This window comes from Curcuma longa, chromosome 17 (genome assembly GCF_044706935.1).
Source record: "Curcuma longa cultivar G26 ecotype Majalengka, Jawa Barat chromosome 17, ITB_CL_G26_1.1, whole genome shotgun sequence".
In the NCBI taxonomy this organism is placed as follows: domain Eukaryota; kingdom Viridiplantae; phylum Streptophyta; class Magnoliopsida; order Zingiberales; family Zingiberaceae; genus Curcuma; species Curcuma longa.
Window position 1 is genome coordinate 280706 of NC_133877.1, and position 67407 is coordinate 348112.

Genomic DNA, 67407 nt, shown 5'->3' on the forward strand with positions numbered 1-67407 from the left:
GCTTCTAAAACAACACTAGTCAATTGATGACTATGATCAATCGAATTGATTCTTTTTTGTTCACTTCTGAAACAACACTAGTCAATTGATGACCCTGATTAGTCAAATGGATTAACTTCTATTTGCTTCTGATCGAAATTAGTTGATTGATAGACATAATCAGATGATTGATATTAAGTAAAAATATATATTTCTGATTAAGCTCCGTTTCACACCTTAGATCACCTCATTCTGATATTTGTGTTAAAAGTTATGACTGTCAAAGTTTGCTTTGTCGGGACTTTTTCATTACCTAGCATTCGATCAACTTTGACTTGCTAGAATTTTCTCGTTGCCTAACATCCGATTAACCGTCACCTGCTGAGACTTTCTCATTGTCTAGCAACCGATCAACGTTGACCTATCGGGACTTCCTCATTGTCTAACATCCGGTCAACTTTGATCTACTTGGACTTCATGCCTCATGTCAATTCCTTGTTGGACTTCTGACTATTAAGTGCCCAATCAATTATGGCACATTTGGACTTTCTTCTTGTGTCAATTCCGTATTGGACTTCCGATCATCAAATGTAAAATCACTCATGACTTGGACTTTCCACTTGTTAACTTCCCGTTAAATTTTCGATCATCAAGTGTTCGATCAACCATGATACACTTGAATTTTTATCTTGTGTTAATTCCATGTTGGACTTCCGATCACCAAATTTTCGGTCAAATATGGCATACATATATAACGTCTCACTTCACCACCTAACATATTAATCAAATATCGAAATCAACTCGAGTTAACTCGATTTTGATCAATCTTGATTAGAGGTTGGTTGCATCACATGGACAAATCAATTTTAAGAAAATTATGTTTATTACAAAAAAGTCTTAAGTTGTGCTCAACATAGCTCCTACGTACTCGGCTTCCGAGTCATCTTACAGTTCAACCTTCTAGCCACCTGACTCAACCTTCTGTAAGTCATTCAACACAGCTCAACGGCCGAGAATAGCAATGAGCCGAGCTCGTGATCAACTGCAGTCCGATTTACTTCTTCATAAAGGACTCCCTTTATGATCATTTAAAAGAGAACAGCAACCCTTGAGAGTTTTAACTTTGTTGAATGTGTGTCTCATTACTCCAGCTCTTGAATCGAGTTTGGGCTGTTACACTTGCAATTATATTGTTGTTTTTCAATTTCAAATTGTTTCGATTTATTTAATTTCTCGTCAAGCAAGCTGTTTGTTTGTTTAATTGTTTTGTTTCGTTGCGAATTGAATCAGTGAAATTGACATTAATTATATATATTTCTGGAGGTTTAATTTGTTTTCTGTGGTTGCAACGTGTGGAATTAACGCTTGGTCGACGAAGGGAATTGTCATACTTCACGTTAGCATTTACCTATTTGCTTTCGAACATCTTAATTAATTGCTTTCGATCGAACTCAAGTATATTATTATAGTTAATCTCATCTAGCTGTTTCTTTGTCTTTTTCATCTCTTTAATTACTTCAACTTTCAATATAATTATATATCATTGTCACTCAGCCATGCATCATCCTCTGATAAAAAGGAATACTGAGAAATGAATTAGTTTGTGTTTGAAGTTACTTCTCTAGCTATAATCAATCATCAATGTTTAATGTCATTCAGATAATATGTACTAATTAAGAAATGAACTAGTTTTAGCAGTGGTGCTTGGAGTTTTCGCTAACCATTATATTCATGTTCGATATATGTCATCTACATTTGGATTTGTATAAGAAAGAAATAGTTCGAGTTCATAAATCTGAAGAGCCACAAATTGAAGCGGATAACAAATTAAGGTCATAAAGGATGAGGAACAACGAATTCGTTCGAGATTGATCATCCTAATTAATAACAAGAAGAAGGATGAGATGAAGAATTAGAGGAAAGAAATTCCAAGATCAGTGCCTCCACAAAGCCAACGTATCGAAATTCAAGGCTCTTGTCGATCGAGGTGGAGCTAAAAAGGGCGGGGGTAATAAACGACTATGATTCTAACTCTAATATCTTCAGTAAAAGGTATAATTCATCATTCTAGCGGCCCCACACAATAGGTTCCATAACCATGAGGAGTTAAATTGAAAAATTATAATTGACCACGATGGAGGAGGGCATTATTTACTTCGCCGAGATTCAACCCTTGCTCACTTCAACAAGTCTACTCTATCATAATCAACTCAACTATGCCTCGAAGGCAACTTTAACTCTAATACGAATGATTTAATATTGAGGAGGAAAACCAATGCCTTGGAATGTGAACTCATAGGATTTAAGATTAAGGCTAACTCATTTCACATGCTAGGAAGGCATGAAATCCCTAGGGTTAGAGATATTGAATTGGAAAATCAAACATTAAGGTGGAGGTTTGATGACATGAGAAAAATCTTCAAAAAATCATCATTTTTCTAGGAACCTAAATACAAATCAATTTCTAAGAACAAGAGCATAACACCTTCTATGAATGTCGTTGGTGTAATTGACCTCTAATCAAGGTTGACCAGGTTGACCAAGTTTGAATTGACTCGAGTTGAGTTTTGATGTTTAATCAATATGTTAGTTGATCGAGTGAAACGCCAAGCAAGTTAAGGTTAACTGGATACTTGACAGTCAATCAATAGATTATCGAGTAAAAATCAAGTTAAGGTTGACCAGATACTTGACAAAGAAGTGAGAAGTCCAAATGGGTCACTATTAACTGAACACTTTGTGTTGGGTCTCCAAGGATGTCTGTATCTCCACAATAGCATGATATTGTCCACTTTGGGCCTAAGCCCTCATGGTTTTGCTCTTGGGTTCTCCCCAAAAGGCCTCATGCCAATGGAGATATCTTCCATCCTTTTAAACCCATGATCTTTTCCATGTGTTTTAGATGTGGGACTATGTTTGCACCTTTGCAACCCAACAATCCCCCCCTCAAACAAAGGACCACAGGCCCCCCCTCAAACGGAAAGCCTCCGTTTGATGTCTGAATCTTCGACCCACCAGGACTTCCTGCCCCTCGGTCCACCCTGACCTACTAGGACTTCCTGCCCCTCGGTCCACCTGACCTACTAGGACTTCCTGCCCAGCCGCAACCAGGACTTCATGCCCCTCGGTCTACCCGACCTACTAGGACTTCCTGCCCAGCCGCAACCAGGACTTCATGCCCCTCGGTCTACCCGACCTACTAGGACTTCCTGCCCGATGTCTGGTCCTCTTGATTCAAACACGGGAGCCTCTACTTCCTTTGTTTTTAAGGTTCAATCCACATGGTTAGATCCGGATCATGGCTCATCCGGCGGTTAGTCCGGTGAAGAGCAGCCTTGCTCTGATACCAATTGTTGGGTCTCCAAGGATGTCTGTATCTCCACAATAGCATGATATTGTCCACTTTGGGCCTAAGCCCTCATGGTTTTGCTCTTGGGTTCTCCCCAAAAGGCCTCATGCCAATGGAGATATCTTCCATCCTTTTAAACCCATGATCTTTTCCATGTGTTTTAGATGTAGGACTATGTTTGCACCTTTGCAACCCAACATTTTGTGATCAGAATAAGTCCAACATGGAGTTGACATGAGATGGAAAGTCCAAATGTATCACTGTTGACCGGACACTTAAGAACAGAAGTCCAACAGGGTGTTGACAAGTGGAAAGTCCAAGTGGATTATGGGTGACCAGATACTTGACGGTCGGAAGTTCAACATGGAGTTGACATAAAAAGAAAGTCCAAGTAAATCATGGTTGACTAGACACTTGACGGTTTAAAGTCCAACAAAGAGTTGGTATGAGACGTGAAGTCTGAGCAAGTCAAAGTTGACCTGAAGCTAGGCAACGAGAGAAGTCTCGATAGGTCAAAGTTGACCAAATATTAAACAATGAAAAGTCTCGACAAAGTTAAGGTTGACCAAATATAGAGCAAAAGAAGTCCTGGTAGGTTGAGGTCCATTGAATACCGAACAAGACAAGAATTCAACTTTGATAAAGTTGAAACAGGAGTATTAGTCGATTGATAAAGTATATTAATCGATTAATTAATAGTCGTAAAACTCCAAAACTAGGATTTCTATAGTGTTGCTATAGTATGCTATAGTATGCTACAGTATGATGAATCATAATCGTGAACAGTAATTTGCCATAGTATCAGCCAACTGATGGCACTTTAGCAAGGTATAAAAGCTACAAAAATCGATTGAAAAACTCCACTGATGGCATCAGTCGACTACTGAAACTATAGCAACTAACAGAAGCATTAGAAATTGATTAAAAACTAGACTGATGGCATCAGTTAATTGATAATGGGTATAAGTCGACTGATGTTGATTAAGATTCGAACATAAACAAATTGATTTGTCTGCAAGATTTAATTGATTAAACAACAATCGACTGATGATAATGAGTTGTCGACTAATATTGAGATGGATAGAGATGTTAAGATGACATGTCAGAGTAACTTTCGAATCTAATGTGGATCAATCGACTGATGGATAAGATCAGTTGATTGATTGGCAGAAAATCAATCCTGACTTAAAGGCTATAAAAGAAAGCTTTCAAGGAGATTTTCGATGCCGATTCTTGGAGGTTCTGAAACGAAGTGCTAATGTATTTCTGGATCAATAAAGGTAAATTACAAGCAATAAAAAAGTGCTCAAAGAAAGATTTATGTAAAGTAGTTTATTTTCATTGTATTTGCTTTTATCTCTTGTATTTGTTTGTGTTGTGTGTAACCACAGATTTGTAAGAGACGTCTCTGCCCCTGAAAGGTATTCGAGAAAGAGAAGCATTAGTGGTGGTAGTCATTAGGACTAACTCTTAAATGTAGTCACTTTAGGAGGTAGTGAATCAAGTAAAATAAATTTGTTAGCATCGTGTCGTGTTTCATTTCAAAATTTCCACTACACATTCAAACAACGAATACAAAATCAAGACAAAGTGATTGAAGCTATTCACCTCCTCCCTCTGTAGCTCACATGGATCCTAACAAATGTTAGACTAACCATCTAGGCCAAGGAATGCCAACAAGAAAATTACAATTAGGATGATGATCAAGAAGGTTATTTGAAAATTACAATTAGGATGATGATCAAGAAGGTTATTTGTAATTACTATAATATACAAATGCTTGTAATTGCATGATACCATTTCTGTAATTACTATACCATGATTCCATACCATGTGTGCTTCCTCTATTGAATTGGATACCTAGAGATAGAATTCTTGTTAATCATATGTTGTGCATGATAACTATAGAAACTTAGCATGTTTTAGACAAATTTTGGCACTAGGTATCATTAGACTCATAGGATCACTATAAATGCCTAATCATAATTCCAACACTCATGATTCAACTATTAAGACCTATGTGAGTTAAAGAGGAGATGAATAGCTTTGATCGCATTTCTCGATTTTGTATGCTCGTCTATAATTTGTTAGTACGCAACAAAAATAAATAAATAATACACAAGAGAGACATAAACACAATACAAACCGTTTTACTTGATTCACCGCCTCCCAAAGTGGTTACATCCATGATCTAGTCCTAGCAAATTATTCCTAGTATCTTTCTCCTTTTCAAATACCTTCTGAAGGTAGAAAAATCTCTTACAACCAGTTATTGACCAAGATACAAGCAAATATAAAAATAAAATGAAAATCGAAATACAATTTAAACTAACAAGTTTACACAAAATGAACTCAGTGTTGATTGTTGTTGATCGCTTGATTTTGCTTTTTGTTGGTCCGAAAATACATTAGTACTTCACTTGGCTGTAAAATATCTTCGAAATCCTTTTTTATAACCTTCAGATCAGAACTTTTTTCCTCTTATCCATCAGTTGATTGATCTACTGTAGATTTGAACGTTGCTCTAACCTATTAGCTCAACAGCTCCATCTATCTTAACATCAGTTGACTGATGCATAATCAACAAAATCTCATAATCGAGTTCTAAACTCTCTGTTCGATCGAACAATGACATCAGTCAACTGGAATACTCCATCAATAAATTGATTATTATCACTCAAGTTTTTCAATCGATTTGTGAAACTTATGTTCATTGCTACAATAATGTCATCAATCGACTGATCAAACACATTAGTCGATTATTACTGTAGTAAATTATAGTTCATAATTACTATAGTATAGTTGATGTAGCAAAATCCTAAAAAATTTCAAACCTCAATTTTGAGGTTTAGAGTTTAAGTTATTGTTAAATTATACTCTATCAATTGACTAATACTTATATTCCAGCTTTATCAAGGTTAAATTCTCATTTTGCTTGATATCTGATTGACTTCAACGTACCAGGACTTTCTTTGCTTAGTATCCGATCAATCTAGATCTGTCGAGACTTTCTATTGCTTAACATCCGGTCAACTTTGACCTATCGAGACTTTTCGTTGTCTAGCATCCGGTCAACCGTGACCTATTAGGACTATATCATTGCCTAACATCCGATTAATTTTGATCTGTCAAAACTTCATCATTTCTTAGTATTTAGTCATTTCTTGAGCCATAAAGACAGGGATACACAATTCATATTGAGATTTCTTTATTGCCTAGCCATAAAGACAGGGATACACAATTCATATTTAGACAGTCCTATGATTTGTGCCAACATATGAAATCATGATGATTTTACATGTAAAATTAATTTTTTAGACTCAAGATATATGCTTAAATACATATCCATACAAATTTTTATAAATTTTAAATTTTTCTAAAATTAATTATAAAATTTTAAATTAGACTACTAAATATTTTAATATTCAATCGACTACCTACTACAAAATTCAATTATATGGAGCAGTTTAGTCAATTGAAATAGTAGTAGCCAATTTAAGTCCAAACACAACATATCATATCAACATCAAAACACTAAATCATTTGATTGCACCAACAAAGTCTTGAAATTCTTCTTTAAATTTCATATTTTGAGAAGATGTTACATTATCAAAAAAGATTGTGAATGGGTTTGATGACCCCATTTCACCCCAAGCTATGCAAAAAAATAAAATAAAAAATCATTAAAGCTATATAAAAATAAAAATAATAATAATAATAATAAAAGGAATGAATAGGACATTGATATTATAGTGTGGAGATGATAAAGATGAAGTATTTTTAAAGGCAACCTATCAAACCAAGGCTTGGAAGATGACCAAAAGCAAAAAAAACCTTGGACCATTTGCACACAAATGGACATTTTCAATCAAACTTCATTCCACAATGGAGACATGAGATTCTATTATTGTATTATTATTGTCAGCTGGATGGTTGGAGAAGGAAGAATGATAATAATCCAATCATACTTAGTCAAGACAAAACAACTGTGGGGAGGATGAGACGTTGTTTCATGAAGTTGACAGGGGCCAGTCACATCCACCATCTCATCGTCAACGACAACAAATAAAGTCGTCCTTATGTGTTTGGAATCTTCAAGGGACTATTTTTTAATATATTTTTTTAATAAAAATTAATAATTTATATGTAATTATTTAATTATTCTTCAATGTATTATTATTATTATTATAATTGTTACAATACATATTTAACATATGTTAAAGAATATTTATATTTTAGCATCATCTACTATTTATATTGTATGAGCGATTTCATAACTACTACAATATAGATTTAATTTGTTCATCTAACATTTATATTGTAACCGTTGTAAAATCATAACTTCTACCATATATGTAATAGCTATAGTTTTATAGTTATTTTAATGAGTTTTGGTTCAGAATTTAAACAGAAGAAATAGATAAAAAATAATATATTGGAGGGATTGTGAACGGAGTGAGAGGTTTTTTTTTTGGATAAGAAATTAAAAAGAGGCGTCTCTTTAATTTGATGATTTGAAAAAAAAAAATTGAATGGCATTTTGATATGTATCTAATTGAATACGTAGAGGGAGACATATTCTAGTTCAATCTTATCGGCATTTCTTTATTTGTTTTATTTAAAACATATTTTTAATTCATTTTGGAATACAGCGTTGGAACCCACCACTCAAAACGCTAGTACTCAGAGGACGACGACCACCAAATAAATGGATGATGTCTTCTACTGTCATTTCCATCTCATTTGCTAATCCAAATCTTTATTTTTATTTTTATTTTTTGGTATTTTGAATTTAAAATTCAGGATGGTATGTCCTCCCTCAAAAATTAAAAAGGCATTTTTTTATTAAAATTATTAAAAGGATGCTCTTTTATTATTATTATTATTATTATTATCAAAAATATGATGCTCTATTTTATTTTATTTTCTCTTATCAACATTTCTTTTATTTTTTATATTTTCAAAATATTTTTAATTAATTTTGGAATGCAGTGCTGTTGGATCCCACCACACAAAACAATAGTACTCAGAGGACCACTAAACGGATCATATGCTCTTACTGTCATTTCCCTTTCACTTGCTAATCCAGATTTTTAATTTTTTAGTGTTATTTTGGGGGAATTTTTTTTAAAAAACATTTTTTTATTAGAATAGTTAAAGGATATTTTTTATTTATTATCAAAAGGTCACCTCATTTTATTTTTTTCTCAAAAATATGCTTCTGTAGCAACTATAAACCCTAAGTATTACCATATAAAAAAATAATATAATTTAAATATAATTGTAATAACTATGGATTATAACTATTATATGGTTGTGGTAACTTATGAATTGCATGCTATAATATTATAATAATTATAATTTATAATTGACTACAATTAAAATATTTATATTATAATAACTAATTAATAGTATAATATTATTAGTGTTGAATGGAATTAAAATATCTCTATATATATATGAATCGTAGGAGTAATTATAAATCATAACTATTACACTAACATCAAAAATAAAAATATTTTAAAAAAAATAAAATAGAACATCCTTTTAATTTTTAAAATAGGACAATCCATTTGTAATAAGGTAATGGAAAAAATCAAATTAATTTATAAATTATTTTATTGAATTTTCTTGAAATTTGTTTTCATCTTATTCACAATTATTTCCACAAGAATATTACAAGCAATATATATAAAACAACAACCACAATGACGATGACCGATGACGACAACAACAATAATAATAATAATAAATTCAATCTCAATTTACTCATTATCTTAACGCCACCTTTAATTATTTATGCAAATAAAAAGATTGATTAGGGTTTTATTATTTATTGGGAGTGTGATGCAGGGAGCTAGAATGCATAGTCTAATAAAATATAATCTCATGATATATAATTGCATTAAAATCGACGTGGAGTGATGGTGAAGCATGCAAGACCTATCCATCTAATTGTTCGATACAATTCTAACCTTATCTTCGTCACCATTGGCCTCGAGGTGCCCTAGACAGCGATATATGGATCTCGAAGAATGCAATTAAAGTTGTAAATGAAATGAATATTTATGAATAAGTTTGATGTTGGATTTGATAAGAATTTATTTATATTTGTTCAATATATATAAGATTAATTAAATAAATAAATTTTAATAATTTATTAAACTAAACAAATAAACTTGAACACATATGTATTCATCTTGTTAATGTTCATGAACAATGTTGGTGAATAATATTCGTAAACATGTTTGTGAATTATATTTATGGATCATGTTCATTAATAAAATTTTTATTAACATACTAAATAAATAAATAAAATTTTAAAATAAATAAATAGATTTGAATTATCAAATTCAATAATTAATTAAATAAATAAAAATTTTAAACAATTAAATAAATTTAAATTAAAAATATGATAATATATAAATGAATTAAGTTCAAGTTAAACTTGAATAAGTTAAATCAAATTTGAGCCATTTTTTTAATAGTTTAATTTATTTTAAACTCGCTGGAACACTCTAAAAATTTGATTGTTTACGGTCTAGTCTACAGTAGAAAAGTTGTTCATTCAGCGAAGACAATTAATTAAGCCGGGATACCTCTGCAGCCGCAGACCACTAACTTCAATTATATTGCTGGGCACCCAGCAATGACATGCATGTATACAACAGACAATTAAGTCTGAACTTATCAGGTGAGATGAGGGCCTAGACTTTCCGATTTATAATATATATATAATTTTTCTATCCTGCGCTCCTTACTCCGCGCTCCTCGTCCGCGACAATCCGATCCCTCGCCGCTGCCGCTTCGCCATCCGGCAACCGCCGGCCGCCGCGTCACATCTGATGAACTCGCCGACGCACATCCCCGCACCGGATTCCAACGAATTCGACCGCGATTTGGTCGGAAATCGCCTGCCAATGTCGAGCGGCCGATTCCGGCCAAATCGCGTCGGAATCCAGCCAAATTCCGGCCGGAGACATTCCGGCCGGATTCGGTGCAATTTGGCCCGAATCGGCCGCTCGACACTGACAACTGATTCCGGCCAAATCGCGATCGGTTTCCGGTCAAATTCCGGCCGAAGATCGGCCGAGGAAGAACCGCCCACATCTAAAGTTTGAGGGGGATTGTTGGGTTGCAAAGGTGCAAACATAGTCTCACATATAAAGTACATGGAAAAAATCATGGGGTTAAAAAGATGGAAAGTATCTCCATTGGAATGAGGCCTCTTGGGGAGAGCCTAAGAACAAAGCCATAAGGATTTAGGCCCAAAGTGAATAATATCATACCATTATAAAGATATTTTGATTCCATCAATTCTAACAATCAAGACACTGAGTCATCCTCTAGAACATCAACTTGCCCTTGTCATTAGTGGCAAAAGTCGAGTTGTGGAGTACTTCAACATCAACACACGCAACACATCGATCAGCGCGTTTGAAAATGAACAGAGTTGAACATTCGATCGATTTTTAATTAGAAGGAAAAAACAAAGACTTTAGTACTGCAAGATTCATACGTATATATATGTTTATCTAGATGCTTCATCAGCCTAATTAATCTACAAATACACATATACAGCTATCAAATCTGACGCATGCAGCTGTACTAGAAGTCACTGTATGTTATTTATATATCGATCCGATAAATTTGAAGTATAATTTATTTATATTTTGATAAAGTACTTACCTCTAAAATATTCATTTATAATAAAATTTAAATTTAAATAATTTATATATCGATCCGACGCTGCAGCGGTTGATCTTGGTTGTTGGTTACATTTGCATGCCGTAGAGACAAGGGAAACGGTGTCACTGCCGTGGTTGAAATTAAGCCTGTTTTCCTGAATTTGTATTTATTTATTTATTTATTTATTTATTTTTCTTAATTTCCTTAACAAAATTCTTTTAAATTTTAAATTTATTTTCAGCGAACTTACTGTACTTTTATTCTACTCTCTTATCCAACTTTCAAAATTTTCATGCTGCTTGAAATTCCAATATCATACCTTTATTGTTATTTTACCTTTTTTACGTATACACGTAGCGTGTTATATAGTAAATGAAAAGTACGTTTCTCGATTTACCCTGGTGGTCAGTGAAAAATTTCTGTAGGACCGGATCGACCACTCTCAGGGATGAGTCCATAAGATTGACAGATTTATTATTTTTTTTATAGTAAATGAAAAGCAGTATAGTTTGAAAATTTCTTCTTTTTTTATGCCTTATTTTTTCTAACGTCCTTTTTGATCTTTTATATATGGAAAGGATATCTACTACTTAGTAACTGATATATAATTATTTAACTACCCCTTTGATACATTATTTTTATTATTATCTTCAATTTATATCTCTCATCTAAATATTAAATCGAAGGCACATGATAATATCTACGAAATCATAGCCCTGCTATATAAGTACGATACCATAACTATTACAATGTAAATAATAGATAAATATGATTAAATTCGTATTGTAGCGGTTACTAAATTATAATTATCATACCATAAATATTTTTAAACATATATTTGACCGATTCAAAATTTAAACGGAAAATAATAATAAAAATAATATATTAAAAAATAATTGGATAATTACATATAAGTTACTACCGGAGTGGAATAATCTTTGAATCCTTTAAAATTAAAACAAAATGAGGGCACTTTTTTTTTTAAAAAAAAATTTGTTTGTTTTTTTTCCGTAGGTTGCAGGGGGTCTGCCGTCATGATATCGATGGCAGAGGAACAGTAGATCCTTTCCATGACGCAGGAATAGTTCACCAGACATCTGTATCGATTCATTTATTTCGATACCTCTCAATCTGTGAGGTAGTTAGTGCCAAGAAAAAAATAATAATAATAAACAACGAACACAATTAAGTTCTTCATCGTATACAAATTAGAAGAGTGTTTTTTTTCTAATTATTAAAATTTTATATTATTTTTTTAAAAATATTCTAACTCTGTTATTCAATCACATATAATTATTTAATATTATTATTTTTTAAATTTTAAATCCGTATTATAATAGTTATGATTTTATAATTATTATTATACATATTTAATATTTAATTGTTCAAAAATATTCATCTTATATCTAGTGTATTAAATAATAGTTACAATATGTATTTACTCTTGTTCATTTACCATTTAAATTATAATAATTATAAAATTATAATTATTATAATGTATTCGATTTACTTACTAATATTTATATTATGTTAAAATATGTGTCAATGTTCATCAATTATATAATATAATTAGTTAAATGATATATAATTAAATAATAAAATAAAATAACTTTTTGATTAAAAAAATTTACAAAAACAGACAGGAAATTACAGGGAAGCAGGAAACGTACGTGATGGTCCGTGAGGCAGCCAGTCGCTTCGAAATCAGCGCCACCCACCGGCTGCCCAAACGGTCGCGGTGGCGGCCCCAGCACCGCCACGTTTCCGTGGTGGCCAAGGCACCGTCGCCGGCGAAGTGACGTGGACGTGCCGTAATTATATCATATATGAATCTTTCTTCCTTGGCGTCGTCTCGTTAATTAATGGCCTGACAAGGAAACTGCAGTAGCAGACAAGCCTTCTTTCTAATCGACCTGGATGAATCCGACAAGAACCAACACTTTCTTCGCATTTTCGTTGAACGTTTCTGGAAGAATTCATCGTTCCGACCGATTGATGGATTGATAATAATAATAATAATAATTTTTTTATTATTTATAAAATGATTTTTGATATTTAAAGATAAGAGTTAATGTGCATCTGCGTGGCTTGTTCTTCCCTGTTGGCTTCACAGCGACGCCCCACGCGTCCTCTCGTTTATACCCGCAACGTGCGGCTGCCGATTCCTGTTGATGATTGAGCTTCTATCTCGTCGATCCGGCGATTAGTCGATACATTTGTTGAATAAATACTGTTTTTCCTCTCTCTCTCTCCGATCGACTCGTCTCGTAGTATAAATAGGCAGAATTGGCGACCGCATCGATCTCGTGATCATGGCGTTGCAGGCCCAGCAGCTTCAATCCAATTTCTCCTTCCCGGCGGAGTTCCGCGGCGGCGCTGCGATGGAGGAGCTGCTGATGGTGGAGGAGTTGCGCCGCCTGCTAGGCGTCCGCGACAATAATGTCGTCGTCGGCCTTAGCGACCCCCGCAGCGAGCTCACCTGCAACGGCTCCGGCACGAGGGCGAAACGGCCAAGAGAGGAGCCGACGGGTAGCCATCTCGACGGCGGCAGTCAATTCCTCGCCAACGCCTCCACGGAAGCTGCCGGCTTCTGTAGCCCTTATCCGCTGGACGCCGTCGTCGAATCCGCGTACCCTTCCACCAGCGGCCGCCCCGCCCCCGCCGAAGCTCCTCCTCTCTCGCAAGACCTTGTCTCTCTTCTCTGCCAGCAAAATATCGAGATCGACGCCCTTCTGCGTCTCCAGGTATGAATTCATCTCTGTCCTCTGTTTCTTCCTCTGATTTTTTTTTTTTAAAGAAAAAGAAGTTGATTAAATCGTTGTTTACGCGTGCAGACGGAACGAATGAGGAGTGGATTGGAGGAGGCGAGGAAGAGGAATTACAGGGCCCTGATTTGGGGAGTGGAACAGAGGGCCGCGAAGCGCCTCTGGGAGAAGGAAGTGGAGCTAGAGAAGGCGCGGCGGCGGAACGCGGAGCTCGAGGAGCGGGTTCTGCAGGCGAGCGCGGAGAGGCAGACGTGGCTCAGCGTCGCCGAGAAAACCGAGGCCCTCGCCGCCAGCCTCCGCGCCAGCCTCCACCAGGTCCTGCTCCAGAACGCGGCCGCCGCGCAGGCTAAGGAAGGGTACGGCGACACCGAGGAGGAGGAGGACGACGCCCAGTCGACGAGCCTGGAAAGACACCGCGCGGCATTGCCGGACACCTCCAGGCGGTGCAGGTCGTGCCGGCGGCGGGAGGCCTCCGTTCTGCTGCTTCCCTGCCGCCACCTCTGCTCGTGCCCAGACTGCGAGGCCGAGATCGGCACGTGCCCCGTGTGTGGATCCGACAAGCACGCCTCGCTTCACGTATCCACGTCGTGAAAAAAAAAATAAATAAATAAAAATAAAAAAGTCTCTTTTAATTAATTCTTCAGGATGTATTTTAAATTTTAATTAATGGTATTATTTGTATTTAAATGTGTTCCTAATCCACAATTAATTAGGCATGAAGGGTTAAGAAGGGATGAATGTGTGGATTAAGGGGGTGAGGACGGGAGGAGAATGGGCATGTGAAATGGTCCTTGCGATCTTAATAAATAAGGCCAGTCAGTCAACAGGTTGACTGTTGTACAGTGCGGTCAGCACGGAACGCATTCAATCGGTAGGTACCAAATCCTGCCACCCCACCATTTATTTGGTTTTATCTAGATTTCATTAAAAAAAAAGAAAATTTTTTTATAAATTATTAAATACTGCATTAAATTCTCACAATGCTCCTTGGCGCGTACATTTATTGTTTACATCATGCTAAATCAGATTTACTCACGCACGAGTATAGACATTAGTGACGATGTGGTAGAGTTATAGAAGAGAATAAAAATTTAAATTTTAGTGAAGTCAGATAATATCCTTCTACATCGTGATCAATTATAATTTTTAAATTTATCTTCTTATAAATGATCATGGGGTCAACCGTGTAAAACTGTGTAATAATTAATGTCGTTCCTATTTCTGTGGTATAATAAATAATAACTGTAACGACCCGGCCCCTCGGCCCCTTGGGCGGCCCAATCGGCGGTCCCTTGGGCGGCCCAATCGGCGGTCCCTTGGGCGGCCCACTAGCGGCCCCCTTGGCGACCCCTATGTCGTCAATCGACGATCCTCGGCCGTGTCGTTACTCACTAGGACTTTCCACCCCTGGCCAGTGGATTTTTGCCTCCCCCAGGATTCGAACTCTAGACCTCCAGGATAAGTACTAGAGTTTATGAATCCTGGTAGCCAAGTGAGCACTTCTCACTTTTACATGTAATAAGCCTGGAGGTTAGATGTCTGGGGTAAAAATCCACTAGGGGTGGGAAGCTCCTATTAACGACACGGTCGAGGGTCGTCGGTTGGCATAATAAATCGCCCAAGGGGCCGAGGGGCCATACAATAACTATAAAGACTCAATCTCTGGGGTGACCGGTCCGGTCCCACGGAAGTTTCCCACCGACCACCAGGGTAAATCGGGAAGCGCACGCAGCGGCCAACCCAGATGCCCAGCATCCTTTGATTGCAACCCCCATTTGAAAGAAAATTCCTACAAATACGTCGTAGCTGAGGATTGAATCGCGGGTGCCTTCCTACCGTGGCAAATTGAGATCTTTTCACCTTATAATCTTGCTTAGAGTATCTTTCCAAAATAATCACATAACTAATTATGATGTATAAAATATAATTTTTAATATTATTTGATTTTATTTATTTATTTTAAAAAATAAAATATAATCAATTTAATATTTACTATATTACTCTTAATTCAATTTATTTTTAAAATAAAATCAAAAATATTAATATTAATATTAATAATATCAATGATGATAATAAATTAATAATATATATAATTAATAAATATAATTTATTTATAATTTTTTAAATTTAAAATAAATATATATTTTTAATAAAAATAATTAATTAAAATAATTATTTTAATAAAATAATTTATTAAATTAATATATATAATTCATTAATTTTATTTTTTAAAAATTTTAAAATAATATTTTAATAAATATATATATAATTCATTAATTTTATTTTTTAAAATTTAAAATAAATATATATTTTTTAATAAAATGATTTATTAAAATAATTATTTTAATAAAATAATTAGTTAAATTAATCAATATAATTGATTGATTTTATTTTTTAAAATTTAAAATAAATTATCTCTTTTAAATTTATAAGTATTTAAATTAAAATTTATTAGATTAATTAACTCGATTTCAATTATATTTCATAGTATATTTCAATTAACTCAGTTTTAAAATTGAAGGATAATTATGAAAAAAATTTCATTAACTTCTAGAATCGTAGAAAATCTTAGGTTGCTAAAGTAATCATATTCCTGAATTATAATCCATTTGCTGATGTGACAATAATATTGTATTACTTGAGAATCGATTATAACCTGACCCAAACAAAGTTATCACGTTAATAAGCTTGATAGATAATCAAGATTATTAACGATAATCCCTAACCAAACACCCCCTTAGATTATATATATATATATATGTGGATATTTTGTGCTTTTTTCTTTTACTTATAGTTCTTTTGAACTTATCGATCAGATCGATGACGTCATTAGAGGGGGAAAGGGGTGAATAGCGATTTGTTTTTTGTATTATCGTATTATCAATTGTGTGCTCATCTACCAAATTGGCGACAAATATTCTTTTCGTCGCCAAATTTGACGACGAAAAATTTTCGTCGTTGACGACGAAACAAGATTTCTTTGCCAATTTGGCGACTTTCCTGTAGTCTCTCTATTGCAACGAAATCAGTTTTCATCGCGACATTGGTGACAAAAATAAATATTCATCGCAAAAATTGCGATGAAACTAAATTTTCATCGCAAGTAACAAATAGTGAATTTTGCGATGAAAATATTTTTGTCGCAAAATAACGACGAATTTGACAATGAAAAATTTATTTGTCACAAAATTGGCAATGAATCATTATTTTTTTGTATCACAGAATTTTACGATGAGCTATTGTCCACGACAAAATTTTCGTCGCAAAATTCGTTGTCAAATGATTTTGCGACAATTTTTTTTATTTTCGTGTAAAATTCATTGCAAATTATCTTTATTTTTGTAGCGAACCTTAACTTGTTTAAAATTTTATACCTCATATCAACTCCCCGTTAAACTTTCGACCGTTAAGTGTTAGGTCAACCATGATCCACTTGAATATTTTTCTTGTGTTAATTACATATTGAACTTTTGACAATTAAATGTCTAATCAACCATGATCCCATTGAACTTTTTTATCGTAAGTACCTGGTCAACCTTGACCTACTTGCAACCAACTAATATATTAATTGATTATCAAGAATCCGATCAACCTTGACCTACTTAATATCTCATTCAACTAACTAATATATTGATTAATCATCGAAACTTCAACTCGAGTTAACTCGAAATTTAATCAACCTTTGACTAGGAATCAATTGCACCAATAATTTTCAGTTTGAAATTCAAATATGCAATACGACTTTCCCCTTAGATTTGTCTTTTGAGTAAATTTAGACGTACGAGTCACTCCTCGTCCAACAACTAAAACATTTTTCATCTTAAATTTTTCATTTTAATTTGTTGAATGCTTTGCCGCTTAGTTTATTATGTATGAATATAGCGTGCGATCATTTGAAAGCAGTTAGTCCATCATCGACTGAAGCCAATACTTAGACGTGAAAAGGGTTAATTGCATGATGTCAAGCAACCGGGTCTCGTACCTTCACTCGGAAATGAATATTTTAATTGTTCTAGTTTCACACTTAATAGGTGCGAACACGAGAAGGAGGATTAGAGTGATTGGAGATGGACAACTTTCATCGTAGGCACGTAACACAAGTCTATCCATAACTAATGATTTTTAATATTAATGAGAAAGGTCTACAATTCTTTTATAGTCTTTGTTCCCAAACTTGATTTGCTTAATAACCATTAAAGCTCTAGTCAATCCATCAGACGAAGTAATAAACTTTGTCAATTCGAATGCATCATCATTCACGCCCCCAAACGAGTCGATCATATTCTAAAAGTTTGTTCAAAGATAAAAAAGCAACACGACAAAAAGACAGCAAAGAAAGTGACACACGTACGTAGTCATGGCTGATCCACACGGCTCCCCTCCCTCACTACCTTACGTACGTTGTCGTTTGGACACATTGTAAAAAAGATAAATAATGAATTAGAGTGGTTCTAGATGGGGACAGCTAATGTAAACTTATAACAGGCTCGCAGACTTTAATTGTGACGTGAAGAACAAGGTGTTTTCTTTGTTCACGAAAAAAGGTTTTAAAATATCATTAACGTGAACATGAAGCTACATACAAGCTACAAGCTACAGAAGAAGAGAAGACTTAAAAGGGAGAGGCAGCAAGCAGGTCAAGTCGACAAATCCCTCCATGCAGGTTGAGTTTGAGACAACCTCAGCAGTATGCAAAACCTCCCAAGGGTTTTGTCTTCATCTCGAGGCAGAGACAGACTTTTGGTGACGTCTCTTTCTCAATTGAATTAACATGCACGGGGAAGAGAAGATAAGAGAAGAGGAAGAAGTTAAGATAATTAGGTGGGGGTTCGCTGGTTCATCACATGGCCTGGGGCCCTGGGCTGTGGACCATCATCAGTACTGGAGCACTGGCAGGAAGTGGAAGGAAAGTAGAGCTTGCAATGGGAGCAAGTAAAAAGTAAAATTAATGAACATGTTTAAAAGTAATATCTCCTGTGCATTAGTAATTATAATATTTAAATCACAATTAATGTCTTCCCAGAATTTGCTCCAGTGTTCTATTTGCCGCAAACATGTTTAATCTGCGAGCAACCGAACACTGTTTTGAACTAGATAGCTCTTTCCTATGTTATTTTGGTATGTTATTCCTAATTCTTGTATAATTAGATTCATTGAAGTGCAACATAAAATGCAAAGAGCCTTAGATAGTTCCATACATTAATTTCGAGCTCTCCACTGGCTTCGGTAAGGAGAGCGATCCAAAAGTCCTCATTTCTTTGGTTAGGGAACACCAATGGCCTTCAACTGTGATAACAATAAGAAATCAGTAAAATCTATAGCAAAAGGGAGGGTGGCATATTTGTCAGATTATGTTTACTTACGATATTGTTCTCAGGTTCCCTCAAGTAGAATCCCTGAATAAATAAAGGGAAGATGTTGCAACCTAATAGAATGTAGACCATGAGTGCATGCGTCCCCAGCCATTCCATGGCCAAGGTTGGCTTCCTGTAGCCATAGACGTCGACCAGCACGTATACTCCAGTAAACATGACCCCAGCAGCCCCAGCAGTGATGCAGGTGTAACTCGGCGTGTATAGAGCCTTGTTCATGTGCATTCCTACACCAAAAATTACCATCTCCGTTTGGACATCCAAGCGACTCAAAAAATCAAATTGGCACGAAAGACAGAGAGACAATCTTGTGAGTACCAAAGAAATCCAATGAAAAGGCTAGTGCCAATAGACAAAAGGAAGGAATCATCCACTGCAGGATTCTCTCCTTGTGATCCTGTAGTTTGTTCAACATTATGACGTATGCAAATACAACTGATAGCAAATTAAAGATCAAATTCACAATACCTCAAAGTGTATGATAACATGCCCAAATTGCAATCCAATCAAGCAAGTAACAATTGCCATCATAGAACTGCAACACTAACTAGTTTACATTTAGCTTCCCAAACATAGAAAATCGAACTGAGAAATGGTAGTAAAAGGTGGAATAGCGAACCTGAGTAGTCCTTCAGGATCAAAAGGAGCTTGGCACCATGAAGGAGCATCAGGTGGAAGCGGACCACTAGCTGGTGAGTTTATACTGCATTGCTGAAGAAAGTGTAAGTTAATAGGCCATGCAGCACACATTCAAGGGATCAGTTAATGTAAAATCAGTGTATATAATACCTCAGTTCTTTCATACACAGGGCGTCTGTGTAGATGTTGGATGCCAAAGACTCTACGGTCAATCATGCCAGCAGAATTGCAAGCAGGTCCTGTGTCACCTCTCATACCACATTTAACCTACAATGAGTGTTAAGAATTCATCAACAAAATTATGATAGATATGACCGAGTAATTAAGCATCAATCAAGCGGAGTATGTGATGGAAGATATTGACTTACTGAGAAGGTCCTCAATGTGAAGCCTGTCACAGGCATCTGATACTCCCAATCAGGAACATATAGACCATAAAGAAGAACCATGTAAATGGATGTTAGTGCAAGACCCACCAGCCTATATGAAAGCATGCCAACATCAGTATCAGGCAATTAGAATTTTCTAAATAGAATTTTTTTTCTCTCTAGCATTCTCTGAGTGCTGATCCTTTAAATTTATGAAACCGAGTTGAATTAGTCTATATGATGCTGGAGGAATCTAACATTCATCATACACACTTCAGAATAACATCCAACAAGAAGAGAGATATTTACAGTTGCAATCGGTATCGTCGGACCAAGAAATATCCAGAATCAACATCCTGATCAACTCTAAGCCAGATTTCAGATATTGCAGCTAGCAGATAGGCTATCGCTATTCTCTGTGAGAAGAAAAACACGCTTGATTTGATTAACTACCTTCTGAAGGCATTATGACTAATTCGAAATTCATTAACTCAATATTGTAATTTAAACATGGTTTACGTAATCTTTGGCATCATGTTAGCAAGTAGGTTGAACATATATTATGATATTGATGGTGGCATCCTCAGCAATAATCTAACTATATATGTGCATGCATTTGTAGTTTATAGATTTTTGAAAATATATTTCATACCTCAATCTCAATGTGACTCTTCATTTCTTGTTCCACTTATAAAAAAAGAATGGTCATCTAGATGAAATCATCTTGTCTAATAGATAAGAAAAGCTATCCAGTATTTTTTTCCTGTCTTTTTTACAGCTTCACTTTGATTCTACAAATTGTCCATTTATCAATCTATTGTTTGCTTTGATTGTACTTCACATCTAGGGAAAACATTTTTACTAAGTTTATTGCAATATGATCATAATAGTGGATACCTGTAAGATACCCATCCATCGTATTCTCAAAATATCAACTCCATATGTTAAATCATAAAGACCATGGAAATAGCCACCTGACAGATTAATATTAAGTTAAGAAGTATGATAAATGAAGAGAACAAGTTTCCTCAAATAACAGTCCTTTATTTTAGAGTAGTCAAAAATAGCAAGTTGCATACCTTGAACTACAAGACCAACAACAAAGAGCTTGATTGCTCGAAGTACTGCTTTTTGGGTTGCCATGGCTTTGTTTGCGATTCTCTGAGCAGGAATTGTAAAATAAGTCATTCTTTTGAGCTGAACTAAATAAACACATTTCATTATAATCTTAAAAATTGTTTGAACTCAGAAATTCAATTATCAAACCTTATAAGTAAGTGCAAGGGCCACGCCAACTATAAATAAGAAAAATGGCATCACAAAATCAGCAAGGGCTACACCATCCCAGGGAGAGTGGTTGATAGCAGGGAAATATGAACCAGCATTGTCTACGAAGATCATGAGCTAGAACAACATTTAAAATGTTTAGAGGAAAGAACACTACATTGCTGAAAATCACACTCAATGACGCTCTAAAGAAACAAAGAAAAAAAGTACATTAAGGCAAACTATATGTGATTTTCATTGATATGAAGATAGTCATCAATTGCAAAATAATTTATTCATCTGTGTATACATCTAGCCATTTTCATGCCTCTAATATACTTGAATGGTTTATTTGCTCTGATTAACGAAAGAAACTTATAAAGATCTGAAGGTTTAGTATATGTCAATACAATTGAATCAATGTTAAGCTTAGTAGTGCCTACTATTTGATTCAAGAATTTAGTTTGTTGTGGTCTTTTGAACTCAATTTTCAGTGTAAGAAAAAAAAATTGTCCCTTGTTAATATGAAAAATAAAATAATAGAAAAAAGGTAATACTGTCCGTCAATTTTGGTATCCCTTGCAAGACTAGGAGACGGATCCAGAATTCTAGATACAGGTTCTTTCAGACATTGACTGTCCATATATTTTCAGTTTCTTCAAGATCCAGAAAACCGTTTCTGGTCAATTTTAAAGGTTAATCCTCAAAATTTTTTGGATATCCACTTCTTTTTTAGAAAGATAATGCCTGAAAAGCTCAAGCGCAATGCTGCTGATCTATACCCCATGTTGTAAATATAGTTAGTTATAATGCACAAAGCAATTGCAGCAGACATTGTTAAGTTGAAACCTATAGCTATGAAGATCTATTGAACTTTCACTCCGTTAATTTCACATATAGAAACATGAAAATTGTCAGAATCCTACCGAATCAGCCCAACATAGGTTTATAAACCAACTCAACTTCGAGGAGCAGTGACGGACCACTCTCACAAAAAGTAAATTGTGTTCCCAAATCACATCTCAAGCACCAATTTAAGCAAAAGCCTATTCGCAAAAGCTTCCAAACAAGACCATGTTTTGAACCGGACATCCCACTGGTTTCCAATTTTTCCATCTGCATCAGCATACAATCTGCCCAAGCAATCCAATAAGACTGGATTGGATTGACCTCAGTTTTGCCGAGTAAACCAGTTGAATTACTGAACTGTTCTGTTTTTGAATTTTATCATTGATTTCCAATGCACTTATTTTTTCGGTAAATTGTGCGCTTATTTTCCGGATATAAATTTTATTTTAGGTGATTCAGAGCCGTAAAACCAACAATATCTATTAGATTAGGCAAACAACTAATACAGAAGAGGCAAAAGACTAACCAATATATAAATTTTGATTGAACAAAATACTTCCATTTTTAATTAGCACACAGGCACTGCAGGCTTCTGACAAATGAAACTAATTGCCTCAGTGAAGCTATCCTCCATTTATACGTACCTTGCACAAATTGTGCTAAAAGAGTCATAAATATCATATTAAAAACAAAAAAGAAAGAACTGAAGTGGGGGCAGCACCGACCTAAATAACTATACATGGTATAGACAAGTGTGCCACTCCACGCATCAACTGATATTTGTGTTAACGAAACTTAATTGACTATTATGTACTTAAAAACCGCCAGAAAGCTTAGGTAGATTGCAGTGAATGAAAATTAAACAATGGTTCAGAGGCTCGACGACAAATGGCACCATGAGTGCCTAAGACACTGAGACTCTTTAAAGCTAGCATTTAGGCGCTCATGACCTACTTCTCTACTCTACTGTCTGCTCACCCACCTCTCTGTGACAGCAACTTAATTCACCCGCTTAAGTCAAGCTGTAATTGCTCTGTCCCAGAAATTACCTGAAGCGACGGCAATGTCTGCAACTGCCAACAATTGCCTATCTTGTGAGAGAAATGAAGTCACCACCGAGTCGGTCCATTCCTTAAGCTCAAAAACAGAATGCTTACAAGGATGTCAAAGTATGTGTTTGGAGGGAGAAATTGGAAAAGGATTAATGGCCAAATAATAACAAATGCGTTTCTGCTAATTGCTAATAAAATTTAATTTTAAATACTAGCTAATCTATGTAACTAGTTAAAGATTACGACCACCCTTATTATATTCAAAGATGCGATCAAAATTCTAAAACAAAGAGCAGATAATGGAGGATAGTGCGACCCTTCACTGAATAGAGCAACATGGACAATGAATAAACTGGATAGTGCCCACTAGCAGATCTATCTTGTAAACTTTTTTATTTTGAAAGACAAAATAAGAAGAAGGCAAGCAATTTGCCAGCATTAACTCGCAAGAGTAAGAACTCAGCCCTTTATTTCCATGATAAGCAAATGAATTCAGAATCACGCAAGGGAGCGCAGAACTTTTGACAAAGTTGAGCTGAACTAGATGCGCAAATGATGCCCACCCACTTAGAACAATATAATCGATGGCGATGGATTTAATGTCTTAGAGTAACCAGAAGCAAAACTAAGATCGATGCATTGCCAAAAAAGAGAGAACATAAATGAGAATCTTTAGCAAGTAACGGCGATCAGGACAGGTCCGGAAAATCAAACTGAGGCGGCGAGCGTACTACGTACCGCGACGGTGAGGCCTCGGAAGACATCGAGCGACACGAGTCGCGGCGCGCGCTTCAGAGCCGGGGACTCGGCCTTACCCAGCGGCACGACGCCTTTTCCGGCGCCGTTTTCGAGGTCCCTCAGCGCCGACTGAAGCACGCCGTCGCCGTCACTGTCGACGGCGACGGAGATGGCTTTGTGGTTTGGATCGGCGGCGGCGGCGCTTCCTTCGTCGGCGGCCTTGATGAGCTCGTACACCGCCATGTTCTGGATCTGATCCCGATGCGGAGGAATGCGGGTGGTTCGGGTGTCCCGAACCGCTCCTTTAATTGTGATCCGTGGGCCGGCGCGATGGCTTCCCTCCATCTTCTACCGCTCCTCCACCCGCTTTTTAAAGGACAGGAAGCGGGCGAACAGTGGAATAATAATAATTATTAAGATATTATCCAAAAAGGAAAGAAATACGCATATCCTAATTTATTTATTTCCATCACGCCCTTTATTAAGAATTTTTAAAAAACCCCCAAAGACTCTAAAAATCTTTACCCAAATTGATATTTAAATTTAAATTTAAAAAAAAATAGAAAAACTCAAGTCGTTTGTACTCCTAATTTAAAATAATACTGACGTTCAGGTTAAATAGAGAATAAAGAATATTTAAAATAGAAAATTATAGAGAATAATTTTTAAAGTTACTATAAAATAATCAGATTTTTTTATAAAAGTATGGCGTGAATAAAGAATTTTTATCCCAGATGTGATGGTAATGGTAAGATGCTCAATTATTTATTCAAGTGTTTGTAATTTAAATTTCAATTACGATCTACTGTAAAATATTTTTTTTAATAGAATAAAAAATTTAAGATATTAATCGTTAAATGTGGATCAACCGTTTGCACTTTTAAATTTATTGGCCAATAAAAATTTCTATAAAATTCAATATTAATTGGTATTTGAATTATAAAAAAATATAACACTGTAGGGAATATATGCGATGAGAATTATAAATCATTGGATTGCACTAAAGCAAATAGTGAGATGTTACATCATATCGCTATTATAATTAGTTGAGTAGCTTTAACCCAAATTTGATCGGGAATAGTGTTCCTCGTGAAGGTAAGAGATCTATGGACGAGGAGCCGCAACGTGGAGCCACAGGACATCGTCCACGTCGATATTTGTAATGTCGACGATATTGGAATATATTCCTTCAGTCCTTCGAATTTAAGGCTCATTATGGATATGCCATTTGAAAAATGAAAAAGATAATACGCATAATTTTTAAAATTTGGCACGTGCTTATTCTACAAAGTGGATGTTATTCTTAGCGGAGTTTTGATGAGATGAGAAGAGATTTATTCCCCGCACGTGCCACGTGAAATATATGCCATTTGAAATAAGCTCCGTCGTACACGTGAAACAATTATATATTAAAGAATAGAATAATATTTTTTAGTGAAAAAGTGTTTATCTTCTTATATTGAAACCTTAATTTTATTCTCAATTTATCTTTTTTACTTGATTGGTGTAATATTATTGTAACAATTTCGAAAAATTAATATCATAGCTGTTTTAGCTAAAGTGACTATAATATAAAATAATTTTAATCGAAATTATTCTAGTGTTAGTTTAATTAAATTGAAGTAGTTTTGACCGGTGTTTTACTTGTGGAACTCGTCAGCGAGTGATTGAGAATGCTGATCCATTTATTTACTTAATGAAGTTCCTATATTAGGTTTTACATTAATTGTTAACTCAGATCATTCTCTCTTATCATCTATCCAAAAAAATAGATGAATTAAGTTTTGACCAGGTTTCGCTCGCCGCTGCTGTTAGAGAAGGCACCGTCCAATTTGTTGGGTTGCAAGGGTGCAAACATAGTCCCACATCTAAAACACATGGAAAAGATCATGAGTTTAAAATGTATGAAAAATATCTCCATTTGAATGAGACTTTTTGGGTAGAGCACAAGAACAAAACCATGAAGGCTTAGGCTCAAAGTGAACAATATCATACCATTGTGAAGATATTTTGATTCCATCGGTACCAACAAGTGGTATCAGAGCGAGGTTGCTCTTCACCGGACTAACCACCGGAAGAGTCATGATCCAGATCTAACCATGTGAGTCTGTGCTCCAGTGTCTGAATCAAGAGGACCAGCCACCAGGTAGAAAGTTCTAGTTGTGGGTAGGCAAGAAGTCCTAGTAGGTCAGGTAGAAAGTTCTAGTTGTGGGTAGGCAAGAAGTCCTAGTAGGTCGAGTGGACTGAGGGGCAAGAAGTCCTAGTAGGTCGAGTGGGTGGAGGGGCAGGAAGTCCTAGTAGGTCGGGTGGATCGAGGGGCAGGGGCAGAAAGTCCTAGTTACGGTTAGGCAAGAAGTCCTGATCGGGTCGACAAAAAGTCCTGATGGGTCGATGAACATCAAACGGAGGCTTTCCGTTTGAGGGGGGCCTATGGTCCTTTGTTTGAGGGGGGGATTGTTGGGTTGCAAGGGTGCAAACATAGTCCCACATCTAAAATACATGAAAAAGATCATGAGTTTAAAAGGATGGAAGATATCTCCATTAGAATGAGATCTTTTGGGTAGAACCCAAGAACAAAATCATGAGGACTTAGGCCCAAAGTGGACAATATCATATCATTGTGAAGATATTTTAATTCCATCGGTACCAACACAATTTGTGTTTAGAATCGCCGCTAGCTTCGAATCGCCACCGCTGCTGTTAGAGAAGGGAGCAAGTGGAAGCGGACGGGAGAGGGCTTCGCTCGCGATTAGGGACGGGAGAGGGTTTCGCTCGCCGCCGCTGTTAGAGGAGGCGTTGTCCAATTTGTGTTTAGAATCGGCGCTAGGCTTTGAATCGCCGCCACCGCTATTAGAGAAAGGAGCAAGCGGAAGCGGACAGGAGAGGGCTTCGCTCGCAATCGGGGACGGGAGAGGGTTTCGCTTGCGATAGGGGATGGGAGAGGAGGGTTTCGCTAGCGATCGGGGATGGGAGAGGAGGGTTTCGCTATTTCGCTCGCGGAGGGTAAGCGGACGGGTTCGAGGGGTAATTTTGTAAAGAAAATTATCTTATCTCGGAATCAAGAAAAACTTAAATTTTCCTTAGTTTTCCAATTCTGGGTTGGATGCCCTCTTTTGCTGACGTATGCTAATGTGTCGGGAATGAAGCATTACTTAAGAATCACCGATTATCTAAACCAAACAAGGTTTTGAATGATAACTTTGGATGGATAACCAAGGTTATCACAAATTACCCCCAACCAAACGCACCCTAGAAGTTGAAAACGTGCTAGCTTATTTTGTAAGAATGTGGATTGAGAGGTCATGATGAATATTCAGATTCTCAAAATCATGGTACTTTTATTGAGATGTTAAAACTTTTAGAAAAATGGAATGTTAATATTGGTGATGTTATGTTAGAGAAAGTTTCAGGAAATACAAAGATACCTCACCAGAAGTTCAAATTTTTTTTTCATATTATTGGTAACAGAGTCAGAAATAAAATCCGTGATAAAATTGGAGATTCTAAGTTTTGTCTTTTGGTGGATGAAGTAAATGATATATCTAACAAATGATATATCTGTTTGTAATCTATGTTTATTTTTTTAATAAAAATTTATTTATAATTTTGTCTCAAATTTATTTCACATTCCGTCTCAATTTTTTTTCAAATATTATATTTTATTAAAGTGAAATGGATTAGTAATTTTATAGCAAATCCATCTCTAATTTATCTAAATATGAAACAAAATTTAATTCCGTCTCAAAAATCTGTTTTAGAAGCCTTGTTTTCTTGTAGTGTTAAAGATTGCCCCTATGCATATTATGTGCATTACTTTGTCCACCAACTTCGCTAGCATTAGTTGCAACTGCTGAAAAGGAGATCTCTATATGATTTTTTCTTTCTGAATATGATAACTATTGTTAATCTTGTTACATCTTCCAAATGCAATATCGAGTTACAATATGCTCAAGTTAATGAAATTGTGTGTTCTATTAGTGGTGGTGAACACGAGACTGGGCAAGGAGCTAATTAAATTAGTACTTTACATCGAGTAGGAACTACTCATTAGAACTCCTATTTTGATTTTATTTGCAATTTAATAGATATGTATGGTGCAATTATTGTTAAAAAATTTAGATAATTTGTCTTGTTTTTGATTTGTCCGGGTTTTTAGGTAACCGAGTCTTTTATTTTTAATTATTCATGTTGAGATGGTCTATTGTAAAAGCCTATTTATAGGCTTGTTTTTGGTATCAATGATATGTTGGTTTTTTCCCTTTATCCTTTTTCTCCTCTGTTTTTGTATCAGTGGTATCAGAGTCGTCTAGGGTTCCGCCGCCGTCTAGGGTTTTTTCTCTAGCACCGTCGGTTGATAAGAAGCAGACGAAGCACACCTTCTTCCTTTCCTCCCCAGCGTCGTGATACGGATTTCATTCTCATTAATCGAGGCCTCTTCCCTTGGTTTCTCATTAATCGAGGCCTCTTCCCTTGGTTTCTCCACCTTCCTGTTCCTCCTTTCCTTTGTCAAACCTGCCACCTGCCATGAAAGCAACTGCTGCAGACTTATTTGGCAGTGCATCATAAATCAACTCAAACTTGCCACTTCCCTAGGAGAGAGAGAATCCTGTAATAGCGAAGGATCACAAGAAGCCCTACCTCAAGTCTACCCAAAAGAAGAGAGAACGCAGTTCCACTTGGGGAGACGACGCCTGGAGTGGCGGGGTACAAGGAGGGACATACTTCCAGAGGATTTCGCCACCGGCGGGACAATCATTGCAGCCCGGGCGCCCCTCCACAAACCCCACCGACGTACTGCTCTCTTGCTGCAACATCCGATTTGTTTTTTTTTTTCCTTCAGCATCACGAATCAGAGGCTGGTGCCAGGTATCAGAATTATCTCCTTCAATGGCATCCGAAAGTAATTTTGTGCAACCTGCAATTCCACGTTTTGATGGTCACTATGACCATTGGAGCATGCTCATGGAGAATTTCTTAAGGTGCAAAGAATATTGGACGGTCGTGATTTCTGGAATAGCAAAATCAAAAGAAGATGCTGCGCTAACAGAAGAGCAATTGAAAGATCTTAAAGCAAAGAATTATCTCTTCCAAGCTATAGATCGTTCAATCTTGGAAACCATTTTCTACAAGGATACTGCAAAAGATATCTGGGATTCTATGAAAAAGAAGTACCAAGGCACGACAAGAGCTAAGAGGCAGCAGCTTCAAGCACTTCGTTCAGAGTTTGAAATGCTCCGAATGAAATCAGGAGAATCAGTTTCAGAGTATTTTTCAAAAACGATGACAATTGTCAATAAAATGTGGATCCTTGGTGACAAGACAGAGGATGTTCTCATCATCGAAAAAATCCTTCGATCTATGACACCAAAATTTAATTTTGTTGTCTGCACCATTGAAGAAGCAAATGATGTAAGTACACTTTCAATTGATGAATTACAAGGTTCATGAGCAGAAAATCAATCAATATGAAAAAGAGGAGCAAACATTGAAGGCTTTATCAGAAAATCACTCTACAAATTATAGAAGTAACAGAGGACGAGGAAGAGGCAGAGGTCGAGGAAGAGGAGGAAGATACAACAACGATCGAGGAAACCAACAACAAAATCAACATCAAGAGAATTATTTTCAAAGAAGAGGATATGGAGGTTATTATTCAACAACAGATAGAACAAAGTCAGCAGACAAGTCCAATGTTGAATGTTACCGATGTCATAGGTATGACCATTATAGATCAGAATGTTATACTAATTTGAATAAACAAAATGGAGATCAGACTAACTTTGCAGAAGAAGAAGAAGAAGTGTCTCTTTTGATGGTATGTCATGAGAAAGAGAAAACTCAACGACATGTATGGTATTTAGATACAGGTTGCAGCAACCACATGTGTGGGGAGAAGGATACATTTTCTGACTTAGATGAAACCTTTCGCAGTTCTGTCAAATTTGGCGACAACTCTACAATTTCTGTTATGGGAAAAGGGAAAGGTAACCATACAAGCAAAAGGAAATACTACCCATACTATCTCTAATGTTCTTTTTGTGCCAGATTTAAAGACTAATTTGCTTAGTGTGGGTCAACTACAAGAAAAAGGATATGAAATTGCTATTAAAGAAGGAGTTTGTCGCATTCAAGATGCAAAGTTGGGTTTAATTGCGCAAGTTAACATGACAGTCAATCGTATGTTTCCACTTTATCTTCATACAACATCTCATTCATGTTTTTCAGCAAAATTTGATGATGAGGCATGGTTATGGCACTTTCGTTATGGACATCTAAATTTTAGTGGATTAAAAATACTAAAACAAAAGAATATGGTGATCGGTCTTCCTCAAATTACAAATCCTTCTCAAGTTTGTGAAGAATGTGTTGTTAGCAAACAACACCGTAATCAATTCCCCCAGGGAAAATCTTGGAGAGCAAAGGCGGCATTGGAGCTTGTCCATTCAGATATTTGCGGGCCAATAACACCACACTCTAATGGAGGTAAAAGATACATAATTACCTTTATTGATGATTATAGTCGCAAAATATGGATTTATTTTTTGCAAGAAAAATCTGAAGCCTTTACTGCTTTCAAAAATTATAAAGTACTTGTCGAGAAAGAAATTGGCAATTCGATTAAAGTTCTGCGTACAGATCGTGGTGGAGAATATAACTCACATGAATTTGTAAATTTTTGTGAGAATCATGGAATCAAAAGACAACTTACAGCTGCTTACACACCCCAACAGAATGGTATATGTGAAAGGAAGAACCGTACTATTATGAATATGGTGCGAAGCCTTCTAACGACAAGTGGTATTCCTAAAAATTTTTGGCCAGAAGCAGTTAATTGGAGTATCCATATATTGAATAGAAGTCCCACATTATCTGTTCAAAATATGACACCAGAGGAAGCTTGGAGTGGAAGAAAACCAACGGTTGATCATTTTCGGGTTTTCGGATGTATCGCTTATGCTCATATTCCAGATGAAAGAAGAAAGAAACTAGACGACAAAGGTGAAAAATGCATTTTTCTTGGTATAAGTAATACATCAAAAGCTTATAGATTATATAATCCTTACACTAAGAAAATCATTATAAGTCGTGATGTTATTTTTGATGAAAAAGACACTTGGCCATGGAATCAAAATGGTGTTAAAAGAAATATCCCAGCAGATCTTGATGATGATGAGAAAGTACAACAATCTATGGAGGATAAGCAACAAATCCCAGCAGATCTTGATGATGATGAGAAAGTACAACAACCTATGGAGGATAAGCAACATGAGGAAGTCTCTCAAAATACTCCTATAACAGATCAAAGTTCAATGGAAGTAGAATCGCAAAGGCCACAACGTGTTCGAAGAAGACCAGCATGGATGTCTAATTATGAGGTGACTGGAATTGATCAAGGTGATGATCCTCTTACACATTTTGCTTTATTTTCAGATTGTGATCCTACAACCTTTGAAAGTGCCGTCAAAGATGCAAAATGGCGTAAGGCGATGGATGATGAAATTGAAGCCATTGAAAGAAATGATACTTGGGAGCTGATTGATCTTCCGAAAGGACACAAAACCATTGGTGTAAAGTGGGTCTTCAAAACAAAGATAAAAGAAAATGGTGAAGTTGACAAGTATAAGGCGCGTCTAGTAGCTAAGGGATATAAGCAAGAGTATGGAATTGATTATACAGAAGTTTTTGCTCCTGTTGCAAGACATGACACAATCAGATTGGTGGTTGCATTGGCGGCACAAAACTCGTGGCCTATTTACCAACTAGATGTCAAATCAGCATTCTTGCATGGAAACTTGGAGGAACAGGTATTTGTAGAACAACCTCTTGGTTATATTAAGATCGGAAATGAGCATAAAGTATATAAATTAAAGAAGACTCTCTATGGATTAAAACAAGCCCTACGAGCCTGGTATAGTCGCATTGAGTCCTATTTCTTCAAAGAAGGCTTTCACAAATGTCCATATGAACATACACTCTTTATTAAAGTTGGAGATAAGGGAAAATTGCTCATCGTCTGCTTATATGTAGACGATCTCATATTTACTGGGACTGATGATATCTTATTTCAGGAATTCAATAAATCTATGATGGTTGAATTTGAAATGTCTGATCTTGGAATGATGCATTACTTCCTTGGCATGGAAGTAGTGCAATCAACTAATGGAATCTTTGTTTCTCAAAAGAAGTATGTGCAAGAAATTTTGAACAGGTTTCAAATGAAGGATTGCAATCCTGTAAGCACTCCAACTGAGTTTGTCTTGAAGCTAAACAAAGATCCTGAAGGGAAGAAGGTGGATAGTACAATTTATAAGCAAATTGTTGGCAGCTTGATGTATTTAACTGCAACAAGGCCAGAAATAATGTATCCAGTGAGTTTAATAAGTAGATACATGAAAAATCCAACAGAAATACATTTGTTAGCTGCCAAGAGAATCCTTCACTACTTACAAGGAACTAAAGATTTTGGATTATTCTACAAGAAGGGTGAAAAATCAGAATTGTTCGGGTTTACTGATAGTGATTATGTAGGAGATCAAGATGATAGAAAGAGCACTTCAGGCTATGTATTTATGTTGGGCACAGGAGCTGTATCATGGTCTTCCAAGAAACAACCAATTGTCTCCTTGTCAACTACCGAAGCTGAATTTATTGCTGCAACTGCTTGTGCTTGTCAAGCTATATGGTTGAGAAAAATTCTTGGAGAGCTTCAGTTCAAACAAGTTGAAGCAACTATAATTTTTTGTGATAACAGTTCAGCAATCAAACTCTTTAAAAATCCTGTGCTACACGGCAGAAGCAAATATATCGATATGAAGTATTATTTTTTAAGAGATCTCAGCAATGATGGAACAATCAAACTAGTTTATTGCCGAAGTGAAGATCAAGTTGCAGATATACAGACCAAGCCTCTCAAGGTAGCTACATTTGTGAGGTTACGTGATCTACTTGGAGTTTATTCACGTGCTGTTGTTGTTTTCTTTTAAATTGATTTCTGCCGACTTCAGTTTAAGGGAGGGTGTTAAAAAATTTAGATAATTTGTCTTGTTTTTGATTTGTCCGGGTTTTTAGGTAACCGAGTCTTTTATTTTTAATTATTCATGTTGAGATGGTCTATTGTAAAAGCCTATTTATAGACTTATTTTTGGTATCAATGATATGTTGGTTTTTTCCCTTTATCCTTTTTCTCCTCTGTTTTTGTATCAATTATAAATATTTTTGAAAGCATTATCACTGACATCTACTTCGATGTGTGGGGAAGTTAATGGTTCTTTAATAGTGATGAAATCTTTTAATTTCATTTTTATTTTGCATTTGATGCATAAAATTATGGGGATTAAAAATTACTTTGTCGTGTCTTGCAATAAAATTCTGTTGATATCATAAATATAATGGATTTGGTGTCTATAACTAAAGCACTTCTCTAAGTGATGGTTTGGATATTTTTCTTTCGTGTGTCAAATCATTTTGCATAAGCTTAATGTTGATATACCAAAGATTCTCGGTATACACATTCTAGTCGTTCATGTCGGTAAAAGAATATCATTATAGTTGAGCATCACTTTCATCATAATATATTTAATACTATAATAGATTTTTAATTAGAAGAGTTAAACTCTAGATTTAGTAATGAGACAGTAGAACTTCTTATGCTTAGATTTGCTTTGGATCCAAAAGATAATTTTCAATGGTTTAATATTGATAAGATTTATACAATCTTAAAAGTATTATCCTAAGGACTTTATTGAATAGAACATGTATCATTTGAGGTGTTAGCTACAACATTATGAGTTTGATGTAATTTGTCATGAGAATTTTAAAAAATGTATACTATCTTAGAATTATATCGAGGGTTATTTGAAATAAAAAGTTGCAATATTATAATTTGATCAATAAGTTGATCAGTCTAGTTTTAATTTTGTTGATTTCCACAATAACTATAAAACGTAAATTTTTGACTATGAAACATGTTAAAAATAATTCTTCATAATAGAATGGGAGAGAGCTTTCTGACAAATTCTATTATTATCTACATTGAAAGAGAATTTGTTTCAAATATTGACTCAGATTCTATAATTGATGAATATTATACTTTGAAGAATTATAAATTACAACTTCAATAATATATGTATGTGTATACAAATCATTTTTGTATCTTTTAGTCAAGAAGTGTTTGATTGATCTTCAGCATTAAATGTTTGATTTTAGATATTTATTTTATCTAAAGTGTATTAATTTCTTACATGATAATGGAGATATAAAAGATTACATTATCAAACATTTTCGAATCGCATGAGTTTCATAGTAAAAATATTGAAGATCTTATAAATGAGAAGCTTTTTGAGATAACAACCAATAGTCAATATCAAGAATCATTTTGGTGAATCTTTGATTGTGAATATTATGGTTCTAAAGAAGAAATTATAAACTATCAAGAATTTTATTTGATTTGTAATATTTTTGACATCCAAAGGTATATAAAAATTATTATGTTATTGTGCAATGAATCATGACATTGGAATTTAAAATTTTTATTTGACATCTAGTAGTAAGTCTCTTGTTTCTAGTACTTATTAATTTATTATATAATATGTGAGGGATTCTCCTATTTGTGTTTTTAAATATGAATCTTAATTATTATTATTTTTAAAATTGTAGATGCCACCCAAAGCATACCGTATATAAATTAGTCTTATCATATGTGCTAAGTAAACTTTCACAATTAACACATAGCACAACTAGCACTTTAGTTGATCTTCCAAATTCAACTATGAAATATGTTTACATTTGAATTAAATTTGTTTAGAATTTTTATTATTTGTATATTATTTTAATTTATTAAAAATTAATTTTTTTTGTTTTTATAGGTCATCGTGCATGAGCATTATCAAGTTATCTAGAGGTCTTTCATGCGTATAAAGGTTGGTGAATAAGATAAAGGAAAGTCTAGCTCTAACGAGATCCAAAGGTACAACCGCATATCAATCTAGTGGATTACTTTACATAAGTGAAAATAATTTTAATATTTTCGGGTACCTTGTATACTCATTCAATTGTTACTTTTATATAACATAATAATAATATTTTTTTGTAATTTTTGAATAATTTATTACTTATTGGATGATATATGGATATATATTATATTATATATTTTTCTTATTCTTTTTAATGTAGAAAAAATAATTGAAATAAATTTAAAAAAATAAATTTTGAAAAAAATATTATTGGCCAAAAAGCAATTATTGATATAGTTTATTAGTATTTTTCAAATTTACTAACCATTTTTCTAAAAATAATTGATAATTTTTTAGAATTATCGGTGAAAATTTATTTACCAAATAATATTTTAAAAAATTATCGATCATTTATTATCAGTATTTTTTTTTTAAAAAAAATACTTGTTTAACAAAAAATGACCAAAGCTAACTATTAGTCGCGTGGCTCCTCTCTTTGAGTTACTGGCCTGATCCAAGCTCAATCCTACATCCAACTGATTCAACCCAAATTCTACCATGAGTTTGGCTAACTCAAGTTACGCTCAACAGTGAATCAGATTGGTTAGACTCGAGTTCAGCTATGAGTCAAACTGGCTGGATCCGAATTCAACTTCAACTAGGCCATGGGTCATGCTGACCTGTGTTCCCGTTGGCCAAATCAGAATTTACCACGTGGCTCCGGGCGATCCCGCCACATGTCTACATCTCATGCAACCATTCCTTTTCTCGATTGAGCCACCAAATCTTGCAAATTTCTAAAAGGCTCGACCTGATATCAATAATAGTCGAACAGTAGCGTGTCATCACGGTTGCTTAACTTTAATAAAGAAAAAGAAAAAGAACAAATAAAGCCAATTTAATAAAGTTATTGCCTGGCGCAAGGAAACAACTTTACCAAACGTCGTTGGAACCACCATTTCGAACCATTTCAATATACAGCGACAACCACGAACTAGTCCATGAACAAATCATCCAGCTTTTTCCGATCCATCCGCCTTTCAAAAATCAGACGGAAAATAAAGGAAAAAAGGTTGGACTATTTGAACGCCATCGGGAAGAAGATCGGGAATACGTCCCTCGGATTCTTCCTCGGTTTTTTTTTTGTGTGATTATTATTATTTCCAGATCTGTTCTTTTTTTTTGTCATTCCAGCCGAAGCAATCGCCTCAGATCCTTTGTGGCAGAGGAATCCACCGCCGGCGGCGCCTCCTTGGCCCTTGAGAAGGTCGGGAGCGGCAGCGCACGGGGCGACGGGGAGAGGTGGAACGCCGATCCGGCGTACTCGTCCCGCGCCTGCGTCGCCGCCTCCGGGGCCGGCGGCTTCAGACGGATCTGCTTGGGGATGAAGGCCGGATCCGGACCCAGCCGCTCCACATCGAACACCGCAGGGTCCCAGACGACGGAGGCGTCGGCCGGGCGATCCGCACCGCCCCCTTTCGGCTGTGCGGCCGGCAGCGACTCCCCGCGCCGGAGGATGGTCACCTGCCCCATGGTTAGGCTGGGCTTTCCGGGCTGCTTCGGCGAGCCCTCCCTCCTTCGGCGTAGCTGCCTGGGCGGGGGTTGCGGCCGGGAGTTCCGTAGGGCGGGCGAGGGGCGGAGGAGGCAGTCTTGGGGGCGGAGCACCTCGGTTCCCATGGCAGCGAGGCCGTTCTGCGGTGGCGGAGAAATCGAGGAGGTGGTTCCAGATCTCCGGCGTCGTTCTCGCCTCTTCCCCCCGCCGGCGAAGCGAGGGCGGTGGGCCTTTTTGCTAACTAGTCCCTAAAGAAGGAGATATTATGAGCGAGGGGGAGAGGAGACGAAGGGGGGTGTATTTATGGAGGGCGGAGTGTGTGTGGACGAGGGGGCCCACGCGGTTTCTCACCGTCAGATGAAGGAAAGCGCGGCTGGTCGTTGATTAAACGGCGAAATGGACCGCACCTTCCAGGAAATTGAATGATTAATTAAAGGCTGGCTGGTGGGGCAACGTGTCATTAATTATTTAAGGCGGTCTCTTATTTCCATATCTTTAGTAGACTTGGGAAGGGAGATTAATAAAATAAAATAAATATTAAATTAATGCGTGTTTATCCGTTCAGAGTAAGGAACGGGGCTGTGTCTGAGCCAAACAAGACTTATGGCTCGAACTCAAGACGTCCTAATTTGGTCGTGCCTTTTTCTGTAAATATTATAGTTGTCAATTTATGTTGGATCCGTCAAATTGATCTGTTTCGTTAAATAATTTAGATAAATTAGGTCAAACACAAGACATCCAAATTTGGTTGGGCCTCTTTCTGCAAATATTATAGCTATCAATTTGAATTGAGCTCATCAAATTGATCCGTTCCGCTAAGTAATTTAAATAGATTGAATTAAAATTTTATAACTCATTTTAAGATGGATTGATCCGCCTAGGCTCACGACCTGTGTCGATTGGCCTGAGACATATTTAGATTGGTCCGCGGATTGAGAAAATTTATTAATTTATTTTAAATTTTAAAATTAAAATAGAAAATTCAATGAATTAGTGTGTTTGATCCGACTAAATTATAATTTAAGTTTAAATATTTCAATTATAATTCAAATTTAAAATTTTTAATATTTTTTTATTTTTGACGGATATGTAGGTTGGCCCGCCTAACCCATAATCCATTTTAGGTTGAATTGAGTTGGATATTTTTCAACTTGCTAAGTTGGTGGATCGGCCTGTTTCATCCCGCCATATGATAGATTTTTAGTGGATGGATCCGCTCCATCATAGATTGGTGTGTTTGACAGCTATACCAAATATCAAAATTTAAAATTAAATTCAACTACTTAACTTACGGTAAGGATGAGCAAATCGAATTTAAAATTTTAATATGGTTAATTCAAAAATTCGATCTCAATTTTTAAAAAATATAATTCAATTGGATCTCAATTTTAAAATTTTAAATTCTATTAAATTAAAAATAGTAATCCACTGCTACGTCCATGTCGATGGATGAAAAATGGAAAAAAATAATTATTTTATTTTAAATTAAATTAATTAATATTTTATCAATTTAATTTATTTAATTTTTATTAAAAAATCTGACCGATTCGATTAATTAAAAAAGATTAATTTGTTCAATTTCTATTCAAATGATTCAATTATTAATCGATATTACTCATCCTTAATTTATAATTATACTAAAAATATTTTTTAAATATTTAATAATTCATTAAAATTATAAAAAATTATTAATTAAAATCATGTTATAAATTTTTAAAATTTTTATTAACTCCTTTAATACATATTAAAAAGATACCCGGCCCCTAGAATTTATCCTTTTATGGTTTAATGCATTTAAAATGATTATTAATTAATTTTCGAAACCCTTATATGGATTATAATATTAATATCTAAATTATCATGATTAAAATCATATTGAATATTCTAATCTAAACATTAATTGTGTACTGCTCTAGTTGACTGGTTCTATGGCCTAGTTTATTGTTTACTAGACATTAATCGATTGAATTTAAAGCTAATTGATGAGTAATTAATACAACTAATCAGCTCCTAAATAGCACGAACATGTTAATTTCTAAAATGTATTAGAAATTTCATAAATCTTTGAAAATTTTATAAAGAGATTTATTTTTATATCTAGCAAGGCAAAATAGATTTTCTTCAAAAATTATTACATTTCTCAAACTTCATACAATTCTCAAAATTAAATTTTCTTGTCCTTAAAATCATAGTTCTTAATTACCTATTCAATTGTATTTGTCAAATCCATACTAAAATGTGTTAATGCATCAATTTATTTGACTTCAAACACAAATTGAATTCATTTCATGCATTTTGAGTAAACCCCAATGTTCCTTACATAAAACTCCCTTATATGTTAATCAATTAAGATAGAGCTTGTTACCCATTTTCAGTTTACACAAATTGAAGGCAAACTGCAAACGATGATATAATACAGTTTGATAATTTCCTGAACTCCTACTTCATCACTTATAATTTTTTTAGACAGATCACTCCTCAAATGTTCTATTATCTTTCTCCTTTCACAGTAGAATTGAAAGTGAAAAAATCTCTTACAGATTCTCTTCTTATAACTTCAAATACAAAGAAGAATAGAATAGTATAAAGAATAAAAAACAAAGCTTGAATCACATTTTTAGTAACCATTTTCATTGTAGTTTGTTGTTGTTAACTTTGGACAAATGCCCAAGGTTGTGTTTATATGACTTAATCAAAATTCAATAGGTAGCTTGACTCTTATGCCACCATCAGTCGACTACTACTATTTGTTCGAACCTTGCCAGCTAAAAGAGGAAGAATAGCTCTAATTGCTTTGTCGTTGAGAATGCGTAGAGGAAACTTTGAAGTGAAATAAGTACAACACACACAATCACTAATGTGGGTGGTTTTATTTGGTTCACTACCTCCCCTGAGATGATTACGTCCAAGGCTAACTTAGCGTTCTATCACCTCTATTGATTTCCTTTTTCACGGACCAAATTCGAAGGCGGGGAAATTTTTTTACAGCGGGATTACAACAAGTTTATAAATTTCAACAAAAAGAGAGAAAACTATAATAAGAGAGAAGAGGAGAATAGAATTACACTTTTAGCACTAGATTCTTCCTCTTAGTTAGCTTGAAGATGTTGAAAGTGAGAACTTTTGAGCTTGGGTTGAGCAAGAAATTTTTTGAAAATATTATTGTTCCATTGGTGGAGAATGTTGGGTTGCAAGGATGCAAATATAGTCCCACATCTAAAGTACATGGAAAAGATCATGGGGTTAAAAGGATGGAAAGTATCTCCATTGGTATGAGACCTTTTGGGGAGAGCCCAAGAACAAAGCCATGAGGGCTTAGGCCCAAAGTGGACAATATCATACCATTATGGAGATATTTTGATTCCATCGGTACTAACAAGTGGTATCAGAGCGAGACCGCTCTTCACCGGACTAACCGTCGGATGAGCCATGATCCAGATCTAACCATGTGGTTTGAACCTTAAAACAAAGGAAGTGGGTGCTCCCGTGTCTGAATCAAGAGGACCAGACACCAGGTGAGAAGTCCTAGTAGGTCGGGTGGACCGAGGGGTAAAAAGTCATAGTTGCGACTAGGTGGGAAGTCCTAGTAGGTCGGGTGGACCGAGGGGCAAAAAGTCCTAATTGCGACTAGGTGGGAAGTCCTAGTAGGTCGGGTGGATCAAGGGGTAAAAAGTCCTAGCTGCGGCTAGGTGGGAAAGTCCTAGTAGGTCGGATGGACCGAGGGGCAAAAAGTCCTGGTGGATCGAGGATTCAGACATCAAAACGACGTTGGGGGGGCCTATGGTCCTTTGTTTGAGGGGGAGATTGTTGGGTTGCAAGGGTGCAAACATAGTCTCACATCTAAAGTACATGAAAAAGATCATGGAGTTAAAAAGATGAAAAGTATCTCCATTGGTATGAGACCTTTTGGGGAGAGCCCAAGAACAATTTGTCATGAGGATTTAGGCCCAAAGTGGACAATATCATATCATTGTGGAGATATTTTGATTCCATCAGTACTAACAGAAAAAATCCCTTTTAAACATGCATCAGTCGGGCTGTTTCTGTACATTTTTGTCACCATCAATCGATTGACATTACTCACTAATCGATTAATATTACTCACCAATCAATTACTGACTGTTGACTATTCGTTAAACGGTTACTAACTTCGGATCGATGTATGAGATTATCCTAAAATTTGAATTCCAATCAATTGGTGGACATCACCAATCTATTGTTGATGCACAATTGAATTGGCCAATTGATTTGATAATCTTCTGTACACTCGAGACACTTTAACAATCGATTGCAATAATTAATTGGCAACTCTCAGTTGAATTGGTTAATCTATTTGGTAGACTTCAACTCGCTCAGTAAACTCTGCCAATCGATTGCACCAATCAATTAGAAACCCTCAGTCGAACTGGCTAGTTGATTCAGACAACTTCTATTTGCTTGAAATTGATCACTAATCGATTGACACAACTTACCAATTGATTGATAAGATAATTGTGTAAATCTTGAATTTTAGATTTAACCTAATCGATTGTACCAATCGATGGTGTTGCAAAATCTTAATTCGAGGTTTAGGATTTGACTCACCAATCGATTAGTGAACCCTACTTCAGAATTTTCATCTCAAAACCCCTAAGCAATAATGCTCTTAAAATCTATGTTGTATCAATCGATTGCTAAATACTATTAATCGATTGATATTTATTTCAGTCATTCTAATGGCTGAAGTTCCCATAATCGATATCTTTGATTTTTTTAGATGTCCTTGCAACATATGATTTTCTTGACCGGCTAAGATTTCATACTATTAAAAATTCAGTCTTAACTTTTTTAGACCTTGCCTAACATATCATACCCTGACTAATTAGAATTTCATTTTACATAGTATTCTATCCTGACCAATCTACTTAGATTTATACTAATTGCACATTCAATAGCTATCAAATCCTATGCACAATGCACCCACCTACATTCTTGATACACATAACTAACTCAAATATCAAAAACATCATACTTAAGAAATATGCTAATGCTTGGAACATGAGCAATAAATCATCTTTATGATGAGGTTCGCAACAGAATTTGCATCCTAGAAAAGAGCAAGATCTAGAAAGGAGAACATCCAACGACGTAGTAGATAGGGAAAAGAAAAGAGAGCCTCAGAATTAAAAATGAAGACAAACTAGTTCACCTTCCATCACCTGTATTAAAGCTACTTCACCCACAAGCCTACCTGTTACCTGATTCAACGCGCCACCGGAGTCCACGGAATTATTGTGAACTGTCAAATGGATCCGTAACCGTGATCTCCGGTACAAATTCCCGCTGCGTGTTGAATAATTAATATAACACCCGTTCCGGTATTCGTTCATATCGTTTTTGTTATCCTGTAACTTCCTTTAGCTGGACGGGATCCGATAGATGGAGTATTCGATTAAAATTAAATTTAATTAAATTAAATAAATTAATTTTTTTTAATTAATTGATCAAAATTTTTAATAAATTGAATCGATATTTTATCGATTAATTTAATTTTTAATTAAAATTTTTAAATATTATGAAAATTTTATTAATTAATTAAGAATTTATAAATTTATTTATTTAAAATTTATAAATTATTTTTTTAATTTAAATAATTTAATTTAATCAAATAAAAAATTTTAAAATCAAAAATCGAACCCAATTAATTTAATTAATTTAATTTTTTTAAATAAAATTTTAAAATAATTAAATCAAAATTTTTAATTTGATCAATTTAATGAATTTATTCGATTTAATTAAATTTTTACTCATTCCGCGAACGTCTGCTATCGTGCACCGCGGAACAGACTGATTTTCTGATCATGATTTGGAAAGGAGAACACGAAAGCAGGAGAGAGAGAAAATTAAAGAGAAGAGAGAGAGAGACGGGTGAAGTTGGTTTTAATTTGTTGTTGTTTTTTTTTTCTTTTGTGCGTGAGTTGGGCAGTCCCGTAAGGAGCGATAGGGATGAGAATTATGGCGGTGAAGTCAAAGCTTAGGGAGAGGAGGTGAAGAGGGAGGAGGAGGTGAAATCTTTGTGAGGGAAGAGGGTGGAGTGGTTTGGAGTCGGATGGTATTCACCATCGGGGTGGGATTTATCGATGGGCGGCGGCGGCGGCGGGGCGGTGGGGTGGTGGTGGTAGAGGAGATAGAGGAGGATGACTCGGGGCAAAGGTAAGAACGGTCTGCTTCCGAGCTCGCTGCGGATCATCTCCTCGTGCCTCAAGACAGTGTCGTCGAACGCGGGGTCGGTCGCGAGCAGCGTCCGATCCGCCGGGGCATCTGTCGCCGCGTCGATCGCGTCGCCGGCAGACGATGAGAAGGACCAGGTTAGTTTTTTCACACCGAAAAGAGAAATTATCTTATTTTTCTTGCTTTGGGGAGATAGATCTGTCTTCTCCAATTCGGTTGGATTGTGGTGTGATTAGGTTCTATGTTTTATCGTGGGAAAGGGCTCCGATGAATGCAAACTGCTCCGTGGGTATTTAGGGTTATAGCTCTGAAGTCTTATGAGTAACCAGCAATGCCGCTCAGGTTGCTCAATTTCAACTGGTCGGACGAGTAGAACCTATTTTACTCCATAGTGTTGGATTAGGAAGAACCAAAGGCATTGAAGGTGCTTATCCTTTGTTTACTTTTTCTAGCTAAAATTCAATTGGAGGAAGAGTAGAAATATTCACTAGGGAAAATATTTGATGTGCTGATTCAAATATCTTATTTTGTCTAGGAAATTAAACACTTGCGTTATGGTTATTGTCGGTGGTGTTTCCAAATTGTTAGACTTGATGGTCCGTTTTCTTGTTTGAACCCAATTCCTTTAGGAATAGAATTCCAACTTTACATGACAAAAAAAAAAAAATGGAAGAACTCTAATTCCAATTATTGTGTTTGGATTTAGGTTAGTCAATGAAAACTGGATTTTCATTTCTTGTGTTTGGAATTATAAGAAATATACAGGCCAATTCAGAGCGTAATCCAATTTAGATTCTGCTTAGGATTTGGAATGAATATACCAGCTTGGAAAGTATTAACCTTTCCCTACAATCCCAAGATTCAAATCACATACCCGACAACCATGGTCTCAACTCTTTGGGTTGGCTACATGTTTCTCATCCCTCCATTGAACTCACAAATAGGAATTATAACTTAAAATTCAATTTGAACATTGAACTCAAGGTTCAAATATAGGAATTGGAACTATGATTCTTAAGAATTTTATTCTAACACAGACTTACTGTACTTTTCTAAAATATTGATAATTCATTTTTTCTGCATGAAGTATTCTTTGAGGTGTATACACTTATGGTAGCAAGGTCATGATTGGAATAAACACATTTCTTCTTTTGTGAGGCTTCTTTCTTCTCTTGCATGTTTTATGTTTATCCCAAGTGGTCCATGTAACTTTATCTGCTGTGTTTCTAAGTCTAACAGTCTGAGTTTTTGTTGCATTTTCTTTTGGTCTTACAGGTATTATGGGCTGGCTTTGATAAGCTGGAGCTTGGTATATCTTCCTTTAAGCGTGTTCTACTTCTTGGTTATTCAAATGGATTTCAAGTGCTTGATGTTGACGATGCCTCTAGTGTCTGCGAACTGGTTTCTAAGCGTGATGGCCCAGTTACTTTTTTACAGATGCAGCCCACACCAGTCAGTTCTGAAGCTACCGAAGGGTTCAGGGCATCACATCCTATGCTCTTGGTTGTTGCTGGTGATGAGACCAATGGCTCAGGTGTGGTTCAAGGTGGCCGTTTGAGTGCTTTAATCAGAGAGAATAGTAGTGAACCTCAGGCAGGAAGTTGTATCTCTACTCCTACTGTTGTTCGGTTCTACTCACTCAAGTCTCACAGTTATATTCATGTTCTGAGATTCCGCTCTGCTGTATATATTGTTCGATGCAGTCCGCGAATAGTTGCTGTCGCACTTGCAGCACAAGTAATAATGATATTTAATTTTCCTCGGATAATTTGGTATTTTTGAGATTTCTAGGAATTCTTCCTAATTAATTAAAATCTTTTGGCAGATATACTGCTTTGATGCTGTTACACTTGAGAGCAAGTTCAGCGTTCTAACTTATCCGTTACAAGGAGCAGTTGGTGTTAATATTGGTTGTGGTCCGATGGCTGTTGGTCCTAGGTGGTTAGCTTATGCTTCCAATAATCCTCTCATATCAAATACAGGTCACCTTAGTCCACAAAACCTTACTCCCTCTCCAGGTGTAAGCCCATCAACATCTCCTAGCAGTGGAAACCTGGTTGCTCGTTATGCTATGGAATCTAGTAAAACATTGGCTGTTGGAATTATCAATCTAGGAGATATGGGTTACAAAACTCTGTCAAAGTATTGCCAAGAACTACTTCCTGATGGTTCTAATTCTCCTTTGTCATCAAGTGCAGGCCGGAGATCTGGAAGGTTTCAGAATATGGGACACCCAAATGAACCTGATAACATAGGAATGGTGTGTTTATATCATCCAGACATTCAGTTTTTTAATACCGTCATATTGATGAATATATATACTTGTTACCAATGATTGGCTGAACTGATATGTATATAATGTTTTCCTGGGTGATTGATAATTGTATCTTTTGCAGGTTGTCATTAAGGATTTCGTTTCAAAGGAAGTCATTTCACAATTTAGGGCTCATAGCAGTCCAATATCTGCTCTGTGTTTTGACCCTAGTGGCACCCTATTGGTCACAGCGTCAGTACATGGGCACAATGTAAATATTTTCCGAATTATCCCAACTCGTGTACAGAATGGTGCTAACCCAGGATGTTATAATTGGACATCATCACATGTTCATCTTTACAAGCTATATCGTGGATTAACAGCAGCAGTATGAATATGAATATCTTTTTTACCCTGATTATTATGCATACAAAATGGTACCTTATATTGATTGTTTTTTTTTTTTTTTGCTTCTTTGAACAGATTATACAGGATATATCTTTTAGTCATTACAGTCAGTGGATTTCAGTTGTTTCATCAAGAGGCACTAGTCACATATATGTATTATCACCCTTTGGTGGTGATGCTAGCCTTCAACCACAAACTATAAATGGTGAAGGCCCAATTCTTACTCCTAATATAACATCACCCTGGTGGTCAGCTTCATGTTGTATGATCCACCAACAGTTACACGCACCTCCATCTCCAATCACATACTCTGTAATTAGTAGAATAAAAAATTTTAATTCTGGTTGGCTAAACACTGTAAGCAATGTTGCTACTTCTGCCGTGGGGAAGGCTTCTGCACCATCAGGTGCCATTGCTGCTGTGTTCCATAATTCTCTGAACCGTGATTCTATAACAGGTAGTTCCAAGGCAAAATCTTTGGAACATATCCTGCTGTTCTCCCCATCGGGCTATGTCATACAACATGAACTTCTTCCATCTTCCTTAGTGGAATCCACTGATAGCAGCTTGAAAGCTGTACCTGCTCCTCTATTGCAAGTTCAAGATGAAGAATTACGTGTAAACTCTGAGCCAGTTCAATGGTGGGATGTTTGTAGAAGGTCAAATTGGCCTGAAAGGGAGGAAAATATTTCTAGAGTTATGTTGCGCAGTCAGCAAATTAGTGAGAAAGTCATGGATTCTGGAGATTCTGAAGATACTGAAACATTATATGCCATGTCTACTGCCAGTGGTGCAGCTGGGGTAGAGTCAGTTAGAAGCGAAAGATCCAACTGGTTCCTCTCAAATGCTGAAGTGCAGATTAACTCAGGAAAGATTCCAATATGGCAGAAATCAAAGGTACAGCTATTTTGTTACTGAGCAATTCACCAAGGACTTACCGGTTCTTTTGACTTGACAAATAATTTATGTTTAATTTGCATTGTAGATTTGCTTTTGCATATTAACTACATCGGGAGCTGGTGAAGTTTCTGCAACAGATCTTACTGGCGGAGAGATTGAGATTGAAAAACTACATTTTGATGAGGTGGAAGTGAAGAGAAAGGATTTGTTTCCTGTTTTTGAGCAATTCTGCAGCTTCCAATCAGAAGGAACTGACAGGTACTCTTCCACTACTGCCTTGGCCTGAAATCCTGCAGCCTTGCTAACCTCAAAAACCCACTTTTCCCTTGGGCCCACTAACAAATACATACCACTCTGGTAGAACTTGCTACTGGGGTTGGAGGTCTAGAAATCTGAAATGGCTTACTGTTACAAATTCATCTCCTTAACATATTGATCATCTTCTCATTTTCCAATGTCACACTAAAAGAGTTATTTTGTGACCAGATGAATACTTACCACTTTCATAAGAACCTTAAGGAAACAAATTTTTCTAAAATATTGTTTAACTTAAACACATTTAGTTAATCAAGTTCTAATAGCTAGCTAATGGTGGAAAGTGGGACTAGAAATACATTTCCTCATTTTGGCATACCCTATTAAATTTATCCTTGTTCATCAATGGACTATATTGATTGAATGATTTAATGTAAGGTTGATATGATTATTTTAAATTGAAATTTTTTGAATGATTCAGAGGATCTAGTTCAGTTCTCTATAATCATCTCTTTTTTGTGGTCAGCAGTCCTATATTTCTTTCACTTCGTTAAATGTCTGCATTTTATTGTGTCGTCTCATTTTGTCCTAGATTTCTTTCTCATTTAGTAAGATAGGCACCTGAATGGCTGACACATGTGGAAGTTGTGGTTGTGCTTAGTAAGATGATAGAGACTAGACTTCTCAAATTCATTGTCCCCCCCCCCCCCCCCCCCTTTTTTTTTTAGGATCCTTGAACCTGTTTCACAGCCTTGTTTTCTGGGCCTCAGTTAATCTTCTGCACGTGCAAAGGGATGTTCTTCATTTCTTCTTGAGATGCCAGAAGAATTGTTTGGTCTGCATCTTGAATGATAGTTGTCATATATTGAAGAATTATTTAGATTCCTTAGTAAAAATCTCTTTGTTTTTTGAGCAACCCTCATATTCTTGCTAAGATTGCATAAGGTGATGAAATACATACATGCCATGACATTTATTCTCTCCTATATCATTTGTTAATCTCTCTTTGCTATATGTCAATTGCTTTCAAAGCAAAAATTCTGGCTGCTGAAAATGATGTAGCCTAATTTCTTTTTAGTTTTACATGTGTGTTCTGTCATGATATCTGCCTCTACTATTTTAGGTGGGTCTTTTTGTTTGCGCAATTTAGCAGGAACTTAAGGATAAACGTCTATGTTGTAATTTCTCAATTCTCATAGGTTTAAGTTTAAAGAAGATCGCCGAAAACTTATCAATAAGATTTTCCCAGTTCTCTTGGCATTGACGCATCAACCTTTAGTTGTCATAATTGAAATAGAAGAGAAATTGCAAACTTTTGTGTTGTGTTTTTATGGTAATAGAAAAAGGAAGAAATTTATATGCTCTACTGATTAATTTTCTCCTGATGTTAACTATTTTAACTCATCTTATCGAGCTAGGAAGAACTTGCAAATTTTTGTGGTGTTAGGATGAGAAAGAGGTGAAAAATCTCTTAAAATATTTTGACATGCTATGAACTCAAAAATAAGCTAAGTTTTCATTATTGATTAAGTTTGACCTCAGTGATGATCATAGGCTTGGTTCTCCTTGGAGTTGGTAAGTTAACTTCTATATATATAAAAGAAACATTGAACTTGAACTTTTGAGTTTTGGGTCGAAAACTGTTCTCAAAACATTTAACTAGCTTGATTGTGATTAAACGTGGTTCAGTTCAGATCATTCAAAACCATGCTGAAATATCTATTCATGATCAATAGAAGAATATGAAATGAACAGTAGGAACTGATTTTGACTATGCAAAATCTAACTGATATGGTTTGCATTCTTGCAGAGTTGGTGGTGTAGATGGAACTTCATCAGTAGCAGTTTCCCAAGATAAAGTTGAGTTCACCAAGAATACAGCTAATCATAGATTTAATACATCATCTTTCATCTCTCGGTCAGATTTTGGTAAGTAGAACTTCTCAATTTAATGTAATTCTGTTAAGAAATTGGATCATCTGAAATTCATTGTGACCTGCCATTACTAGGGACAAGACCAACAAATGGTTTACTTGATTTTAATCACACAGAGTCTGGTAAACCAGTTATATTACCCTCGATAGAGAAGGCTATGCCAAGTGAATCTGGTCATGATTCATCTTCAATTATCAGCAATGGTATTCCTGCATCATCAGAAACTAAACCAAATACAGTGCCAAGTAGGTACTCCAAAGATTACATGCAACTGCATGCAGACTACAGTCAAAGCTATCCTATCGTGGATGACTGTATAATTAACGGGGTGTCAGCAAGATCAAATAGTTTGTCATGTAATGGTAGACTGGCTGCAAATGATGGTGGTAAAGTTCCAAAGTCGTCCATCCCCAGCAGCTACACATATCATGCTGAGCATTCTGATTCCCATAATTCAGTTGAAATTGCCCAATGTTTTGACGAAGGCTATTGTAAAGTATCAGAGCTCGATGACTGCCGTGAGTTAACTGAAGCTGTTGATGCAGACAGCAACAGCAGCCACTGTGAGAGAGAAAAGCCTGAGGATGGAGATGATGACGACGACATGTTGGGAGGTGTTTTTGCCTTCTGCGAAGAAGGTTTGACTATAGATGCGTGGCTCATCATATTGCTTTATTTACTTCTTTCTCTTCGCTGATCATTTATTTCTTGTGATATGGAACAGGTTAATTACATCACACATTCACCTATGATTGTGGTGTCGTCGTCTTCATCATCTCTTTAGAAGTTTTATTTTCGGACTATGCCAAATGGACTTACACTACAATCGTTCTCTTTCTATTTGATTTGATCTGACAATCAAAGGTGAAACAGTGTTTGTATAAGTGAGACCAGCTGATTGAGAAATGCTGAATTTAGCGCAGTGGAGAGATTGAAGCTGAAAATATACACCCACCTTTCTTTCCACGGTTACTGTATATTATGTTCATTTGGATTTTAATTCATAGAAAGATTTGCTGCCCTTCCCAGAGATGATCTCTGGTTAGGTGTTTACGTGTATAGAAGTGTTTACTATGCGCGATTTGTAAGGGTGATTCATGGTAATTTATTGTTCTTTTGGCAGCATTGGGATTATGAAATATTTGTTGTCTTTACTTTTACCTGCGATATTAAAGTACAACTTTGTGGGAACATGTTTGGTGAACTTGCGCTTTTAGATTGAAATTCTTGTTTTTTTTTCGGCTTGGTTTATTAAAAATTTCATATAGAAGGGTGAGAAAGAAAAGCTCCATTGTTCATTGGTATCATGGTATGTTATCCGATCCAATGCACAGAGTACAAACCCTGAATCCCCTAAGTTTAGTTGGCTCAATTTCTCAATTTTATTGCATAGGTAAAAATAACTTGGGCAAAAATCATCAAATAGACTGTTTTTTTTTGTAAAAAACATTAAATGGATGTTTTATCCAAAATACTCGTAAGTTGTCTGGTATGTGTAAAAAAACATCAGTGGGTGTTTTTGTAAAAAACATCAAATGGTATGTTTGTTATTTGAGTTGTCCGGTATGTGTAAAAACATCAAATGGGTGTTTTTGTAAAAAACATCAAATACTATGTTTTTTTTGTAAAAAACATCATATGTGTGTATTTTTTTTTGTTGTAAAAAACATCAATTATTTTAGCATTTAAATAAATTAATTTACCTCCTCTCCAGTAGAATCTACCCTCCAACGATTCTATATAGTTGATCTCATGATCATCTGTAAGGAGATGAATCGAGAAGGTATAGTTGACCATGACGGAAGAGGACATTATCTTGGCTTCGTCCACTTTAGCAATTCTGCTCCGTCGTAACCAACTCAACTATGCTCCGAGAACTTAAATTTTCATTCTCAATTGATACAATGATACTATTGCAATAACTACTAGCTACTATATGCTATAGTGATAATTCATTTAGTGGGTCATATGAGTCCTCTTGATTTGTTTTGTAATTTGAAAATATAATATTATTTAGATCTTCATCTTTTTTTTCTTCAATAAAAAAGTGAAATCTGTCATCCAGCGGTTCCACACGGTCAACCCTACAATCATCTAAGAGAAGGTAAATAAAAAAGTTACAGTTATAGATCTTCATCTTCAAATGATAAAAAATGTCGCATGATCAATAAACTGTTATAGAAATTAAAAGATAGTTGTTACAATTTGTAGAATTAACTTTTCCTCTCATTAACGCATCCGATAAATTTAGAACACAGTTTGTCAAACTTGAATATTCATCACTATTAAAAATTCAAACTCTGGATCTTTTTATTTATTCTTTAAAGTACCTTACTAGTACACCACACTTGGGGGCAAATAAAATGAATATTGCTCTTTGTTCTTAGGCAACAAGGAAGAGGTATAAAATGGCCTGGCATGACTCTAAACTCATCTTATCAAGAATAAGATAACATTTGTAAAATAATTTCATTTTTAGGAATTTAAAAAATAGAGGTTGGTTAGGATCCTTGTCAACTACCAACGCGCTGGCGTGGCAGAGTTGACGAAGGGCAATGGAATTCAAAACCCAATCATGTTGCTCTCAATTTTAGGATCTTAGCTTACACCTTGAACCATATGTGAAATTTTATTATATTTACTTGTATAATTATATATTGCGTTCATTGAAAACTACTTCTGTTGTCCTATAACTGCCTATCCATGTCTTGATCTCTTCTTCTTCTTCAAATAATACAAATCGTTTTGAAACTTCAACTCATGGCTCCAAATTTATGGTCAAATTTGTTGAAACATAGAGTAGATCTCTTCTTCTTTTTCTTCAAATAATACAAATCGTTTTGAAACTTCAACTTATAACACCAAATTTATGGTCAAATTTGTTGAAACATAAAGAATAAAGAGAAAATAATTATTTTTTTATTGATAATTATTATAGGTTAATAAATCTATTTGTACAAATTATCAAGATAATATATAAAAATATAATAATAAATATAAAAATAATGATAAATATAGTTGTCATTGCAATCCAAATATGGTAAGTCATCAATAATTAAAACCAATATTCTGGGCTGTTATTTTGTCATCATTACCCTCCGGTAAACTCAACGGGAAGATGTCGAACGTTGAGTTTGATCATCAATCTATTGAAACATCTTCTTCGACTATACAACTAATCAAATCTTTTAAAACAATGACCACTAATAGAAAAGGAACAATAAAAGATTATAATTTTGCTGTTGTTGAATTTATGAAAGAGGACAAAGAACTTGGTGAATTTGAAAAAAAGAAGAAGAGTCACGGCTATGATTCTGGTGGTTAAAATTTACTAGGGCAGATGAAAAAAAAAATTTAGTGTTGTGCCAAGCAAAATTTGAAAAAATTTACTATTTAGCAAGCTAGAAGATGACTAAAAAGAGACAACACTTAATAGAGGAAAGGCTACTACAAAACGATTGTTGTTGGAGAGGAGGAAGAAAAGGGAAAAGAGAATTGTTGTTATTGTTGGCTGGAAAAGAAAAAGTGGAAGGTTTGCTAGCGCTAGCATTGCTGGAAGAATAGGAAGAGTGTTACGGCTGTGAGGAATAGATCGGTTGGGAAACTTAGGATTTGGCATCCTACCGGATCCGACCCTCGTGTCAGCCCTAAGCAGCCGACTCGACGGGTAACCTGAGTCAGTCCTTGGGCCGCGACTTCAACCTCCGAATCCTCGAATTCTCGAACTCGATTTAACTCGGAGGACCTGAGGCGACTCCCCATGAGGACAAACTCCTAGATCTAAGCCGGACTGAATCCTCGTGGAGACAGACTCCTAGATCCGAGTCGAGCCGAATCCTCGTGGAGACAGACTCCCAGATCCGAGCCGAGCCAAATCCTCGTGAAGACAGACTTCTAGATCCGAGCCGAATCTTCATGAGGACCCGACTTCTCTCAATCAGCTTAGTTGCACCCTCCCTACGCGGACTCGACCCGGACTCAATTCAACCAACCTTCCACCTTTGGTGCCCTGTTCTATTGAATATCACTCTTCCCATCATACAGAGAGGTCATCATTTCTCCTGACATGCCCTTGCCATTAATTATGGTCCCTACTCTGATATATACGCGCGAAATGACCCTTCAATTCAATGTCAACGATGGGACTTCTCTTCTGACCACTCCATTCCTTCTGACAAGATCATTATCAATGATGAGACGCCTTCCTTAATTACGATGTGACATGACACCCATTTCATATATATAAGGTTCATCCTTCTCCACAAGGAGGTACACACACATAGATACACTAAACTCCTTCTTCTTCCTTTGCTCTCTGAGTTCTTCGGCTCTTTTGCTTCTTCTTCATCTACTGACTTAAGCATCGGAGTGGTCGTGCTAGGGCACCCCTGATCTTCCTTCTCACGGTTGCTATTTTCGCAGGAATAGCGAGTTTCGTGACCTCCCTTCCTTCAACCCTGATCTGTCCTGGTGCTAAGAAGCCGATGACGTGTCTTGAAGTTGATCTCAACAGGAACAAAGAGAGAGAAGGAGAAGAAAGGGAAAGAAAGATAAAGAGAGGGAAGAAGCTTGTTGTCCTTAAAATTAAAGAGAAGGAAAGTAATGTTGCTCTTGCTATGGGAAAAAACAGGAAGAGGAAGAAGAAAAAAAATGTAATTGTGATTGCTGGAATCATGGTGCTTGAAGGTAAAAAGATGAAGAAGTAGAAGAGGTGGAATGTGTTACTGCTATTGAGAAGAGAAGTTGTCTAGATTGATGTTGAAAGAAGGGGAAGTGACAAAAGAAGTATTGTTGCTGTCAATAGAAGAATAAAGAGGAGGGATTGAAGCTTGCTACTATTGATGAAGGAGCAAATTTCAACTGTGCTTCTTTGTCTTGAGGCAAAATAAATAAAGAAGTAGGATTGTTGTTAAGGAAGCAAAAGTCGGGCAGTAGAGAAAGTGTTGGATATTGAGGTCTTAACGGACCAATACGATTTTGTGAAAAAATCGTATTGTCATCAATCGATGAAAGTCAAAATTGACTTCAAAATCGAAATCTATATTTCGTGTAGATAGATCTAGACTATTAATTTGCTCAAAATTGATAAAGGGTGAATGAGAAATTAATTATTCAAATTCAACCTAGAATAAATTAATTGTTAATTAATGTTATATAAGGAAGTGCACGGGGAATAGTCCCACATCGAAAAAATTTGATGGATTTTTCTTTCTTGTTAATGTTGTTGTATTAATGAAGTTAACCCAAAAGGCCGTGTGCCCTCTTCTCACGGGTGAGTAGGTGCTCGCACTTGCGAGCCCGCTACCCAAAGCATGCACGCACGCAATGAGCGTTTTATTAACGCACTTTGCACTTAAGCACCTGTAGCGGAGCCGATCCATATCAATTTACATCCTCTCCGACATCTATAGAAACTAACAGAAAGAAGGGGAGGTCTATTTATACAAATTGTCAAGATAATATATCAAAAATATAATGATAAACATGGTAATATATTATGATAAATGTGGTAATAATAAATATAGAAATAATGATAAATATGATTGCGTTGCAATCTTAACATAGTAAGTCATCAATAATTTAAACCAATTTTTGATTAATATCATGGATTGTTATTTTTGTTGTCATTACCCTCTAGCAAACCTAATGGGGAGATGTCTACCATTGAGTTTGGTTGGCAATTTATTGAAACATCTTCTCTAACTATACTATCAATTAAATCTTCTAAAACAATGACCACTAGAGAGAAAGAGCAGCATAAGGCTATAGTTTTAAAATTTAGAAAAATCTAGAATTTGGTAGGCTAGAAGATGATTAAAAAGAGACAAAACTCAATGGAGGAAAGACTATAAGATGCTTAAAAAGAGACAACGCTCAATGGAGGAAAAGCTAGCTAGTGCAAAGCTAATGTTGTTGGAGAGGAGGAAGAAAAGGAAAGAGATGACTGTTGCTATTGTTGGTTGGAAAAGAAAATATAGAAGGTTTGCTGGTGTTGACATTGCTGAAAGAATAGGAAGAGGGAGGAGAAGAAAGGGAGAGGAAGATAAAGAGAGGGAAGAAGCTTGTTGTCCTTGAAATTAATGAGAAATAAAGTGATGTTGCTCTTGCTATGAGAAAAACAGAAAGAGGAAGAAGAAGAGGAAGAGGAAGAGGAGGAAGAGAAAGAAGAAAAATGCAGTTGTGATTGGTGGAATCATAGTGTTTGAAAGTAAAAAGAGGAAGAAGTAGAAGAGATAGAATGTGTTACTGCTATTGAGAAGAGAAGTTGTCTAGATTGATGTTGAAAGAAGGGGAGGAAGTTATATAAAAAAAGAATTGCTGTTGTAAATAGAATAAAAAAGAGAAGGAATTGAAGCTTATTACTGTTGATGAAGGAGCAAATTTCAATGGTGCTTCTTCGGCAAATTTATATGTAGCCTTTGAATAACTTCATAATTGATTTGGAAGAAGGAAGAGATGAGGCGAATGGGAAAAAGGAGAGAGAAATCCTAGTTCTTCTACAAGATAAAAAACGACGAGATGCATTTTATAAAAAAAAATGTGAGAAATAACATTGGAAAAATACAGAAAGAAAGGGCTATCCTAAGTGGTGGAGTTGAGGCAAAAGAAAAGAAGAACTAGGGTTGTTATTAAGGAAGAAAAGGTAGGGCAATAAAGAAAGAAGAAGATTGTTGTTGGTGGTGAAGAGATCGGTGAAACCAATAGCGAGGAAGGAAATAGTGTGTCTAGAATATCCTTTTGAGTAAAAGGAGAGAGGTAGAAAGCTTTCATAATACTTTGGGTGTAAAAGAACAAGATGAAAATGATGGTGTTTGAGAGACATCACACCGATTGAAGTTAGACAAAAAAAAGGAAAGACAATTTCTGAATTAGCCTCCCAAGTAGATGAAGGAGGAAAAGAGCAACGATAGACTACATAAAAATACAACATGAAATCTTAACATGACACACACAAGGTATGGAGGTGGGACCCAGACCTTGTGTGTGTCATGCTGCATTTTCATACAGTCTATCATTTCTCGGAGGAAAAAGTATTGTAGATGGAGTTCAATGACTTTGCTAGAAAAAGGAGAGAAAATAGAAGGAGAGAAAAGAAGATGGGTAGCGGTGCAGTTGGCTAACGCATAGATCTCATGGCTTTTATACCATGGTGAAACATAGACATTAGGAAAAATAAAAAAAATATATAGAGAGAGAAAATAATTACTTAATTAAGATAAACTAGCAAATATATTTATACAAATGAAAAAGGAGAAGATAATTTATTAAAAATAATGATAAATATAATAATAATAATAAATATAAAAAATAATAAATACATGCGATTTTAATTCAAACAGGATAAATCAGTAATTGAAATTAATTTCTAATAAATATCCTACTCTCTTTTGTCGTCATTATGACACCAAATTTCTGGTCAAATTCACACTTCCCTTCTTTGTCGTCTTTCTTCGATGTTCCATAAATCTATTTTGTGGACGCCGGCCTTTGATTGCTTGATTTGTAAGGGAGGAGGAAGAAGAAGCGCAGAGCATGGGCGGAAAGGATCTGTTTCTGTTCATGTTCCTTGTTCCGGTGAGTTTGATCGGTGCCTGGAGCTCCGGCATGCCGGCGGAAGGCAAACCTCGGAGAATTCTCTTGGACACTGACATGGACACCGACGATTTCTTTGCTCTCCTCTATCTCCTGAAGCAGAACCGATCGCACTTCGACCTCAAGGTTTGTCGAGAATCGAACTTCATCACTTTTTGTACTTTTCTACCTCTGTGGAAATTAAAGTAGATGTCGTTGGACTCATGGTTTCAGGCTGTCACGATCAATGCAAATGCCTGGACTGATGCCGGTCACGCTGTGAATCACGCCTACGATATTCTTTACATGATGAACCGCGACGATATTCCGGTGGGAGTTGGCGGCGACGGCGGAATCCTTGACGACGGCACTATACTTCCTGATGTCGGTGGCTATCATCCTCTAATTGAGCAGGTATTAATTGAACACCGATCGACCGCCAACATGCCACACTGTGGCTGCATGAACTTGTTGTCTGTCTTTGCCTGAGCTATGAGAGCTGAGTGGCTAGTGACTGAGTGGCCGACTGCCGAGCCGAGTGGCCGAGCTACCGAGTTGCTGAACTACTGAGCCGAGCTACCGAGCCGAGTGACCGAGCTGTCGAGTTGCTGAGCTGCCGAGCCGAGTTGCCGAGCTGGCGAGCCAAGTGGCCGAGTGCCCGACTGCCGAGAGCCGAGTGGTCGAGTACCTGACTGCCGAGTGGCCGACTGTCGAATGGCCAAGTTGCCGAGCCGAGTGACCGAGTGCCCGACTACCGAGAGTCGAGTGGCCGAGCCGAGTGATTGAGTGTCCGACTGTCAAGTGGCCAAGTGGCCGAGTGCCGAGAGCCAAGTGCCGAGAGCCGAGTGACGACTGTCGAGAGTGAGTCGAGTGCCCGACTGTCGAGTGGCCGAGTGCCCGACTGCCGAGAGCCGAGTGCTGAGAGGCCGAGAGCCGAGTGGCGACTGCCGAGAGTGCCGAGAGCCGAGTGGTCGAGTGGCAACTGCCGAGTGGCTGAGTGGTCGAGGCCTGCGTTCAATGCAGTTTTCTTAAAACAGATTCGTTCCTTCCGGCGTTGTTTAGAGGTCACGACGGACGTCTGTTTCCCAGGATACAACGACTGGACCGGCAAAACGATCAAGCACAGATCGTTACCGGCGAACCGATTACACCCAAAAGCTATCAGCAAGGGAAGCAGAGGAAAGGGAAGCGAAGGATCGAGAATACTCTGCCTGTAGTCTCCCATTGCTTCCTCTTTTATAACCTCGCAACATATCTCCAATTAATTGGAGATTAATGGTACGTTAGTAATAATACTCGACCGTTTCAACGTCAAGTAATTAACTCGTCCCGGGATGATAAAATATTGGTTGATCACTTGGGTAAATTATGATCGGTCCAACATTCGACGCGTGCAAGTCACGCTCGCACACAAGTTGCCTTGCAGGTAGTGCAATTCGGGCCCTGGATTTGCATCCCTCAGCGCACCCACGCGTGAGAGAGAGCATCTCCCCTTACATTTGTTCACAACATCAATGCTTGTGATACAATATAAACCAACCAAGTTGTCCCTCAACTATCAATGTGAGACTAAACTCCTCCATATGAAGGTCTTCTCCATCCTTCCATTTCCTTATTTCCATTCACATTTCCAACCGAACTTAGTCCTTTCCTCGATTTGCAGGGCATGTCGACTGCCAGCTACTGCCGTTATCGGCAAGCCATTCCGATAGGCTCCGGCGGACGGCTAGACATCGACAGTAACTATGGCTTCAGGAGGAGCTTTCTCCCTCAGGTTTGTCTAAATTCCTCAGACTGGTGTCATATCGTCTCGGACAAGAAGGCTCACATTGCATGGCATCAGGGTAAAAGGAGGTACGTCCCCCTGAAGCAGCCCACAGCTCAGCAGGTGCTGGCTGACACAATCTCTGCAGGGCCAACTACGTTGTTTGTGATTGGGTCGCACACAAACATCGCGCTACTTCTGATGACCCATCCTCACTTGAAGACCAACATCGAGCACATCTTCATCATGGGCGGAGGTGTGAGGTCAAGCAATCCCACAGGATGCTGCCCTGCTAATGGAAGCTCTTCCTGCAAGCCCAGGCAGTGTGGTAATCATGGCAACTTGTTCACAGCATACACCGGCAATCCCTACGCAGAGTTCAACATTTTTGGAGATCCTTTTGCTGCGTACCAGGTACGTGCTTGTTAGATTTTCCTACTATTTCTTGCAGAATCCTTATTTCTTGAAGTGCAGGTGTTCCATTCTGGGATTCCAGTAACCCTTGTGCCACTGGACGCGACCAACACTATCCCTATAAATAATAACTTCTTCGATGAATTTGAACGCAGGCAAGGGACATTTGAGGCGCAATACTGCTTTAAGTCTCTGAAAATCACTCGCGATACGTGGTTCGATAACCAGTTCTACACAGTAAGGAGTTTACGTCTTAACCAATTAAAGTTCTTGCTCGGCCCGAAGCTTTTTCTAACTGTCATCAGGTGCCTATCGTTTTGACTCTACGAGCAGAGTTACTTCTTGTGGGACTCGTTTGCTTCGGGTGTGGCAGTATCGATCATGAGAAACGGCGGCAATTATTATGGAGAAAATGAGTTCGCCGAGATGGAGTTCATTAACATGACAGTAGTCACTTCAAACGAGCCTTACGGCGTACGTGACGGCTCAAACCCCTTCTTTGATGGACGCAGCGTTCCGAAGTTCAATCTGCAGAAACGTGGAGTGCATAGTGGCCATGTTCAAACTGGACTCGACGATCCATTTTGCCTCCCTAAGGACGGTGGCAATGGAAGATGTGAGGTAATTCAAGCTTCCATGAGAAGTACGACCCCAATCTTCAGTGAATTCAATGAATTTCGTTAGTGACATGCAGGATGGATACACCAAGGAGGTAACTGGCCCTGAATCTGTTCGAGTACTGGTCGCGCAGAGAGCGAAACCTAATCAAGATGTTCGCAGTCCACTAAACAGACAGTTCTTCAAGAGCTTCTTGGATGTGAGTACTTCAGAGCCTGTTTCAGAAACATCATAAAAAAAAACTTCGATCGACTTCATTTGCTTTTATCCAGGTTCTCAATTTCAATCACCATTCTGGGCGATTCAACTGGACGACACAGTTTCCTTATTACAGAGAAACTCTCTACGAGCCAAATTTTGCAGGTCGAACCCGGGGAAGGCCTGTGGTATTTGACATGGACATGAGTGCTGGAGACTTTCTTGCTCTGTTCTATCTCCTCAAGGCGCCTCTTGAGATGATCGACCTCAAGGTACAGCACCATGCTCTCCTGAAACCGTCCTCAACCCAAGGAATACATGAATACTGTCTCCTTAATCTTATTACGATAGGGAATCTTAGTGAATGGCAATGGCTGGGCAAATGCTGCAACAATCGACATCATCTACGACGTTCTTCACATGATGGGCCGCGATGACATTCCGGTTGGTCTGGGAAACCTCACTGCTTTAGGCACTCCGAACCTCGGCTGCAAGTTCGTCCAGGCCATTCCACATGGCAGCGGCGGATTTATCGACTCTGACACACTGTTTGGACTTGCTCGTGACTTGCCCAGGAGTCCCCGAAGGTACACGGCTGAAAACTCCGTCAAGTTTGGAGCTCCAAGAGATACCGATCGACCTTGGCTCAGGCAGCCTTTAGCTCTGGAAGTTTGGCAGTCCATTTCAGAAGCATTAAGTCCGAGGAACAAGATCAGCGTACTGACAAATGGACCTCTTACCAACTTAGCCAGCATCATTGCATGGGACAGAAATGCAGCTAAACTCATACAGGTTAGATGTGCAAATTATGCTGCAGATTTCATATATATGCTCAAATCATCGATCGGTGTGTTGTTTTTTTATCTTCTCGCAGCATGTCTATATAGTTGGAGGACAAGTCAGTAGTGGTGTGAAAAATAAGACTGGAAATGTCTTCACTGTTCCCACAAACAAATTCGCTGAGTTCAACATGTTCCTGGATCCTTCAGCAGCAAAGCAGGTGTTCAGGTCCAACCTTTCGATCACACTTCTTCCTCTCAGCACTCAGCGCAAAGTGTCTTCCTTTAAGAGGATCCTAGAAACATTAAAACCTGCACAAGGGACTCCTGAATCCAATTTCGTGCGTCGGCTGCTATCGTTGCTCCACAAATTACGACAGGATGAATCAAAACTTTACCATCACGTGGTACTTTTTTTTGTTTTGTTTTTACCAATCATTTAGAACATGATCATTGTTCCAATGTTCAGATATTGCTTTTCTGTTGTACTACATACAGGACATGTTTTTGGGGGAACTCCTTGGGGCTGTTTTCTTGGTCGATCATTCTAAGCTAAATCCAGTGATAGAAACAAAGCCTATTACTGTCTTAACCGGAAGCATGAGCGAGGACGGGCAGATTAGAGTCGACGAGAGACATGGAAAGCCAGTTGACATAGTAGATGATCTCGACAGGGAAGCATACTACAATGTGTTTGCGAGTTTACTAGGTGACAAGAAGCAGTCTGCAGTCATTGGGAGCTATGAGGAACAGAAGAAGTTGTGGAGCACACCTCCTAAATGAGCAAGTTTATTGGCTGCAGATTAGTGCATGAAGATTCATGCTTTTTTTTTCTGAATTCCAACTTAATTATCAATCTTCACAGCTATTTTTTCTGAAGATAATTATTCATTTCCTTCCTTTAAGTCCCAATTAAATCCAATGAAAGGTCTGTATACCTTTTTGTAGGCTGTCATCCATTCAATAAACTTGCAACACTTTTTAACCGTTGGTCTGTACAGATTTCAGAGCACACATGTCATCCATCTAATAAACTTCCCATTTCAATGGTAGTGTACAGTATAGTGTTGTAATAAAAAATAAAATTTATCATCTCAACCGTCTCATACGATCGATTTCATGATACATACAGTACAGTGTAGGTCGTTAGATCATTGTTTGGACTGCTTGCCTGATCACCAATGAAAATTTTTTATAAAATCATAACAATTATTTTCAAAATTAATTAGATCATAAAATATAAATAAATTAAAAATATATTTATAATTATTTAGGTAAAAATTAAAAATACGTTCATACTTTAATAAATCATTAAATAGATGCCCTTTTATAAAAATCATCAAGGTCGGCCTACCGAATAAGAACTATCTAAAATATTCTTAAGTTGTCCGACAGATCTAAATTCTTTATTTTTGAACTTGATTTTAAAATTTCAAATCTGAACATTCCACACGAAACGAGCCAACTTTCTAAAAACTTTAAAGAAAAGTATATTATTGTCAGTTGATTTGGAGATAAATCGAGAGAGTGTTATGACTCGACCTTCAAATCTCTATGTCTCCTTGAGATTCTGACGAGAAGACATGTTCCGCAATGTTTGCACTTTTTCGGGGTTAGCTTCGATTCCTCTCTCAGTCACGATATATCCAAGGAACCACCCGCTCTTGACTCTGAATAGACATCTATTCAAATTCAGCTTGATGTCATATTGGCGCAATGTGTTACAAGTTTCTTCGATATCACTAATCAGGTCCTTAACACGAGTACTTTTAATCAGGATGTCATTTACATAGACCTCAACATTCCTATCCACTTGATGCTCGAATACTCAATCCATCAATCGTTAATAGGTTGCCCCTGCATTCTTTACTCCAAAAGACATAATAGTATAGCAAAAGATTCTGTCAGATGTAATGAAACTGACCTTTTCTTGATATTCAACTGCCAAGGGGATTTGGGGATAACCTGATATGCATCCAGCATGCATATTAGTTCGCAACCCAAGCTTGGTCGATTCAGGGCAGAGGATCACAATCCTTTAAGTAAGTTTTGTTGAGGTCTCGAAAATTTACACAGATCCTCCATTTATCCATAGGTTGGACACTCCACCATTTTTGCCAGCCAAATCGGGAAATGGACATCTTGAATATGACCGGCATCTATCAGTATGGTAATCTTGGCTCTGATTATCTTTTTCATGACCAAAGTGTCACTTATTCTATTGGACCGACCTACCTTTTAGGTCGATGTTGAGTTGGTGTTCTATGATCGTAGACGAGATCCTCATGACTTCTTTAGTTGACCATGCAAAGACATCATGATTGCAAGAGAGATAAGTGATTACCTTTTGCTTCAACTCAGGAGGGAGGTCAGTTGCAACCCGAGTAATTCGATTCGGCTGCTCGTGCACTATTGCCACATCTTCATGTCCCTCAATCGATCGAGCTGGAGGGACATTGTGGATGAGTTGTACTTTGGCTCCTTGGGTTTTCTAATTTTTTCGTGAGTCAACCCGTACTACCTCGATATCGTCTAATCACCTCTGACCTCGCCCATATGATCGTCCATAGGGAATTTCATCTTTTGGTGATATGCAAAAACGGCAGATCATCCTTGAATGATGTTATAGCCAGATGAGGCATTGACCACTGTGAAGATAACAATCCGAGTCCACCTCAAGGGCTCTTCTCCCAAGTACAATGACAAACTAATTTATCCCAATGGTTCCATCTCATGTCCAGTGAACCCAAACAACAAAGTGGTGATGGGTCGTAACTCATGTTGGTGTCTCTACATCTGATCAAAGGCCTTTTTGAAGAGCACATTGACCAAGCTCTTGATGCCCATGAAAACTCAATCCATGTTGTAATTAACTACAATAGCAGTATCACTAACGCATCCTCATGGAGAGTAGCTACCCCATCTAGGTCTCAGGAACTGAAACTGATTGAGGGGTCTATCTTTGCCCGAGATTTGGTGTCAAGCCTGTAGCTTTTGAGTCATCGACCATGAATTTTTGAGCTCGATTGGAATCTCCATCAGTCGAGTCTCCTAATATCATATTGATGTTCCCTCGATGTGGGAGATTCCCCCTAGCATCCCCGGTACCGGTTGCATGTCGACGCTGAGCTATCATCCAAGACCGAGACCTCATTCAGGGAGGCGTGTCCCTTTGATGATCAGTTTGGCGATTCAACGATTTCCTTCGATGGGTGGCTTGATGTTCCCAATTTTCTCCCCCAGCGTAGTGGGTAGGCGAGTGCCCAGTTGACCTTTGGGTTGATCTTCACGTGGCATACACTCATTGGTTGCACGATAAAGTTCTTAGACATATTATCGGCACTCATGGGTGAAATGCTCATGAGAGTGATGAAAGACACAATACCGTTCCCTTTCACTATCTAACCTGTTGAGCTTAAGGTCAGAAGTCGGGATAGTGTTCACAGTTTGAATTGTCAACATGTCTGTTGAAGCCAAGATATACTGATGGTGAGTGAGTGGTTCCTTATGTCAAATAGGTAGCAGGGGAGCCTTGCGCTCAGATCGAGCAGATACTGTTGTGGGCAACATAACTTCCTTCTTCCTTGCAGCTTAGGCTTCCTCCACATTGATATATTTTTGTGCCCAATCCAAAATAGGTCGAAACTCATCGGAGGCTTCTTTATGAGAGATCAAAAGAGATCTCCTTCCTGCAACCCTTGGGAAAAGACGCTAATTAGAACTTTCGAGGTGGCCGAGGGCACAACCAAGATAACCTTATTGAACTGGTTTATGTAGTCTTTCAAGCTTTCTTTAGCTATTTGCTTTAATACAAATAGGTTGAGAGGCGTCATGAGATACCACTTGCTGCTAGTGAAATGCTACAGGAACGCGGCCTTAAAGTCAGCAACAGTCTGAATAGATGCAGATGGTTATTAATGAACCCATCGCTAAGCAGAACCATAGCTGTTAGAAAGACTGCACTTGACGTCATCTATATATTCATGTAGCATGGCGTTTTTCTCAAAATGACCCAAGTGATCTTGGGGTCAGCCGGTCCGTTATGATCCCCAAGCTTAGATGCTCAGAAATTACGAGATAGCTCATCATTTAGAACATGGATCGAGAAGGCGTGTTTTCAATAGGTACGAGTTCTTTGCTTTTATTTCGATTCGAAGGTGGTGTTTCTCCTACCATCGATCCATCTGAATGTTCTTCAAGTGGGATCATGGCCTTATTCCGTTGTTTAGGATAGGCAGTAGAGGGAGGACTTATTAGATCCCTAAGTGCTTGACTAGAATTATGTGCACCTTAGTCGAGGCTTGAAGTACTTCAGGAGTCGAATTCGCCAAAGGGAGTCTTTGCAACATCCATTGCATCGCTTGATCCACCAGTGCTTGGAATTCTGCCCTTAGCATGATGATAATTTCACCACGCGCCATGCCTCCTGTGAAATTAGGGCCCTTGATAGATTTCCTAGGTTCCGCCATCTCAACGTTTCAGTTCAGGGTATTTTTCACAGACGACACTAATTTGCTCCTGCCAAAATCACAATCTGGTGTGTTAGTGAGAGACAACTGATAATGTGGAGAGACAGGAGGCTCTGATGAGGATGAAGGCGTCAAGAATGTTTGCAACACTCAATCGAGGGTTAGAATGGGCAATGAGATTGGACTTGGTGTGGTCACTCCGACACTCAAGTTAGTAAGGGGTTAGAAAGAGATGAAAGTAGAATAGTAGAGGAAGTGGAATGTTTTTGTGCGCGAACTTGCGCCTATAGAAGCAGACACCCTTTTAAAGGGCTGCCACATTACACTTACATGTCTCATGCATTTGCCCACGTCTTCCGGGCAAAATAGACACGTTACCCACGCCCTTTGGAAGAAACGGCTACGTTGTCCACATCTTTCAAGAACAATGACTACGTTATCCACATTTTTCGAAAATAGTGTGGTAAGCCACATAGGACTTAAGTCCCCTCCAAGGATGACCAAGTTGAAGTAGTCAGAGTGGAGTCGGGTGGACCAAGTCAGAGTGGAGTTGCGTGGATCAAACTTCAAGGGTCGAGCATACTGAGTCACCTAGAGTCAGGTGGCTACTTTGACCTCCACCTCCACTTAACTCTTGATCTGACTCTTGATTTAACCCTACCCCATGTAAATTACCCTATCCACCATATTAGATAGGCTTCTTCTTCTTCCTTTCATCTCCTCTCTTTAGAGTCTATCATATGATAACTCCTAGAGCCTCCCTCCCCCTTATACAGGGAAAGAAGTCTAAAGGATATATCTCTTGGAGAGAAACTCAAGGATGTTCTTCATGAATAGAAGTCCAAGGGATACATCCCATTAAAGGGGTTGTGATAATCAACATGTCTCTTTACCTTTTGTTAACCGTCGAATCCCTTGGCTTGCCATGTCTCTTCGCTTGCTTGGGAAGTCGGCAAATCAAGACTCCAGAAGTCGACAGTCGAGCGATCGAGAATTCAACAAGTCGGACTCTACCACCCGGTTCTCACATTGACTAAACCATGACCTTTCTACATAACTCCTATGTTGACTTAGTAAGGCTCGCCTTGTAGACCTCTTTCATACCTCCGCATCGATAATTCATTGAAATATTATCTGCTTTACAGGTAAGGAAATGAATAATTATCTTCATAAATAGCTGTGAAGATCTCTTGTATAGAAAAGTTGGAATTCAGAAAAAAGAAAAAAGCACGAATCTTCATGATGCAGCCTACAAATATACAGACCTTTACTCTTATGCTCGGTATTGAATTCCTTACTTGCTCATTTAGGAGGCGCGCTCCACAACTTCTTCTGTTCCTCATAGCTCCCAACGACTGCAGACTGCTTCTTGTCACCTAGTAAACTCGCAAACACATTGTAGTATGCTTCGCTGTCGAGATCATCTACTATGTCAACTGGCTTTCCATGTCTCTCGTCGACTCTAATCTGCCCGTCCTCGCTCATGCTTCCGGTTAAGACAGTAATAGGCTTTGTTTCTATCACTGGATTTAGCTTAGAATGATCGACCAAGAAAACAGCCCCAAGGAGTTCCCCCAAAAACATGTCCTGTATGTAGTACAACAGAAAAGCAATATCTGAACATTGGAACAATGATCATGTTCTAAATGATTGGTAAAAACAAACAAAAGTACCACATGATGGTAAAGTTTTGATTCATCCTGTCGTAATTTGTGGAGCAACGATAGCAGCCGACGCACGAAATTGGATTCAGGAGTCCCTTGTGCAGGTTTTAATGTTTCTAGGATCCTCTTAAAGGAAGACACTTTGCGCTGAGTGCTGAGAGGAAGAAGTGTGATCGAAAGGTTGGACCTGAACACCTGCTTCGCTGCTGAAGGATCGAGGAACATGTTGAACTCAGCGAATTTGTTTGTGGGAACAGTGAAGACATTTCCAGTCTTATTTTTCACACCACTACTGACTTGTCCTCCAACTATATAGACATGCTGCGTGCGAGAAGATAAAAAACAACACACCGATCGATGATTTGAGTATATATATATATATGAAATCTGCAGCATAATTTGCACATCTAACCTGTATGTGTTTAGCTGCATTTCTGTCCCATGCAATGATGCTGGCTAAGTTGGTAAGAGGTCCATTTGTCAGTACGCTGATCTTGTTCCTCGGACTTAATGCTTCTGAAATGGACTGCCAAACTTCCAGAGCTAAAGGCTGCCTGAGCCAAGGTCGATCGGTATCTCTTGGAGCTCCAAACTTGACGGAGTTTTCAGCCGTGTACCTTCGGGGACTCCTGGGCAAGTCACGAGCAAGTCCAAACAGTGTGTCAGAGTCGATAAATCCGCCGCTGCCATGTGGAATGGCCTGGACGAACTTGCAGCCGAGTATCGAAGTGCCTAAAGCAGTGACATTTCCCAGACCAACCGGAATGTCGTCGCGGCCCATCATGTGAAGAACGTCGTAGATGATGTCGATTGTTGCAGCATTTGCCCAGCCATTGCCATTCACTAAGATTCCCTATAGTAATCAAAAACAACAGTATTCATGTTTTCCTAGGGATGGAGAACGGTTTCAGGAGAGCATGGTGCTGTACCTTGAGGTCGATCATCTCATGAGGCGCCTTGAGGAGATAGAACAGAGCAAGAAAGTCTCCAGCACTCATGTCCATATCAAATACCACAGGCCTTCCCCGGGTTCGACCTGCAAAATTTGGCTCGTAGAGAGTTTCTCTGTAATAAGGAAACTGTGTCGTCCAGTTGAATCGCCCAGAATGGTGGTTGAAATTGAGAACCTGGATAAAAGCAAATGAAGTCGATCGAAGTTTTTTTTATGATGTTTCTGAAACAGGCTCTGAAGTACTCACATCCAAGAAGCTCTTGAAGAACTCTCTGTTTAGTGGACTGCGAACATCTTGGTTAGGTTTCGCTCTCTGCGCGACCAGGACTCGAACAGATTCAGGGCCAGTTACCTCCTTGGTGTATCCATCCTGCATGTCACTAACGAAATCCATTGAATTCACTGAAGATTGGGGTCGTACTTCTCATGGAAGCTTGAATTACC

At 37.3% G+C, this 67407-nt stretch overlaps 6 protein-coding genes across 12 annotated transcripts in view; 3 read left to right on the plus strand and 3 right to left on the minus strand.

Moving 5' to 3' along the window:
- The first annotated feature begins 13131 nt into the window (after window positions 1-13131).
- Window positions 13132-14639, plus strand: LOC141811552 (putative BOI-related E3 ubiquitin-protein ligase 3). Its single transcript, XM_074699574.1, has 2 exons — window positions 13132-13761; window positions 13852-14639. The coding sequence occupies exons 1-2, from the start codon at window positions 13330-13332 to the stop codon at window positions 14371-14373; spliced, it is 954 nt and encodes a 317-aa protein (XP_074555675.1). The 5' UTR covers window positions 13132-13329; the 3' UTR covers window positions 14374-14639.
- A 3710-nt stretch (window positions 14640-18349) lies between these two features.
- On the minus strand, window positions 18350-24411 carry LOC141848517 (uncharacterized). Of its 2 annotated transcripts, XR_012603525.1 has the most exons (13): window positions 24067-24411; window positions 21428-21565; window positions 21241-21322; window positions 21059-21135; window positions 20471-20577; window positions 20162-20273; window positions 19944-20060; window positions 19774-19865; window positions 19623-19689; window positions 19473-19551; window positions 19146-19381; window positions 18981-19068; window positions 18350-18698 (listed from the first exon to the last, which is right to left on the minus strand). XR_012603525.1 is itself a non-coding variant. In XM_074736553.1 (12 exons), the coding sequence occupies exons 1-12, from the start codon at window positions 24409-24411 to the stop codon at window positions 19045-19047; spliced, it is 1476 nt and encodes a 491-aa protein (XP_074592654.1). In that variant the 3' UTR covers window positions 18745-19044. The 2 variants fall into 2 exon arrangements, 1 of the variants encoding a protein (XP_074592654.1); XM_074736553.1 differs by lacking the exon at window positions 18350-18698 and having other exon boundaries at window positions 18745-19068.
- An 11497-nt stretch (window positions 24412-35908) lies between these two features.
- Window positions 35909-36830, minus strand: LOC141848250 (uncharacterized). The gene has a single exon (XM_074736305.1). It carries the CDS (start codon window positions 36693-36695, stop codon window positions 36204-36206), a length of 492 nt encoding a protein of 163 aa, XP_074592406.1. The 5' UTR covers window positions 36696-36830; the 3' UTR covers window positions 35909-36203.
- A 5885-nt stretch (window positions 36831-42715) lies between these two features.
- On the plus strand, window positions 42716-49654 carry LOC141848729 (autophagy-related protein 18g-like). The gene is made up of 9 exons (XM_074736775.1): window positions 42716-42917; window positions 44056-44517; window positions 44606-45040; window positions 45177-45422; window positions 45518-46339; window positions 46428-46600; window positions 48408-48526; window positions 48607-49170; window positions 49257-49654. The coding sequence occupies exons 1-9, from the start codon at window positions 42747-42749 to the stop codon at window positions 49259-49261; spliced, it is 2997 nt and encodes a 998-aa protein (XP_074592876.1). The 5' UTR covers window positions 42716-42746; the 3' UTR covers window positions 49262-49654.
- Window positions 49655-56024: 6370 nt separating this feature from the next.
- LOC141811974 (nucleoside hydrolase 3-like) lies at window positions 56025-60720 on the plus strand. Of its 2 annotated transcripts, XM_074700056.1 has the most exons (11): window positions 56025-56251; window positions 56339-56518; window positions 57768-57878; window positions 57948-58283; window positions 58344-58520; window positions 58617-58904; window positions 58978-59100; window positions 59174-59371; window positions 59451-59891; window positions 59974-60285; window positions 60377-60720. In XM_074700056.1, the coding sequence occupies exons 1-11, from the start codon at window positions 56066-56068 to the stop codon at window positions 60659-60661; spliced, it is 2637 nt and encodes an 878-aa protein (XP_074556157.1). In that variant the 5' UTR covers window positions 56025-56065; the 3' UTR covers window positions 60662-60720. The 2 variants fall into 2 exon arrangements, with proteins under 2 accessions (XP_074556157.1, XP_074556156.1); XM_074700055.1 differs by lacking the exons at window positions 56025-56251; window positions 56339-56518 and having other exon boundaries at window positions 57774-57878; window positions 57948-57958; window positions 58018-58283.
- Window positions 60721-65500: 4780 nt separating this feature from the next.
- LOC141848575 (nucleoside hydrolase 3-like) overlaps window positions 65501-67407 on the minus strand; it is a 9745-nt gene continuing 7838 nt past the window's right edge. For 3 of the 5 annotated variants that reach the window (XM_074736621.1, XM_074736619.1, XM_074736620.1), the window contains 5 exons: window positions 67211-67333; window positions 66941-67138; window positions 66424-66864; window positions 66021-66332; window positions 65501-65934 (listed from right to left, as the gene is read on the minus strand). In XM_074736621.1, the coding sequence (XP_074592722.1) occupies window positions 65650-65934; window positions 66021-66332; window positions 66424-66864; window positions 66941-67138; window positions 67211-67333 (1359 nt within the window). In that variant the 3' untranslated portion in view covers window positions 65501-65649. The remainder of the gene's footprint in view (window positions 65935-66020; window positions 66333-66423; window positions 66865-66940; window positions 67139-67210; window positions 67334-67407) is intronic. The other 2 variants (XM_074736622.1, XM_074736623.1) reach the window with 2 other exon arrangements.

Coding starts and splice junctions, on each gene's coding strand:
- LOC141811552 (XM_074699574.1), top strand. CDS start 13,330: ATGGCGTTGCAGGCCCAGCAGCTTCAATCCAATTTCTCCTTCCCGGCG. Junction 13,762..13,851: donor ACGCCCTTCTGCGTCTCCAG/GTATGAATTCAT, acceptor TTACGCGTGCAG/ACGGAACGAATGAGGAGTGG.
- LOC141848517 (XM_074736553.1), bottom strand. CDS start 24,411: ATGGAGGGAAGCCATCGCGCCGGCCCACGGATCACAATTAAAGGAGCG. Junction 21,323..21,427: donor CCCTTGCACTTACTTATAAG/GTTTGATAATTG, acceptor ATTCCTGCTCAG/AGAATCGCAAACAAAGCCAT. Junction 19,382..19,472: donor CTTTTCATTGGATTTCTTTG/GTACTCACAAGA, acceptor TTTTTGGTGTAG/GAATGCACATGAACAAGGCT.
- LOC141848250 (XM_074736305.1), bottom strand. CDS start 36,695: ATGGGAACCGAGGTGCTCCGCCCCCAAGACTGCCTCCTCCGCCCCTCG.
- LOC141848729 (XM_074736775.1), top strand. CDS start 42,747: ATGACTCGGGGCAAAGGTAAGAACGGTCTGCTTCCGAGCTCGCTGCGG. Junction 42,918..44,055: donor CAGACGATGAGAAGGACCAG/GTTAGTTTTTTC, acceptor TTGGTCTTACAG/GTATTATGGGCTGGCTTTGA. Junction 46,601..48,407: donor CAATCAGAAGGAACTGACAG/GTACTCTTCCAC, acceptor GCATTCTTGCAG/AGTTGGTGGTGTAGATGGAA.
- LOC141811974 (XM_074700056.1), top strand. CDS start 56,066: ATGGGCGGAAAGGATCTGTTTCTGTTCATGTTCCTTGTTCCGGTGAGT. Junction 58,284..58,343: donor ATCCTTTTGCTGCGTACCAG/GTACGTGCTTGT, acceptor CTTGAAGTGCAG/GTGTTCCATTCTGGGATTCC. Junction 58,521..58,616: donor TCGATAACCAGTTCTACACA/GTAAGGAGTTTA, acceptor CTCTACGAGCAG/AGTTACTTCTTGTGGGACTC.